The 70,898-nt window shown below is 47.4% G+C and overlaps 9 non-coding genes across 9 annotated transcripts; 4 read left to right on the top strand and 5 right to left on the bottom strand.

Moving 5' to 3' along the window:
* Positions 1-1,686: 1,686 nt before the first annotated feature.
* On the bottom strand, positions 1,687-1,768 carry TRNAS-GCU (transfer RNA serine (anticodon GCU)). Its single transcript has one exon. It is a non-coding gene; the product is annotated as a tRNA-Ser (tRNA).
* A 10,632-nt stretch (positions 1,769-12,400) lies between these two features.
* TRNAC-GCA (transfer RNA cysteine (anticodon GCA)) lies at positions 12,401-12,472 on the top strand. Its single transcript has one exon. It is a non-coding gene; the product is annotated as a tRNA-Cys (tRNA).
* A 4,601-nt stretch (positions 12,473-17,073) lies between these two features.
* Positions 17,074-17,147, bottom strand: TRNAV-CAC (transfer RNA valine (anticodon CAC)). Its single transcript has one exon. It is a non-coding gene; the product is annotated as a tRNA-Val (tRNA).
* Positions 17,148-32,572: 15,425 nt separating this feature from the next.
* On the top strand, positions 32,573-32,645 carry TRNAA-AGC (transfer RNA alanine (anticodon AGC)). The gene has a single exon. It is a non-coding gene; the product is annotated as a tRNA-Ala (tRNA).
* A 5,349-nt stretch (positions 32,646-37,994) lies between these two features.
* Positions 37,995-38,076, bottom strand: TRNAS-GCU (transfer RNA serine (anticodon GCU)). The gene has a single exon. It is a non-coding gene; the product is annotated as a tRNA-Ser (tRNA).
* Positions 38,077-47,153: 9,077 nt separating this feature from the next.
* TRNAC-ACA (transfer RNA cysteine (anticodon ACA)) lies at positions 47,154-47,225 on the top strand. Its single transcript has one exon. It is a non-coding gene; the product is annotated as a tRNA-Cys (tRNA).
* A 1,731-nt stretch (positions 47,226-48,956) lies between these two features.
* Positions 48,957-49,029, bottom strand: TRNAV-CAC (transfer RNA valine (anticodon CAC)). The gene has a single exon. It is a non-coding gene; the product is annotated as a tRNA-Val (tRNA).
* A 6,202-nt stretch (positions 49,030-55,231) lies between these two features.
* TRNAS-UGA (transfer RNA serine (anticodon UGA)) lies at positions 55,232-55,317 on the bottom strand. The gene has a single exon. It is a non-coding gene; the product is annotated as a tRNA-Ser (tRNA).
* Positions 55,318-66,115: 10,798 nt separating this feature from the next.
* On the top strand, positions 66,116-66,188 carry TRNAV-AAC (transfer RNA valine (anticodon AAC)). The gene has a single exon. It is a non-coding gene; the product is annotated as a tRNA-Val (tRNA).
* Positions 66,189-70,898: the final 4,710 nt, after the last annotated feature.

Raw genomic sequence — 70,898 nt, 5'->3', positions numbered from 1 at the left:
AGATCTCATTTCATTTGTATTTACAATGGAATGATTCTTTCTCGTATAGACAGAAATTCTTCAGCTAGCCTTGGATTCCACAGGAAGACTAGAAGCAATGGTGTCTAACTAATACCTGCCTTTTTTTCGGAGAACAGGAATATCTGAGTTTTCCATGGACATTTCCCGTCCAGCACCTTCGGCCTCATCCAACAATATAGGAAACCGACATGCAGTCAAATACATGGAAAGTTTCTCAGCAAAGGGTTCACTGAGCAGGCCAGGGGAAAAGTTTTGCCAGAACCCTTGGTTATAATATCCCACCCTGACCTTAAATGGAAAGCAAGAAGATGACTCTCAGAGCACACAACCAGAGTAGGTAGGGCACCCACTTACGACTCAAACCCACCGATTATGAGTCTCATGTTCTACATTGTCAGTGTACTGCGCCCTTCTCCCTCCACCTGTATATTGAACAGCTAAGCCTGCCTCCCCTCAAGCCTTGTCAAGTCTCTTCTGGATAAGGAGCATGGAATTTACCCAACTAGGTGGCCTGAATGCACAGCTTTGGAGGATCTTTGAATTCCCTCCAACTTCTACTATAAAATACTAAGCAGTTGGTTTTGTAATGTTACTGGAGAGTTTAAATCATAGAAACGATAGAAATGAGGCCGTTTCTCAGGTAGAAGACAACAATTGTGTCAGGAGGAAGCCCCATAGTTACCACTGTCATATAATGATGATATGGTTTGTACAACATGTGTCTTGTGAGGTATCATTGTAAAAGTTGTGATCTGTTGAACGTTAATACCTGGTTGGATGGTGTGTGCTAACCTTTTTGTCTGGGAAGTGATGAAGTTTTCCTCTGGGTGCGTTATTGAAATATGTTCTGAGGTTGGGAAGTGCCCTCCACCAGCCTTTCAGGTGAGACAATGGAAAAGCTAGGCTCGCTGCTGACCCATTAAAGGAATCCACACTCGCAAGATCTATCCCAGGAACCGTGTATAATGCAGACTTCTCCAAGATAGCACAGAGACAATGGACACTGCTTGACTCGAATCATAGAATATCAGGGTTGGAAGGGACCCCTGAAGGTCATCTAGTCCAACCCCCAAATCCTAGCAAAGGAGCTTTCTAGAAAGTTGGAAGTAACTATGAAAGAGGGGAAGAGACATCACGACTTGGCCTCGCTCCCCCACAACTCAACACCTGGAAACACATCAGGAGGACAAAGACTGAACTGAAATAATTCAGAGATCAGAAGAGAATAATAATAATTTACTCAAATCAAAGTCCCCAAAGAGACTAGTATTGGTTTTTCAGAAGAAAATTTTCAATTTGGGGGATTTTGTTTTCCCAGTCAGACCTTGCCAAGGGAAGCAGAGAGAAAATGTTTGAGTTGCCTCCTTCAGAACAGCTTGGCCTGGACACTCTAGCTGTGGGTCACTGTTGTGGCCTTGCTGTGGACGGGGGCATTTTAATAATTTGGGGAGGTCCCAGGGTGTTTGGGGGAGATTATGAGGATGTTACCTTTTGAGATAAGATATAGAGAGCTAGACAATTCTTTCAGCACCACTTTTCATTTAAAGCGGGGGATCTGAGTTCCTCAGAAGGTTTTTGTATGCAGGAAGCACCATGGTTTGGTCTGTCATTGTACCAAAGCGGGATATGGTTGTTTGTAAAGGAAGAGAGAAGACTGAACGCCTTCGATGAGGATTGGATTTGAACCCATGCATGCAGAACACAATGGATTAGCAGTCCATCACCTTAACCACTCGGCCACCTCATCTGAGCCTTCAGGGAAAGGACAGGAGGAGAAATCTAAGGCCAGCAGAGAGAGGGCCAAAAAGGCGTTTTTAAATACTAAGCGTAAGCAGGGTCTGAATGAGCTCCCCCCTCACATCTCGTGAGGAGCTGGGAGGAAAGACTTCAGGAACAGACCGTTTGCATAGACACGCCTACTCTGCCTAGGTACACAGCGTGATGGAGCCGCTTTGTCAGAATGACCCGTTTTGGCTGGTGTAAGGTTACAAATCAGTTTAGCATTCAGCGAAATGAAATGTTATTATCCTTCCTGTATGAGTGAAGGACAGCAGAATATACCTAGTCCATCCTGATGGAGGCGCTAGATGGGTGAGGAATACTTTTCATTGGATTGCATAAAAGTGATTGAGGACTTCACCTAAACCAGTGGTCCCCAAACTTGTGCCCTCTTATTCATGTCTGCGGCCCCTCGGAAGCTGCAGTCACGAACCAGGGCTGGGAGCGGGGCTCTTGTTTCCTAGGAAGTGGGGTGCGGACGGGGGTAAGGGCGACGAGGCTGGGCCAGAAGTCAGGGGCCCAGGCTGAGGGTGGGGTTGGGGAATAGAATATCAGGGTTGGAAGGGACCTCAGGAGGTCATCTAGTCCAAACCCCTGCTCAAAGCAGGACCAATCCCCAATTAAATCATTCCAGCCAGGGCTTTGTCAAGCCTGACCTTAAAAACTTCTAAGAAAGGAGATTCTACCACATCCCTAGGTAACGCATTCCAGTGTTTCACCACCCTCCTAGTGAAAAAGTTTTTCCTACTATCCAACCTAAACCTCCCCCACTGCAACTTGAGACCATTACTCCTTGTCCTGTCCTCTTCTACCACTGAGAATAGTCTAGAACCATCCTCTTTGGAACCACCTCTTAGGTAGTTGAAAGCAGCTATCAAATCCCCCCTCATTCTTCTCTTCTGCAGACTAAACAATCCCAGTTCCCTCAGCCTCTCCTCATAAGTCATGTGTTCAAGTTCCCTAATAATCTTTGTTGCCCTACGCTGGACTCTCTCCAATTTATCCACATCCTTCTTGTAGTGTGGGGCCCAAAACTGGACACAGTACTCCAGATGAGGCCTCACCAATGTCGAATAGAGGGGAACGATCAAGTCCCATGATCTGCTGGCTATGCCCCTACTAATACATCCCAAAATGCCATTGGCCTTCTTGGCAACAAGGGCACACTGTTGACTCATATCCAGCTTTTCGTCCACTGTCACTCCTAGGTCCTTTTCCGCAGAACTGCTGCCTAGCCATTCGGTCCCTAGTCTGTAGCGATCCATAGGATTCTTCTGTCCTAAGTGCAGGACCCTGCATTTATCCTTGTTGAACCTCATCAGATTTCTTTTGGCCCAATTCTCCCATTTGTCTAGGTCCCTCTGTATCCTATCCCTACGTGCCACTGTATCTACCACTCCTCCTAGTTTAGTATCATCAGCAAATTTGCTCAGAGTGCAATCCACACCATCCTCCAGATCATTTATGAAGATATTGAACAAAACCGGCCCCAGGACTGACCCTTGGGGCACTCCACTTGATACCGGCTGCCAACTAGACATGGAGCCATTGATCAGTACCCGCTGATCCCGATAATCTAGCCAACTTTCTACCCACCTTATAGTGCATTCATCCAGCCCATACTTCTTTAACTTGCTGACAAGAATACTGTGGAAGACCATGTCAAAAGCTTTGCTAAAATCAAGAAACAATCCATCACTGCTTGCCCTTCATCCACAGAACCAGTAATCTCATCATAGAAGACGATTAGATTAGACAGGCATGACCTTCCCTTGGTGAATCCATGCTGACTGTTCCTGATCACTTTCCTCTCATGTAAGTGCTTCAGGATAGATTCCTTGAGGACCTGTTCCATGATTTTTCTGGGGACTGAGGTGAGGCTGACGGGCCTGTAGTTCCCATTATCCTCCTTCCCTTTTTTAAAGATTGGCACTATATTAACCTTTTTCCAGTCATCCGGGACTTCCCCCGTTCGCCACGAGTTTTCAAAGATAATGGCCAATGGCTCTGCAATCACAGCCACCAATTCCTTTCGCACTCTCTGATGCAACTCGTCCGGCCCCATGGACTTATGCACGTCCAGCTTTTCTAAATAGTCCCTAACCACCTCTTTCTCCACAGAGGGCTGGCCACCTACTCCCCATGCTGTGTTGCCAAGCGCAGCAGTCTGGGAGCTGACCTTGTTCGGGAAGACAGAGGCAAAGAAAGCATTGAGTACATTAGCTTTTTCCACATCCTCTGTCACTAGGTTGCCTCCCTCATTCAGTAAGGGCCCACACTTTCCTTGGCTTTCTTCTTGTTGCCAACATACCTGAAGAAACCCTTCTTGTTACCCTTAAAATCTCTTGCTAGCTGCAGCTCCAAGTGTGATTTGGCCCTCCTGATTTCATTCCTACATGCCCAAGCAATCTTTTTATACTCTTCCGTGGTCATCCGTCCAATCTTCCACTTCTTGTAAGCTTGTTTATTACGTTTAAGATCCACAAGGATTTCACCATTAAGCCAAGCTGATCGCCTGCTATATTTATTATTCTTTCGACACATCGGGATGGTTTGTCCCTGTAACCTCAATAGGGATTCCTTGAAATACAGCCAGCTCTCCTGGACTCCTTTCCCCTTCATGTTATTCCCCCAGGGGATCCTACCCTTCAGTTCCCTGAGGGAGTCAAAGTCTGCTTTCCTGAAGTCCAGGGTCCATATTCTGCTGCTTACCTTTCTTCCCTGTGTCAGGATCCTGAACTCGACCAACTCATGGTCAGTGCCTCCCAGATTCCCATTGACTTTTGCTTCCCCTACTAATTCTTCCTGGTTTGTGAGCAGCAGGTCAAGAAAAGCGCCCCCCCAGTTGGCTCCTCCAGCACTTCCACCAGGAAATTGTCCCCTACGCTTTCCAAAAACTTCCTGGATTATCTGTGCACCACTGTATTGCTCTCCCAGCAGATATCAGGATGATTAAAGTCGCCCATGAGAACCAGGGCATGCGATCTAGTAGCTTCTCCTAGTTGCCGGAAGAAAGCCTCGTCCACCTCATCCCCTGGTCCGGTGGTCCATAGCAGACTCCCACCATGACATCACCCTTGTTGCTCACACTTCTAAACTTAATCCAGAGACACTCAGGTTTTTTGCAGTTTCCTACCGGAGCTCTGAGTAGTCATACTGCTCCCTTACATACAGTGCTACTCCCCCACCTTTTCTCCCCGGCCTGTCCTTCCAGAACAGTTTATAACCATCCAGGACAGTACTCCAGTCATGTGAGTTATCCCACCAAGTCTCTGTTATTCCAATCACGTCATAATTCCTTGACATCACCAGGACCTCCAGTTCTCCCTGCTTGTTTCCAAGGCTTTGTGCATTTGTATATATGCACTTTAGATAACCTTCTGATCGCCCCTCATTCTCAGTATGAGGTAGGAGCCCTCCCATCACAGACTTTCCTGCCTGTGCTTCCTCCTTGTATCCCACTTGCCCACTTACCTCAGGGCCTTGATCTCCTTCCCCCGGTGAACCTAGTTTAAAGCCCTCCTCACTAGGTTAGCCAGCCTGCTCTCAAAGATGCTCTTCCCTCTCTTCGTTAGGTGGAGTCCATCTCTGCCCAGTGCCTGTCTCTGCTCAGTTCCTTCATGGAACATCATCCCATGGTCAAAGAATCCAAAGCCTTCTCTCCGACACCACCTCCTTAGCTCTTCGTTGACTTCCACGATTCGACGGTCTCTACCCGGGCTTTTCCTTCCACAGGGAGGATGGACGAGAAGACCACTTGAGACTCAAACTCTTTATCCTTCTTTCCAGAGCCACGTAGTCTGCAGTGATCCGCTCAAGGTCATTCTTGGCAGTATCATTGGTGCTCACGTGGAGAAGCAGGAAGGGATAGCGATCCGAGGGCTTGATGAGTCTCGGCAGTCCCTCCGTCACATCACAAATCTGAAGAGCAGGGGCAGAGTGGAGCTGAGTGGTGCTCCCTCCCTGCCCTCCATGGGGGCTTGCTCAGGCCCTGAGGTGCCCCCATGAACATTCCTCTGTGCCTCCCTAGGAGGCATACCCCACATTTTGGGGACCACTGACCCAACTCGCTAAGCAGAGACTAGTGATGCCAAAGCCCAGAGAAAGGTAGAAGAAGTGCAGGGACCCCAGCACTGGAACCATGGCCCTGCCCCCCCCTTCTGCCTGAAGCCCCACCCTCTTCACGCCTTCCACCCATGGCCCCATCAACTACATCATCTCTGTTCCACCCCTTCCCCCACTGCCCCACCCTGCTCGTTCCTTAACCCCCCCATAGCCCTGAGAACAGAGAAGCTCTGTGCCCTGTCTGCAGTCCCCCGGCCATAGCAGGGAGTGAGAGCACCTCCAGCCCTGGGGCTGACATAGGGAAGACTTTTCCAGGGGGCCTAATTTGGCCAGGGGCCCTAATCATGGGCCCCATTGGCCCATGTGGCAACCTGCCACTGCCCCCTTGGCAACACAGCTTTGGGGAGGCTGTGCACTCTGCCAGCGTAGTGTCAGAAACTGCTTCCTGTTGGGCGGCTCCCAGATTTCTCCCTGCTTCTTCCCAGCTCAACCCCTCCCACAATGTTCCTCCGTGGCCCCATAGAGGGTTGCGGGGGAGTGAGGAGCAACATGAAGTGTTCCATGCATCCTGGTCACTTTCCCCACCTGGGCTGTGCTCAGAGGCGAGCATCAGAAGCTGCTTCTCTCTGCCCTCCTCTTATACAGACCAGGGGAGGAAAGTGTCCTGGGTGCAAGGAGCTCAGAAGTCACTCCTCACAACCCTCAACCCCCTCAGCCCCTAGGGGTGCCCGGAAGAGCAGCATTCCAGAGAGAAGAAGGCAGCAATGCCAGGTGCCCTATGCACACAGGTCAGTTTCCCCACATGGGTGCAGGAGGGGTACAGCAATTAGGGGTGAAGGAGGGGAGTATGGGAATTAAGAGCAAAGGGGACACAGTGTAGGGGTTAGGGCACAGGAGGGGGCAGGGGTTAGGGGTGAAGGAGGTGCAAGGGTTAGGAGTGCAGGAACTAAGGGCAAAGGGGGAGTGGGGAGCCCACAGGGGCCTGGGGCAATGGGTGTGACAAAGTGCAAGTTTTGCCCAGGGTGCCATTTTCCCTAAGGCTGGTTCGGGGGAGGAGTTTCCCCCTTGATAAGATTTCTTGCTGGGAGGGGGAAGAAGAGAAAAGAGGTGTTTTCTCTCTCTCTTTCCTCTCCATTTTTTCCTATTCCTTCAATTCCAGAATTCTCCATTGTATTTCAGACTGGGATTAAAGGCAGCTCCAGGCTTTCCCTCTCTCCCTTCTGGGAAATCAAGTTCAAGTTTTTACAAGGAGCGAAAGAAGTCTCAATTCCGCATCTGAATTAATGTCACATTTCTCACTACTTGACAGAAAGAAATGTCATGTCAATCCCAGGTGAGTCCACTCCAGTCATGCTGTAGGGCATTGCGTCACCACGTGGGCATTTCACTTCCCTCCTCAGTTTCACCCAGAGACACAATTTCCTTTGCACAGATCCATGAACAGCAAAACCTTTCTGTGTCTCTACTCTGAGCGAGGGCATTCAATTGCATTGAAACCTTCTTTCCTGCAATGGCAACTGTCGGACAGAGGGGACGTGGCCACCTTCAGCCCTGACAGTGAGATATTCCCTCTCCTCTTTCTTCATGCTGCTGCTGTTATTCCATGAAACATGACCGATGGAATAAAAAGCTAGGGTTTACTCCAGGGTGAGGAAAGAAAGGAGCCACCAACTCCCCAAAAAATCTCAGTGACCCAAAGAAAACCCGTCCCTGCTATTGGAGATACAACAAGAAAAGGGACTGTCTGAATTGTTAAAGCAGGGAGTGAACAATCTACAGCAAAATCATTAACCACAAACACACTCTAACCATGCTCCAGCCAGTAGGGAAACGGGCAGAAATTCTCGCTGTTCAGCCATGGCCACACTTACAGAACTGCACAGCGGCGAGTGTGCTGGGTAAGCTGGTCTGAGCAAACAATTGGAAATGACCTTTCGATGAGAACAGAACCATCGTGTAGAAAATCCAAAATTTCCTACAAAAATTGAATTTTCTATGCCCTTACGTTGTGACACACAAAGCATAATTACCCTGGGCCACCATATCAATAGACCGTATTTGGATTGTAACATTCCAGTTAAATGTAGTGTTTGCCCATAGCTTAGTTTGGAGTGTTCGATTAAGGCGGATAGGTACCCCTACCAATGGGACCCCCTGACCCAAATATGTGGGGGTATGAATACAAAACCAACACTGCATTTGATTTACACCCTGTTTGATAGCGCGGGTTAAATTGAAGAACCTATTGCCCTCCCATCCTTGTACTGGACTTGGGAATAGGGAGAGGAACCCCTCAGGCAAACCCTACCAATGTCGGCATCCTCCTTTATACCATACAAAAAAACACCACCAATGTAAATCCGATAAACCGGAACACAAGAAGTCCTGGGGGACTGTAAATGTCCCAATAGCTGGAAAGCTTAGTCCATGGCTTGGTCGTGGTGTTCATTTGTGAAGTGGCTCGTCCAATGGCTTGTCAGGGTCAGGTGGGGGTCCCAGCGCCAACTTAACGTAGCTATGGTGGATCCAGGAACCTTTACCTGCAAAGGAGTGGTGGCAGATGGTGGGAGTAATGTTCGTGGCTGTAAGGCGTTTTTGGTATCATACTTGCCCACAAGCACAGATTCCAGCCCCTGGAATAAACCCACCCCACCACTTCACTTCACATTCCCAAGAATACATCCCACAACTTCCTCCCTGACAATGTACAATGCTCCGTCTTTGCCACCAAGGCCAATTCTCAGTGTCTTTTGCAGTTAGGAATTCTTGGATCTTGGTGGTTTCAGCAGAGCAGGCGTTCCTTCTTCTCTCTTGGAAGAGTCATGGTTTTGCATTATACAGGGGAGAGGTTACTAGCATGTCACCCTGTAGTGCTTTGGTTTCTTTAGCAAATACTGAATGCAGATTAGCTCTGTCTAGGTTACTAGCACTTCACCTTGTCCTTTTCCCTGCTGTCCAAAAGGAGGAAAGAAAAAAAAACCAGAAGGAGGGACAGGCTGATCAGTAGTCGAAGTGAAGTTATCTCGAGGTGGAGGGGTCTTTTTGCACTAAGAAGCATGGGTCCAGGAAGTCAGTCCTTGGCACTTCACAGCAGTGTTGGTAGTTAGCAGGACCTAATAAGGGCCTTTCCAGCATGGAGCCAGAGTAGTCTTTTGTTGATGGACCTTTATGTAGACCCAGTCACCTGGTTTTAACAAATGGCAGGTTTGCTCAGGATTCTTGAAGCAGGACTTCTTTCACCTGTAAATACAGAGACCTAACACATTTCATTAATGTCTGGCAGTGTGTTGCAGATCTCACAGCTGCTTGGGCACATTCAAGCCCCCCTCTTTCTTGGCTGTTAGCCAAATCCTAGCTGTGAGTAGTGTCCTTGGGCAGGCCAGTGTCTTATCTTTGGACCGAGCCAGCCAGCTGCAGCGTTGAATTAGCTCGTTTTTTGGTTTTGGTTTTTTTCTTTCCTTCTTGGCTTTTATTAACCTGCAAAGGAAACTTACTTTTTACTTATACACCTTTGTTTAAAAATGAACACATATACATTCCCCATTATACAGCGCTTTAGTCTTATTGTTCAATGTCTGCCACATACACCCTTCTTGGAAAATGACTTTATTACAGAGCTTTGGAGCAACAAGCCAGGACAAGCACACCCACTTTTGAGGAGTCCACTTGGTACAACCTCTGGTGTCCAATGGCTTTCCTCCCTCCCCAGCCCTCTGGCTAGAAATTTGAGGTAGCCAGAAGGCTCTCATGTATAATATGGGGAGTGGGTTACCCTTTCATGTCATTGCTTCCAAAGACTGTTGGTGTGCGAATTTTAACAACAATTTTTTTTCAATTAAAAGATCTGGCCAATGAAATTTTCTTTTTTTTTTACTTAAGCAAATTTATTAAACTTGAGTATGTCACATTTTTCTGATATTATCCAAACACTTTGTATTCCAAGTTGAATAAAACAAGTATCTGCATTTTGATTTAACCCTTCTATTTAGTTTTAAACTAAACTGTCCTATGAAAAATTAAACACAGCAATTCTGGCCACAAGACAAACACCGCAAGACAGGACATAGAACACAGAACAGAATTCCTATTGTGCCAGTAAATTCATGAGATGTTGAATTGCTTTTTAGCTGGCATCAGTTTTCTCTGATTTTCTGAAAGACAAAAAAAAACAGAGATCTACCCCTTCTGGACAGTCAGTCATTGCTTAAAGTATTTCCTTTTTATACAAATACCCTTGTTAATTCCAGGCAAAACAGGAATTACACATACTTTTTTGTATTTGTTTCATAGGCAGCCCAGGTTTTAGTGGCTTCTACCTTATCAGTTAGGTAATTTCCATTAAAACAAATGCTTTCCGGCTTGCTTTTGGATCCACAGCTTAAAGATTCTTACTTTAAAAAGGGCACAATAAACTTTTCCAGACTTTTGATTGCCTTTTACTTTTAACTCCTGCTGTTAAACACACAGCGACCTGAAAAGGAAGACACCACCTATTGTAGCCCCTTGGAGCCTAGTAGGCTATTAATTAAGTAGCACTGTATAATTGCATTCCTTTGGAAAAGGGCCCATTTTCCTTAAAATTGCTGCAAAGAAACCAAGAATTCTTTTTCTTTCCAGTATTTCACAAAGTTCAACTGCTTAATTCTTTCCAGCAACTACAGAGTTAACTTCTCACTTTTCTTTCTTAAATCCCAAAATCTTTCTTGCTTATTTCCCAAAACGACACCCAATTAACTCAGATTTTACCATTTCAAGTATTATTCCGGGATTTACGCTTCCCATTCCTGTAATTATTTACTCCTTTTTTTCCACTATGACCTCCACGTTTTCAACCTGTTTTCCAATCTCTCTCTGTTGCCTGCCCGCTTGGGCCCGATCCTGTTTTTCTCTCTGAACTGTCCCTTCCATGAGCACCAGCTTTGTTTCACTCACTACCAATTTAACAAGGAGCTTGGGCTTCTTAACTAGCCCCCCAGCCCTCCTGGTCTCTTCTCTTAAATATTCTCACTCACAAGGGCTACCCAAGTCCTCCCCCATGGGGCTTGTCACCTGGACAGAACGCACGGCCAATTGGCAAGAAAGGAGGTGACGGGCATAAGTCAGAAAGCCGAGGGTAAGCCGAAGGAGCAGCAGAAGCAGGCATAGCACAGAGTGGGGCTGGAGACCCCTGAGATGAATAAGAAAAGGAGGAGGAAAGAGGACATCCTTTTGCATGTGCATAAACCCAGTTCCCCATACATACCAATAATCCATCTGGGCTGGAGCTTTGTTCTCCAGCCTTTTCCTAAGTGCTGTAAATTTTTCCCCAGCAAAGGAACCATCCGGTGGCCATTCAAAAGGTGTTTGAATTGTTAGTGCTGGCCACTCAACCTCGCACAAGATTACAGCTTTTTTTTTTTTTTTTACCTAACCCATGGTTACCAGAAATATTCTCCCAATTCTCAAGAATTTCAGCCAAAGGGCTCCCCTTACTTACACTCTGCCCAGAATCCATAATGGGCTACCAAAAGGACACCAAATGTGCCACCTTATCGCCTATGCAACGGCTCACACCCTCCCCCCCTTGGAGTTCTCAAAGGTGAACACACCCTGTGCCGGCTGGAGCTGTCCGAGAGGAGGAGTGCGGTCTCGCTTGTCGCGGTGAGCCTAGGGTCCCTTCGTGGTCACCAAAACTGCTGCGAATTACACCTGATAGGACACGCAAACAAATGCTATGAATTACACCTCGTAGGACACGCACACAACTGCTACAAATTATACCTGATAGGTCACGCACAGTTCGAATCTAGGCTGAGGCACATAAACAAAGTCCACAACTGCAGAGTTCCCCAAAAACACCAAGTTTATTACGCTCAAGCGTGGTGCCCCCCTGCTAGCCAGAAGGGGACCCCGAATACAGATTGTACAAAGGTTATATACTTTTTAGCAAAGCATGTTGCCCTCGTGCATCGGAAACCTTAGACAATAAACAAACCCTTTTCTTATCTACCACCTATCCCTGCTTGGTGCATTCCTCATGCTAAACTAGTATGTTAATTACACAGCATGGTCCTAAAGCCATGCATCAGTAACTTTTATTATCAGGATGGGAAGCCTCACATCAAAGGCCAGGAGATAGGGAGTTAGGGACAGACAAAGAACAGATACCGGCAGTCAAGACAGGCTGGAGACAAGGAGGAGGATTTTCACAGGAATGTATTATCTAAGGAACACTCCTCCTGGTGCATAATGTGCTTGCTTTTAGACAATGGTGGGCCCCAAACCAAAATGGAGTCACATGTGCTAACTTTTCCTTACCATGGCAGAGAGTTTTCCTGTCAGTGTAGTTAATTCACTTCCCCAGGAGGTGGGAGCAATGTCAGTGGGAGAAGCTGTGTCATTGGGTGTGCAAGTTGTGGTGTTTACCACATTTATGAAGTTTAATCAAACCCCATTATTAAAAGCACCTGTGGTCTGGGAGTAGAAAAGGAGCTCCCTGAAGCAGGGTCTGTCCTTCAAAGTCCTGGAGATCATGACTCCAGCCCACTGTTGTTATGGGGGTATAGCTCAGCGGTAGAGTGTTTGACTGCAAATCAAGTGGTCTGTGGTTCAAATTCAAGTGCCCTCTTAGAAGCTCTTTTTAAAAAAAAAAAAAAAAAAAGGAAAACATTTTCATTTCCATTCTCCATTATGTTCATGAATTCCACTGTATAAGGATTCTTGAAATGACTATAAACCCTCAATGTTTCATGGTGCAAATGTATAAAAACGTAGCAATCCTGGCTATCAACTGAAATCATTCCAGTCTTCTGTGTCTAGTTTATGTTTTCATAAATTAAATGTAACCCTTCTGCCCGTCAGAGTTGGCAACAACAAGGGCCGGGTTCAATATCTAGGGGATCCATTCCAATAACACAGTGCAAACCGGCTCGAGCCCCCACCCAGTGACCTGGGACAAATATATACCACCCCCGCTGGGCGCCTCCAAGAGGCAATACTTCCCCTCTCGCAAGCACAGAGTTTGAGTGTAGCAAAAGCCTTTTAATAACAGAGAGAAACAATGTGGCATTATGTTCGGGAAACACCACCAACAGGATTCATAACACAACCCATGAGGAAAAAAAACCCACCCCAAGCAAATTGGGGCATCCTTTTCCCTTTGGTTCTTGAGTCCAGCAACCCCAAATCACCCAAAATCCCAAAAGTCCAATGCCCCAAAAAGTCTCTGTCCCTGGTCAGGGCAGTCCCAGAGTTCGAAAGTTTATCTGCGGAGCTTTACCTCCCAACCTGGGTGGAAATGGGACGGGGGTAAGAGGCACCTTACATGATCTGAAGTTGACCGCCCCATAGCTCCATAGCGGCGCTCCGCTCCGCCAGCCGCCCCACGAACTCCTTCGTTCAGCTGCGCTCCGCTCCGCCAGCTGCCCCACAAACTCCTTCGCTCAGCTCCACGGCCCACAAGCAGCTCCTGCCATCCACAAACTGCTCCGTGTCGAACTGCTTCACCAGCCGGTCCGCAAGGCACTACAGCCGTCCCGCAAACTGCTCCACAATATATCTTCAGGCTCCCCCTCTACTTAACACAATACTCGGTGATTTCAGCTCTTAGGTAAATTCAGCTTGTAGTAGGGAAGCCCCAGTGCTGGTGCACTGTCAGCCTAAAGTGAGCTCAGCATCCTATAACTAGACTTCTAACGAAATCAAAATTAGCTCTGATATTTCGCAGTGGAGAAAGGAGGAAGTGCAATTAGCATGTAAGGCCCTCACCAAGAGGCCCATGCCACCAAATATTAATACTTCTCCCCAGCCTCTCTCCCCTCACACAGTTTTGGAACCCATGACCCTTGCCTAGCGAGTGCTACTTAGTTGATGGTGAATCCCTCCATCATAACAAAAGGCCACGTACAGTTCCAAGCACAGTTCCCATAATCAGGGTAATAACAATTTATTCTTCCTGCCCCAATAACAGAGACACTGGGGATCCCACAGCAGCCAAAGTGACCATTTGGGCAGCTATGGTCTCATTCTAGGCGTGGTGGGCGTGCCAATTCAAATGAGATCGGCCCCTGAAGTTCTTTTCCACAACTTGCCACACCTCACCACCAGATGTCAGGGTGGAGCTCATCCTGACACTGCTTACATAAACAAAGGTATAATATGAATACACATTTGCAGATCCGTGTTCTCCAGGGGCTATTGTTAGGATATAGATATTCAGGCCTGTCTGTAAAGGCCTGTACTCTAAGAATTTAGGTGTATTCTTATCACTTGGCTAGTTCTAGAGGTATAAGAGAAAGTATCAAAATCACTGTCTGCCGGTGTAAGGGACTTCTCTTACAGTGACAGTCTGAGGCCCTGTGCTTAGGGCTAAGGCCTTTGGCTAAGCAGCAGAGGCAGCCATAAGCTGGGAAGTGAAAGGTCACCTCCTCACATTCCAACCTAGTCACATTGAAATCAGGTGCTATTGGGCTGATAGGAATACAATCCTGTCCTGATAATGCCTATCGCCTCCAGAGAAAGGGAAGTGCCTAGAAGATGTAAAAGGAAACTTAGTTTGATAGCATCCTGTCTGGCAAGAACTCACTTATCAATAGCTGGGATGTGAAATCCTCATTTCTGTCTTAGTTCTATCACTGTAGTCCCCATTTCCCTATTCTTTGTCTGTATCATCTCTGTCTAGTTCTGTGATTGTTTCTGTCTGCTGTATAATTAATTTTGCTGGGTGTAAACTAATTAAGGTGGTGGGATATAATTGGTTAAATAATCATCTTACAATATGTTAGGATTGGTTAGTTAAATTTCAGGAAAATGCTTGGTTACGGTATAGCTAAGCAGAACTCCTGGGTGGGGAAATTCGAATCATATTTAGCTAAAGCGGGAAATGGGAACAGGGACACAGGTGTAAGGCTTTGTGGTGTCAGAACTGAGAAGGGGGACACTAAGGAAGGAAACTGGAATCATGCTTGCTGGAAGTTCACCCCAATAAACATCGAATTCTTTGCACCTTTGGACTTTGGGTATTGTTGCTCTCTGTTCATGCGAGAAGGACCAGGGAAGGAAGTGGGGGAAGGAATAAGTCCCTTAACAGCTATGCTGTGCAGAAGAAGAAGAACCACATCCAGTTGGGGTTTAGGAGTCTGATGAGCAAAGGCAACTTGGTGCAGGCTAAAGTCACCAGCACCTTGGCTCCTTCACATTCAACCAGCAGCTAGGACAAGGATATGGCATGAGAAGAAGACAGTGGCTCTCAGCAGGAATATAGCCACCAAGAAGCTGGCTAAAGCTGCCAAGATCCCCAGGAAGGCCACCATGCCCATGTCAAGGAATAATCATCGGAATACGGTGACTGCAGGGGGGACTAAAAAGGCAGAGAAAAGCCCTCAAAAGGTGTAATCTGCCAAGCCCCAAAAGGTGGTCAAGATCCCACCTAACATCAAGACTGGAGAGCCAACTTCAAAGCACCCAAAGCCAGGGATAAGAAGGTTCACTGAGAAAGAAGTGAAGAGATTTCTATTGGGATGACTCCTGCTCCCCTAATGGCTCTTTTATGAATCACCATGGACCACCCAGAGAGATCAAAGTCCTGCAGAACAAACAGCCCCATGGATAGTATCATGAATTGGTGGCAGTGGGGGGAAGGGTTTCTCTTCCAGAGGGGAAGTGCTGTGTTTTGTGTAACACCTCCCAGGTGTGTGATGCACTGACAGGGCAGCTGCCTAGAGCTCCCACATGAGCTCATTCTATTTGACCTGCTTCTCTTGTTATTTCAGAACCAGCACGAGTGGGGGTGTGGCCCTGTCACTTCACCAGCTATAGAACAGGCTCTGTCTGCATCCCATCTTTGATTAATCCCACTTTTTAATGTATTCCTATCGTGATACTTTCCCAGTTCTCTGCCTCATTCTAACATTCTGGTCAGAGATTGACTATGGGGAGGAATGGACTACTTTGTATGACATTTGGTAACTTGCCATAGTAGGTGATTGAAAACTCTGCTGGAGGTGGGCAAGAGCCTGTTACAAACATAAAATAGCTAAGCTTTACCAAACGTACCTGTTACACATTCAAACCTTCCTGTGTACACACAATAGAAATCAACAGCCTCTGGAACAACTCTGACATCATAATAAAAAAGGCTAACAAAGGATGTGCTGTCGTCATCATGACTAAGTTGGAATATGAACAAGAGGCTGCTAGGCAGCTCTCTAACTCCACATTCTACAAGCCATTATCCTCTGATCCCACTGAGGATTACCAGAAGAAAGGACTCTGTCTGCTCAAGAAACTCCAGGCTTATTCACCCTGTATACTGGCACAGCAGTGAAGGCCAGAAAGGAGCAGCGGTTCTCACTGGAACATGTCCACCCACTGCTCACAGGCAATTCCCAGGCCCACCACAGCACACTATCTAGATGAGAAAGGATCCCACTTGGCTTAACCATTGCTTCTTTTCCTTCCACCTGGAATCCCGCTTCTTTTTCTGGGCTACAAGTAGCCATCCCTGGGATGCCAAGAGGCAGGCACAGGATTCTACCTCCCAGCAGTCAACCACACTACCATGGGTTCGGCCCTCAGAAGGGATACCAGTTTCTCACAGCCAGCCCAACCCCCGCTTCCAGAGCCGTCAATCACGCCCCCGGGTTGGCCACAAACGAGGAGTGGTTCTCGCCGCTCCATGTGTGGCAGGTAGCCTCTCAAGCCCATCACCACACCCCCATCTTGGCCAGAAAAGAGCACGGGCACACACAAACTCGGACTCCGCTTTGCTTGTCTTCCTTTCACCCAGAACCATCCTTCTTCTCCTGGACTGCAAGTAGCCATCCCTGGGAAACCAGGAGGCAGGCACAGGATTCTACCTCCCAGCAGCCAACCACCCCACCCTGGCTTTGGTAGAACGAAAGGTGACGCTCTGCTAACCCCACTGAGGCATTTAGCTTCTGCCCTGTCTTCCTCAGCATGACTTTCCTCTTTTGCCCTATTCCTGCCTCACTCCCTCCTTTGGCAAGTCACGCAAAGGAGGGCAGTTGAAAGAGCCGGCCTCAATAGGCCAACGCCCAAGGGCAGAGGGGACCAAGCCACAAGGCTCCAAAAGGTGACTGGCCCAGACCCTCTAGATTTCTCAGCTCATTTCACCACCCTCTGTCCTGCGGGGGTCGGGGTTACCCCAGGGACAGGCCAGTGGTAGAAGTAGGAGCGCCTTGCTGGAGAGCTAGAAAAAGTAAGCCATTATGCTTCCTGCCTGGTTTCGAGCCAGGGGCCTTTTGCATGTGAGGCAAACGTGATAACCACTACACTACAGAAACTCTGTCACAGAGCTCTGCCCCTCCCTTCAAATTCCATCCACTTGGCTGGCTCTCACTCTGGCACACACTGATGGGCAGACCTGGAGAAAGTGGCGGCAGCCCTTCGGTAGGTCAGCTGGGAGAGCAAAGGACTGGAGCCGGCGCTCAGGAAGTCGTCTTTATGTCTCCCTTGTGACTCCAGCTTGAAGGAGAGCTTCTTTTTCTTCTCCTTGCTGAGAAAGAGCAAGTTTCTCACTGTAACACTAGTTAAGACTGGTCCACCCTGTGTTGGTGGCCATTCAATTTCTAGATGTTAGTACATTTCAGTTACTGTTAAAATTTAAAAAATTCTATATGCTTAAAGGAAATAAACTTTTGTATTTGATTATTTCTGGCATGAATAAAAACAGATGTACAGATCCTAACCTGCAAATTTATCATCTTATATGGGAGAGAAAATCATGCATACAAATTCTGCATCAAAATCATGAAATGAGTTGCAATTGAATAAAAATAAAATATTCAAAAGTTTAACACGTGAGGCGGGGCACTGCAGACGCTTCTTGCCTGGGGTGCCTTTTGATCTAGGGGAAGCCTGCCAGGGAGAACAGGAGTTAGTTTCACATACCTATTTTCACGCTGTACTCTGTGGTCACCCTGCCCTGTGGGAGTGAAACCAGTAGCCCAGACTCAGGGCTGGAACAGGCCCCTGTTTTAGGGGGAGGCTGCATGGTTTAGAGCAGGGGTGGCCAACCTGAGCCTGAAAAGGAGTCGGAATTTACCAGTGTACATTGCCAGAATTTACCAGTGTACATTTACCAGTAATATGTCAGCAGCCCTGCATCAACTCCACCCCCCCAGCTCTCACCGCCTCCCGCCCACCGACTGCCCCGCCGATCAGTGTCTCCTCCCTCCCCACATCGCCCAATCAGCTGTTTCGTGGCATGCAGGAGGCTCTGGGTGGAGGGGAGAGGAGCGAGGGCACGGCAGGCTCAGGGGAGTGGGCTGGAAGGGTTGGAGTGAAGGCAGGGCCTGTGGAAGAGCCAGAAGTTGAGCAGTGAGCACCCCAGTCACTTTGGAAAGTTGGCATCTATAGCTCCAGCCCCGGAGTCAGCACCTATAGAAGGAGCCGCATATTAACTTCTGAAGAGCCGCAAGTGGCTCTGGAGACAGAGGTTGGCCTCCCCTGGCTTACAGCAATCTGATGCCTCAAAGAATCTGTCTCTCCCAAAGTGTTGGATCTGCATCCCCAGAAGGCTCCTGCACTGCCTCCCCCCTTTTCACAGTCTATAGAAAGGAGCAGCATCAAGGCTTAGTGATGAGCGACAAGGTACAGCATGGGTGGCAGAGGCTTCAGGATCCCAGAGTGTTTGCCTCTCTGGGGCATTTTGAGTGAGATCTCAGGGACACATTGTAAGGCAGAATCCCAGGAATATATATGAAAGGAGCATAGGGCCATAAGGACGTAAGAACGGCCATACTGGGTCAAACCAAAAGTCCCTATAGCCCAGTATCCTGTCTTCCCATAGTGGCCAATGTCAAGTGCTTCAGAAGGAATGAACAGAAAACGCAGTCATCAAGTGATCTATCCCTTGTCGCCCATTCACAGCTCCTGGCAAACAGAGGGTAGGAACACCATCCCTATCCATCTTGGCTAATACCCATTGATAGGCCTATCCTCCATGAATATATCTGGTTCATTTTTTCAACCCTGTTATAGTCTTGACCTTCACAATATCCTTTGGCAAGGAGTTCCACATGTAGACTGTGGGTTGTGTGAAAAAATACTTCTTTTTGTTTGTTTTAAACGTGCTGCCTATTAATTTGATTTGGTGGCCCCTAGTTCTTGTCTTAGGAGAGAGAGTCAATAACACTGCCTTATTTACTTACTCACACCAGTCATGATTTTATAGACCTCTAGAATATCCCCCCTTAGTCATCTTTTTTCTAAGCTGAAAAGTCCCAGTCTTATTAATCTCTCCTCCTATGGCAGATGCTCCATACCCCTAATCATTTTTGCTGTCCTTTTCTGAACTTTTTTAATCCAATATGTCTTTGAGGTGGGGCGACCACATCTGCATGCAGTATTCAAGATGTAGGTGTACCATGGATTTATATAGGGGCAATATGATCTTTTCTGTCTTACTATCTATCCCTTTCTTAATGATTCCCAAGATTCTCTTTCCTTTTTTGACGGCCGCTGCACATTGAGTGGATGTTTTCAGAGAACTATCCACCGTGACTCCAAGATCCCTCTCTTGAGTGGCAACAGCTATTTTAGACCTCATCATTTTGTACATATAGTTGGGATTATGGTTTCCAATGTGCATGACTTTGCATTTATCAACATTGAGCTTCCTCTGCCATTTTGTTGCCCTTTCACCCAGTTTTGTGAGTTTTTTTGTAACTCTTTGCATTCTGCTTTGGACTTAACTCTCCTGAGTAATTTTGGATCATCTGCAAATTTTGCCACCTCACTGTTTACCCCCTTTTTCCAGATGATTTATGAATATGTTGAAGAGTACTGATCACAGTACCGACCCCCTGGGGGAAACCACTATTTACCTTTCTCTATTTTGAAAACTGACCATTTATTCCTACCTTTTAACCAGTTATTGATCCACGAGAGGACCTCCCCTTTTATCCCATGACAGCGTAATAGAGCAGAATAGGGTTTCCTTGGAAGGAGGAGGAAACTGAGAACATATCAGGAGGTTGTAAACATTTATTGTCCTGGTGAAAAAGTGTGTCTGATACTCAGCCTTTGCTGCTCCTGCCGGCTGTGACTGCTGAGGACATTTTCCTTCTCTCCTCCTGGGTCTCTCTTCTGCCAGATTCTTAGCCAGTGTGGCAGCCCTGCAGGCGATGGCAGAGCAGTTTGGTAATAGGCTGCCGGACTCACCACATAAGAGCGCAGCTGCTATAGCAGCTTGACTGATCATGGGCCACATCCTGCAGCCCTGGCAGCCCAGGATAACCTCCCACTGATGGCAACGGTAATTTAGCCTTTGTAACTAGCTGCTTGTACCTGAGGTCTCAGCTATGAAGTAAGCTGGTGGCACACATAGCTTCATCCAAAGAAGTGAAGGATGTAAGCGAAAGAACAAAGTTGGCCACCTGGGGAGCTGCTGCAGTCCCATAAGCACAGCTGGAAGGGAGAAGAGGAAAAACTCCCTGAAGTGCTGGGAGCAGCACTGAGAAAAGGAAGTTTGTCAGTGAGATCAGTAGCAATAAATATGAAATGAAGGAGTGCTTTCTCCTCTGTGATGCCATGTTTGAATTACATCACTTTACGATGAGATAAAGCTTGAAAATATCCTGCTCTAATTTCAGGATGGGTCTGTAACCATAATTGTTCTCTGTGGGAAGTGGCTTCTAGATAGTGATCTTTCGGAAGAGCTGGCTGAAGAGCCTTCCTACGAACCAGGAGATCATGGCTTGGCCTGCCAGTTCTTCCTTGCTGAACCTGGCTTTTCTGCTAGGCTCCTCTTTTTGTATCTCTTCTAATAAAAAGAAAAGACCTCACAGCACAATCCTTGTAAGTGCTCATTCAGGACGGAGATAGCTTCCTTGTGGCAAAGCCTTGGAAAGTGGCAAATGCTAAGTCTGAAGCTGATGGAAAGGTACCATGACTTAGAGTTGAGTTGAAGTCGCTGTGACTGAAACCCAGAGCACTAACCACTCTAGGATCACAGCAGCTTGTGGGAGAAGCGCATGTTAGAAGCCCTCTGTCAACTCAGCTGTGGCTTTCCGTGCACAGAGAGCCAGCCCACTCAAGGTCTGCAAGTTTTGTGGGAAATGGGGAACGTCTGTACTTTGGCATTTGAAGGTGTTTTCTTGGACCTTCAAGGGGAACAGTTGCAAATAGATAGTTGAGGAAGGCACCATCGCTTAGTAGGTTACAGCACCTGTCTTGTAAACAGGAGATCCTGGCTTCAACTCCCAGTGGTGCCTTGTTGTATAGCTTTTGTCTCCTCTGCTCATGTTTTCCTCTGTCTTCCTAGGCAATGTAAGTAATTGCTTCCTAAGGAAAAGGCTTCTTTGCAGAGGAGCGTTGGAGAGAATCAAATCACCAGCCTGGAGTTGATGAAAAGGCTATTGGTCTTGGGAAGGAGGTTGCTTTGACTGCAATTGCTATGACACCAGAGCTTGTGTCCCACGCCAATGCAATTCACTAGAAATGTCTATGCACAGAGACCCTTCTAGAGGGTTCCCTGTAGGGCTTGCAGGAAATGGAGAATTACTGTCCTTTCACCTTTCATTTTATTGTCGATGAAGGATGGAGCAGTTATGGGAGAAGTCCCAGAGAGTGGCACCGTGGCAGAGCTTGCCAATAAACCTGCTGGATAAAGAGCAAATTCAGGATCCAGCATCCAGTGCTGCCTTGCTGAACGTGCGTCCTCTTGTCACCTTTTGGTCAATCTTTTTTGTTCACGGAGAAACCGGCCTTTTACTAGCTATACCCATGCTTGCAAAAGGAACAGGTCTTTTTGCTGACAAGTGTTGAAAGGAGGCATCGGATGAACATGGAAAAAAGGTACAGGTTGCTGTAACTCATCTTGCATGCACGGCTGTTGAATCTGGGCTGCCTCTTACAATACTGTGCTAGTGACAAGTAGCAAAACCCCTCCAGGTGCTGTGATCACTTGGCCAACAACATGCCGTGACACACTATGGACACACTATGGTCCATGTTAAAGAGCTTTCCCTCAACCCTCCCGCTTCCCTGGTTCTTGTCGGGCAAGCAGCAAAAGGCCAGAAGTCCAAAGCACAGACAATGCGATGTTTATTGGGGTTAGTTTCCAAGCAATCATATTTCGGAGCCCTTCACACCACTTGGGCTTATCTCTATACGCCAATAGAGTCTGTTCCCCAGTGTTCCCTTCCAAGTTCTCATGCCACAGAGCATTTACCCTGTATCCCCCTTCCCAGCTCTGATGCCGCAGAGCCTTGCCTGTGTCCCTGTTTCCCATCCCCCCCCTTAGCAAGCATGATTCCAATTTCCCCTCCACTTCCTGTTTGACCCCAGTTTATATAATATTCTCAGCTATACCTTAACCAATCATTTTATTGAAATTTAACTAACCAATCCTAACATATTTGTAACATAATTCTCTAACCAACTATATCCCACTACCTTAATTAACTTACATCTAGCAAAATTAATTATACAGCAGACAGAAAAAAATAGCGAACCAGACAGATTAACAATAGAAAACTGGGGGGCATAAAGATAAAACATACAGAAATGAGGGTTTCACAACCACAACCATTGATAAGTGATTTCTTGCCAGACAGGATGCTGGCAAACTAAGTTTTCTTTAAACATCTTAAGATCAGTTTCTTTATCTAGTGGTGATGGGCACTCTCTGGACAGGATCTTCTTCCTAACAGCTCAATACCACCTTATTTCAGTGTGTCTGGTTTGGGAAGTGACAATGTGACCATACGCTTCCCAGCTTATGGCTGCCCCTGCTGCTTGGCCATAGGCCTTAGCCTAACAACAAGGCCTCCGACTATCCTAGTGAGAGCAGGCCCATACACAGGTGGACTGTGATTTTGATTCTTCGTTTTTATACCCCTGTAATTAGCTAAGTGATAAAAATACACCTAAGTGCTATAGCAGTCTCACATGTAGATAGAGCGAGGCCAGAGCTGGCTCCAGTTCGCACTGTGGATACTCACACACAAAAACAACAGCAAGACAACACGCTAACGTTTCTGTAGTTGACAGGATTTGAACCTGCGTGGGGGGGACCCCCACAAGGGATTTCAGATCCATCACCTTAACCACTTGGCCACAACTACTTGATGGACAGCTACTTAGCAACACTATGATTCTGTTCTCACAGAATTGTCCCTTCAAATTGCTTGCTCAGACCAGCTTCCCCAGCACAAGTGTGTCCATACTGGAACAGCAAGAATTTCTGCCCATTATTCTTCCGGCTGGAGCATGATCGGAGTGTGTTTGTGGTTAATAACATTGCAGTAGATTGTTGTTCATTCCCCACTTCGACAAGTCAGACAGTCCCTTTCCTATTCAAATCTCCAGATCATCATTCCAATAGCAGGGGTCAGGATTTATCTGGGGCACTGTCAGGGATGCAGGTAGCTACATCCCCTCTGTCTGACCACTGCCATTGCAGGAGAGAAGGTTTCAATGGAATTGAATGCCCTGGCTCAGACAAGAGACACAGGGAGGTTTTACTCTTCATGGATCTGTGCAAAGGAAATTGTGTCTCTGTGTGAAATTGAGGAGGGTAATGAAACATTCACGCGGTGGCCCAATGCCCTAAGGAATGTGGGTGAAGGACTAGTGCTGAGAAATGATTTAATGGGTTTGTATCAATTTCTTGCCCTGATTAAAAACTATGGCTAAAAGGCAGCCATTGTTATTATACTTGTACCTGTGTAGGGACACCCGGGTGGGTGTCAAAGCCATGGCCTTAACCAGGGGTAGTTGATTATTTTATCAAAGTCCAAATTTCTTGGTCAAGGTATAGTCATGGTCTAGATTCCAGAGAAAGTAATACACTGATGATAATAAGTATATAAAAAAATTTTGCAATCACTATGGGCATAACTGTGATGATTGTATCATGTTTCACTCTATATCTCGTGCCACCGCCTTTCCCTTTAGCCTTGTCGTTTACCAAGGGTAAAAAATAAACATCTCTTCAGACACAAGGGAGTGTTTGTGTTCATTCCTGCGAGCTACACAAGGGTTTGATGTTGCTGCTTTCAATCCTCCAGCTCTTTGGGGACAAGGAACAATTCAGGCTTTCACTGAACTGAAGGAGGGAGATCATTTTTTGACAGGGAGAGGGATGCCTCCTCTTAAAGGTGTTTGTTTGGCTGGCAGCCCTGGTTCCCAAGTCTCTCCTGAAGGAAGAAAGTTTTGATGCAAAATATTAAAACTTTTAAGGGAGAGGAGAGAAAGTCAATGGGCACATGATGGGGCCGGTCTGAACCACAACATGGTTCTTTCATGTGGGATGACTCTGAACACTGACTGATCTCCATGCCCTTGGATTTGAAGAGATGTTTAGTTTTGCACTTGGTAGACTACAAGGCTGAAGCAATTTTATGGATGGTGACACCATGATTGAAGGGTTATTCAATGTTGTAAAAATTGGTAAAAACACTTAGCTTAAATTTGAGCTGCCTGTTATTAAAGGCTGGTTTCCCCAAGTCAGTTCCATCAGCTCTTCTAGTTTTGCCCTGGGTTGTCTCATTCCTCAGTGGGAAGTAAAGGGAATCGTCCCGTGCTGCCCTTGGCTCCAGGATGATTTATCCGGGGAGGGGACGTGGAATTGATTTCTTTGCTGTTGTGAAGGGAGCCAGGCCAGTTCTGAGGGAATGAGAACTACCAGCATCTTCCCAGCCCAAGCCAGGCTGCTGCCCTGTCCCAGCCTCTGTTCCCTGGGGGCCCTGCATGTCTGACTCGAGAGCGTGCGGGGAGCAGCAGCTGGCGCAGAGGACAGTCTGGGCTGGGAGGATGCTAGGACCATAGCACCAGAGGCTCCCTGCTCAGCAGAAAAGAATCAGTCCCCGTCCCCACCCCAGGACAGCAGCCTGGAGCTAAGGGCAGTGCCGAGTGGAGGTTTCTCTTTTTTCTCTTCCTGGGGTGAGCAGGCACCTGGGGGCGTTTCTAGCAGAGCAGTTGGAACTGAATTGGGGAACCAGCTTTTAATAACGGGCAGCTCAGGTTCAGACTAATTTTGTTACAATTTTCTTTATAATGTAAAAAAAATCGAAAGTAAAGGGGCAACAATTTTTCGAACTCTTCTCTGCTAGTGTTCCCTGCCATAGAACGAAACGGCTTTGTGACTTTTCATGATGTGGGAGTCAGGTTCCCTCACTGTTCAGAATCAATGTGCACAGAAGAAAACTTTTGTGTTTCATTTCTTGTGTTTCATTTCATCTCTGCTGCCATCGTGTGGCCATTTCCTTCCCCTCCTTTCTGTTCAAAGCACAGAGCTCAGTTCCTCAAGGGAGACAGGGACATCTTTCTTCTTTCCTTCCTAAACAGCCCCTTTCCTTGGATTACCCTTTGCTGGGATCTGGATGGGGAACAGCCGTTTCTGAGGATTCATCTAACACCATATTTGGTGTTGATATATAGATTTTACAGCCAGACTAGATCCCTATGTACATCTGCTCTGACAAAGGAGCTCTGCGTTTCTGGTCTAAATGGAATTATTTGGCCATTAATTCTATCGGGATGAAGGGGTTGTAGTATCCTGTGCCCTGTACCACTAAGGGATTGGGGCAACGCTGGAGAGATTGAAGGGAGTGGAGCTTGGGAGCAGTGTGTGCTCCAAGGAAAGTTGTTGCTGTCCTCTGGTAACAGAGGGCAGGTGTGGTGATTTTGTAAGCCGTGGTGTTTCTATATATATAAAGTGTACTAAATCTCCAGGTTCCAACCCATCCCTTGTCTGGGCTATCCGAGGCGCTTTTTGTTGAGTGTATAGCTCAGTGATTGAACATTTGCCTGCCTGGCAATGGGTTCCTCCTTCAAATCTCAGTGCTTCTGTTTATAAACTTTGTTGAATGAAAATCAATTTCCTTACCCCTCTCCAGTATGATCAGGAATGATGCTTGTAATAAATTTAAAAACTCAGCATTTTACTAGGCAAGTGTATAAAAACCTAGCAAACCAGTCCATCAGCTGAAATCCATTCCAGTCCTCAGCATCTCTGAGAGGAACACTGTATTTGAGGCATATGGGACACCTCTGTGATGATGATCGGTTGAAAAATGCTGGATTCAATGAAAGATGAGACCATAGGAGGTGAAGGTGAATGGCAGCACCACTCAGGGTCATAACACTCAGACATGGGGCTTCACAGTCACTACCCCTGTGTGTTCCATAATTTATATCCTAGAGAATCACACCCTCCCCATCCCCGCACACTGTCACACAAAATTTTTTCCCTTGAGCCCAATCCAACCCCAATGATTAGGGGAGTGGAACACATGACTTATGAGGAGAGGCTGAGGAAAGTGGGGTTGTTTAGTCTACAGAAGAGAAGAATGAGGGGGGATTTGATAGCTGCTTTCAACTACCTGAAAGGGGGTTCCAAAGAGGATGGATCTAGACTGTTCTCAGTGGTAGCAGATGACAGAACAAGGAGTAATGGTCTCAAGTTGCAATGGGGGAGGTTTAGGTTGGATATTAGGAAAAACTTTTTCACTAGGAGCGTGGTGAAACACTGGAATGCGTTAGCTAGGGAGGTGGTGGAATCTCCTTCCTTAGAAGTTTTTAAGGTCAGGCTTGACAAAGCCCTGGCTGGCATGATTTAATTGGGAATTGGTCCTGCTTTGAGAAGGGGGTTGGACTAGATGACCTCCTGAGGTCCCTTCCAACCCTGATATTCTATGATTCTATGATTCAACCCTACTGTAAGGGGACTGTTGCCCCCTTACTAACATTCAGTGGGAGTGTTTTAGTTGCTAGCTCCCAATACTCAAAGGGGAAGGGTCGATGGGGAATCAGGACCCTGAGTCTGACAGTCCCCAGGAACAATGGGGAGAGACCAGTGCTCCAGGTCAGCATGAGTGACAGGGTGGGCAGGCTAATCAGGAGGCCGGGGAGGTCCCATCCTCCATGTGAGCTGGAATTGCCTGGCTCAGACAGAGTGGGGCTGAGCTAAGGAGGAAGCAGTGGCCCGAGCTCAGCTGGGGTGCAGAGCTGGGCCAGATCCATAGGACCAGAAAGGAAGCCCAGAGAGAGCAGCCCCTGTCCTCGGAGCAGAGCTGAAGCCCCAAAGCCAGAGGCACAGCCCAGAGAGAGGACCCTGTGTGACGAAGTGGAACTGTTCTTAATGTTTCCTCTGAATATTTTGGGGGTGCCTCAGTTTCCCCTATGGAGTTCTTAAGTCTCTAGGTGGTGGGATAAGGGTGTATGATCATTGCAGAGCCGTAGAGGGCAGGTGTGTGCAGGGGTCTGGACACAGAGAATGGCCGACAACCTGTTTCCTGGCAACTGATGGCCTGGTCCTTCCCCCCTGCAAGGTGGAAGCTGTGTGAGCTTTGTGTCCTGAAGACAGGCTGCTCACAGGAAGGCGACTGCCCCAGAGTCCTGACTGGCTTCATGGGGAGCAGTTCCAGAGCATCGCCCAGGGACTCCGTTACACCTGTCCTGGGAGCAGAGCTGCAGCAACCGGCACCAGAGGGGCCAGAGAAGCAGCCCAGGGACCTGAAGGCAGAGCAGCAGCTGTGCTGAGGCACAGTGGAGCTGGAGCTGGAGCAGTCCGGAGCCGGGTGTGGTGAGCAGCTGGGGAGAGTGAGGTGGGACCCTGGGCAGTGGGCCTCAGCCCACTGAGACGCCTCAGCCAGGATTCTCTGGAGGCCAGACTTGAAGGAGGATTGGTAACCCCGACAGTCCTCAGGGGAGTGGGGGAGGGCCTGGGACGGAGCAGGGGTTGGGAAGAGGCGGGGTGGGGCAGATAAGGGGTGGGGATTTGGGGAAGGGATGGAGTGGGGTGGGGCTTGGGTGGAGCAGGGTTGGGGGCTATGGAGAGGACGTGGAGCAGGGGCTGGAGCAGCACCCAGCTGCACAGGGCGCCAGAAAATTTGCAGCTGCGTACTTTGTGTATGGGTAAGGATGGCCCTGGTGGTGACGCTAGGATTGAAGGATTATTTAGTGCGATAGCGAATTGTAAAACACAAACAAACCCAGTTAGCTTAAATTAGAGCTGCCTGTTATTAAAGGCTGGTTTCCCCACATCACTTCCAAAAGTTCTTCTAGAAACGCCCTGGGTTCCCTCATGCCTCGGTGGGAAGTAAAGAGAATTGTCCAGTGCTGCCCTTGGCTCCAGGCTGATTTTTCCTGAGAGGGGACGTGGAACTGATTTGTTTGCTCTTGAGAAGGGAGCCAGGCCAGTTCTCAGGGAACGAGAACTCCCAGCATCTTCCCAGCCCAAGCCAGGCTGCTGCCCTGTCCCAGCCTCTGTCCCCGTGGGGGCCCTGCATGTTTGACTCGAGAGCATGCGGGGAGCAGCCACTGACGCAGAGGACAGCCTGGGCAGGGCAAGTGCTAGGAGCTCAGCGCCAGAGGCCTATACTGCCTCCCTCTCCAGCAGCAAAGAATCAGTCCCCACCCCACCCTGGGACAGCAGGCTGGAGTTAAGGGCAGCACCCAGTGCGGGTTTCTCTTTTTGCCCCTACTTTGGTGAGCAGGGATCTGGGGGTGTTTCTAGCAGAGGAGTTGGCACTGAGTTGGGGAACCAGCTTTTAATAACAGGCAGCTCACATTCAGACAAATCTTGTGGCAAATTTATTTAGAACATAAAAGAATTCATAAGTAAACGGGCAGGAATTATTGGAACTCTTTTCTCTTAGTGTTCCCGGCCATAGAAAGAAATGGCTTTTTGGATTTTCATGATATGGGAATCAGATTCGTTTGCTGTTCAGAATCAATGTACACACAGCCTGTTGTGTTTCATTTCTTAGTTTACAGCGCCATCATTTGTCCATTTCCTTTCCCTACTTTGGCACCTTCGAGACTAATCATTTTATTTGAGCATAAGCTTTCCTGAGCTACAGCTCACTTCATCGGATGCATACTGTGGAAAGTGTAGAAGATCTTTTGATACACACAATGCATGAAAACCCCTCCCACACACAAACCCACTCTCCTGCTGGTAATAGCTTATCTCCTTACAATGTGTATGATAATCAAGTTTGGCCATTTCCAGCACAAATCCATGGTTTAACAAGAACTTCGGGGGTGGGGAGGCAGGGGTAGGAAAAAACAAGGGGAAATAGGTTACCTTGCATAATGACTTAGCCACTCCCAGTCTCTATCCAAGCCTAAGTTAATTGTATACAATTTGCAAAAGAATAGTGCTCATTCAAACAGAAGACGTTGGGGTGGATGTAGGAGTCACTGGGGAAAATTCTCTGGACTCTGTTATGAATGAAGTCAGACCGGATGTATATAGTGATCTAGTCTGGCAGTAAAATCTATGAATCAACACCAAATATGATGTGAAATTAATCCTCAGAAACGGCTATTCCCCATCCATTCTGATCCCGGCAAAGGGTTATCCAAGGAAGGGGGCTGTTTAGGACAAAGAGAATAAAGAGGTCTTCCTCTCCCCGGAGGAATTAGGCTCCAGTTTCATCATGTGCTGAGCTGGCTTCTCTTTTCCCACCTACCCAGAGGGTCGCACAATGTATTTCAATGTATTCAAGCTATAGCTTCCTGTAGAGAAGGGGGTCTGAATCCCATTTCTGTCCATAGCACAGACATTTTCTTGAATGTGTTCAAAGAGGCAGCATTTCAGTTCTGAACTGAGTCAGGCTCCAAGCATGATAAAAAGTGTGGGAGGAAGAAAAATCATAGAAAAATCTAACCTGCGAAGGAAGGAGACAGCTCCTTCTAAAGGAACTCTTTGTGTTCATTCCTGCTTTGTACAGAAGTGGCTGGATACAGCAGATTCCAACCCTTGGTCTCTTCAAGGATAAGGAAAGATCCAGGATGTCCTTTACCTGAAGAAGGGAGATGATTTCTGTGAGGGATGGAGGCCTCATCTAATGGGTTTAATCTGTCACCAGAAGCTGGGAATGGGCAACAGGGGATGGATCACTTGATGAGTCCCTGTTCTGTTCATTCCCTCCGAAGTACCTAGCATTGGTCACTGTCAGAAGACAGGATACTGGTTAGCTGGACCATTGATCTGACATAGCGTGGCTGTTCTTATATTCTAGTGATTGCTCATTAAGTGAATGCAGCTCCCTTTCCCTCCTCAGGAAATACCTTTACTGTGCAAAATACCAGCGCTTTGCACAGAAAGGAGGGAAAGGTTTCAGAGTAACAGCCGTGTTAGTCTGTATTTGCAAAAAGAAAAGGAGGACTTGTGGCACCTTAGAGACTAACCAATTTATTTGAGCATAAGCTTTCGTGAGCTACAGCTGACTTAGAATCATAGAATCATAGAATATCAGGGTTGGAAGGGACCCCTGAAGGTCATCTAGTCCAACCCCCTGCTCGAAGCAGGACCAATTCCCAGTTAAATCATCCCAGCCAGGGCTTTGTCAAGCCTGACCTTAAAAACCTCTAAGGAAGGAGATTCTACCACCTCCCTAGGTAACGCATTCCAGTGTTTCACCACCCTCTTAGTGAAAAAGTTTTTCCTAATATCCAATCTAAACCTCCCCCACTGCAACTTGAAACCATTACTCCTCGTTCTGTCATCTGCTACCGTTGAGAACAATCTAGAGCCATCCTCTTTGGAACCCCCTTTCAGGTAGTTGAAAGCAGCTATCAAATCCCCCCTCATTCTTCTCTTCTACAGGCTAAACAATCCCAGCTCCCTCAGCCTCTCCTCATGACTCATGTGTTCTAGACCCCTAATCATTTTTGTTGCCCTTCGCTGGACTCTCTCCAATTTATCCACATCCTTCTTGTAGTGTGGGGCCCAAAACTGGACACACTACTCCAGATGAGGCCTCACCAATGTCGAATAGAGGGGAATGATCACATCCCTCGATCTGCTCGCTATGCCCCTACTTATACATCCCAAAATGCCATTGGCCTTCTTGGCAACAAGGGCACACTGATGACTCATATCCAGCTTCTCATCCACTGTCACCCCTAGGTCCTTTTCCGCAGAACTGCTGCCTAGCCATTCGGTCCCTAGTCTGTAGCGGTGCATTGGATTCTTCCATCCTAAGTGCAGGACCCTGCACTTATCCTTATTGAACCTCATCAGATTTCTTTTGGCCCAATCCTCCAATTTGTCTAGGTCGCTCTGTATCCTATCCCTCCCCTCCAGCGTATCTACCACTCCTCCCAGTTTACTATCATCCGCAAATTTGCTGAGAGTGCAATCCACACCATCCTCCAGATCATTTATGAAGATATTGAACAAAACCGGCCCCAGGACCGACCCTTGGGGCACTCCACTTGACACCGGCTGCCAACTAGACATGGAGCCATTGATCACTATCCGTTGAGCCCAACAATCTAGCCAGCTTTCTACCCACCTTATAGTGCATTCATCCAGCCCATACTTCTTTAACTTGCTAGCAAGAATACTGTGGGAGACCGTGTCAAAAGCTTTGCTAAAGTCAAGAAACTATACATCCACTGCTTTCCCTTCATCCACAGAACCAGTTATCTCATCATAAAAGGCGATTAGATTAGTCAGGCATGACCTTCCCTTGGTGAATACATGCTGTCTGTTCCTGATCACTTTCCTCTCATGCAAGTGCATCAGGATTTATTCTTTGAGGACCTGCTCCATGATTTTTCCAGGGACTGAGGTGAGGCTGACTGGCCTGTCGTTCCCAGGATCCTCCTTCTTCCCTTTTTGAAAGATTGGCACTACATTAGATTTTTTCAAGTCAACCGGGACTTCCCCGGTTCGCCACGAGTTTTCAAAGATAATGGCCAATGGCTCTGCAATCACAGCTGCCAATTCCTTTAGCACTCTCGGATGCAACTTGTCTGGCCCCATGGACTTGTGCACGTCCAGCTTTTCTAAATAGTCCCTAACCACCTCTATCTCCACAGAGGGCTGGCCATCTCTTCCCCATTTTGTTATGCCCAGCGCAGCAGTCTGGGAGCTGACCTTGTTAGTGAAGACAGAGGCAAAAAAAGAATTGAGTACATTTGCTTTTTCCACATCCTCTGTCACTAGGTTGCCTCCCTCATTCATCGGATGCATACTGTGGAAAGTGTAGAAGATCTTTTTAAAAACACAAAAAGCATGAAAAAATACCTCCCCCCACCCCATTCTGTTCATTCATAAAGTCATGATGTTTGGATGTAAAAAGTGTGAAGTGATGGGAAAACTGGCCCTTCCCCCCACCCCAACTCCCCATCCTTCTTCATGCTGCTGGAAAACTCTGTACCTTGAAGCCCAGGTTCTATGCCCTTTTATAGAACTAGATCTGCTTTTCCCCCTGATTCATTGTAACAGGTTTCTCAGCTTTGGCTGCCCCGTTTGTCAACTTTGTTGAAGCAGGAATCAGCCAAAGTTCTGATTTCCCAGCGCATTGGTTATGGGATCATGGTGTTTGTACAGCATCTGTATGTCCATCTTCCACCTACTTGTCCTCCTCAGTAAGGCGAGCCCTTTCCCACAGATACTTCAATCAGAAACTGTAGTGACCCAAGGACCTGCAGGTTTCTCTCACTCATCTTTATTATTCTGCATTTCAGTGTTTTGTATGGTTGTCACTGGAAGCTGTCAGGGAAACGTCCATGAAAAAGTAGAGTGGATGTGAGCTTTGTTGGTTGTGAGATTTGTCTGTGTTTTGTGTCATTGTGAGATGCGCAAATTGGAGGTGCCCTTGCAGCATTTGTGAGGATTGTTTGAGTTAAAACAGAAGTTCTTGGTGCCGTTTGCTTCCCTGTTCTTCAAAGTGACACCAGCTGATGTAGTGGCTACTGAGAGAGCCTTCAAAAAGGGCCCCAAAAGTGACAGTAACCGGTTTCTGTAGTGTAGTGGTTATCACATTTGCCTAGCGCGCAAAAGGTCCCTGGTTCCAAACCAGGCAGAAACAGTGCTGCTTTCTCTCTTGTGGCTCCTGTTGTCTTCTTTCCATCCAACTCCTTTCTCAAATACATCCATAGCTTCTATGCTTTCTTCCTCGTTGTTTTTTTCCTTTCATGAAACTTGAAGTTCCAAAGGAGAACGTTAGCCTACATTTTGAGGGACGGAATAGACCATCATTTGGGAGATTGCCAGCTACATATCAAACCTGAGCATAGAAGAATCCCAACCCTTTGTCCGGCCTAGTTACCTCCCAGCCAGCAGTATTCCCCCTCGCTTTTGTTGATTTTGAGCTAGGCACAAACAGCCTCATGTACCCTTTCCATGTCAGAAAAATCTATTTCCTGATGATCACATTTCCCCTCCTTTCCTGGCTAGGCAGGGTTGTGGTGTGAGGACTCAGAACATAATAATTGGAAATCGCTAGCGTAGTCACAGCGTAATCATTGTGGAGCTTAAACTTTGTTCTGTAATCCAGCTAATATCTGTTATCTGCCCATGTATTTTCTGTTCCTAGACCAAACACTGCCCTGTTGGATCCGAGTTCTCCAGAATTCTCAGCCATTGTTTCTGTGGGGGATTGGCTCCAAGCCATTAACATGAATCGATATAAGGATAACTTCACAGCTGCTGGGTATACAACATCAGTTTTCCCTTTCTAAATAATATTTTTCCCATAATATTTTTTAACACTCAACAACTTGCTCATCTTCAAACCATGTTAACACAAGCTCTGAGCTACAAATTTCCTTCCTGTTCCCTTGATTTTTTTAGCACAGTAAATTGATATAAAAGAAACAGAAAACAAAACAATTTCCAATATTATACATTGAGGACAGGACTTTTTTTTTTTTTTTTTTTTTAAAGTTTTAATGCAATCTCATTTTACTCTCTGTCCGGTTTTTATAAATCATCACAAATGCAGTAACGAGGAGTTACAGAAATATACAAGGAATGGATACAGTGTGACCCAGTCGATAGACAGAGAGCTGACTCCATCCGCAGCCTGAAACAGTCTCTGTGACAATAAAGAGGGCTGGGAAGGATCTAACACGGAAGTACTTATATGCCCAATGCAGAGCTGGCACCAATGTAGGAAGAAGTAGAGAAGCTACAGATCGCTGAAGGGGACAGTGAGCCCCTGAAGGGTTATGTTTCCCTCTCTTAGCTAGGCTAGAATAGAAGAGGAGAAAATTCTCTCTCACTCTCGGAGGATGATGGCAATGTCAATTTGTCATCTCTTTCTGTTCCACTAAAGCTCAGAGACAGGAGGAGACAATTCCTGCCTAAGAGCCTTGAGAGAGCAAGGCTAGGGAGCAGGCAAAGCTAAGGGCCCCATTACACGGAACCTCCTATCAGCTCATGTGAGGTGCTATCAAAACCCCTCCCTGGGCTTCTAGGATAGAGTTAGGATTGGCTCCATGTGTTTTCCTGGAAGAGCCTCGAGGTAGGAGGAAGAAGAAGCAGAGAGGGTTGCGATGGGCCTAAATGAAACAGACAAGGAGTGTACTTCTTGGGGTTTGTTTGTGTTGTTCTTGTGATCCTGGTGGAGGAAGCTGAAGGATCATTTGAGTTTGTGTCAATGCCTTTGGTTAGGCTCAGTTTGTGACCCTGAGCACAGTGGATCCTTCACCCTCTGTTCTTGTCCCCTCAGGGAAATTGAGAACAGACCAGGTACCAAAATTAGTCAGAGTAGTCGGCGAAAGCCTAGTACAGGTGATAAAAAACCACCCTCCTTGGTGGTCTAATCTAGTGGTTAAATTTCAGTGCTTGCACCACCAAGACCTGAGTTTGATTTCCAGCCAGGAAATGAAGCTTTTCAACACATATCTTCACTTGTTGTTCCCTCAACTGGTACTTCATCATGCTCAGATGGGTTTTGGATACTACGTGAAACTCAAACGGCCTCAGAACAGAGCCTAGGCATGTTCCGATTGTGGACCTTTCATACAAGTAGAGCTGTGCAAATCATTTATTTCCTTGCTTGCTAGCTAGCGTAACCTATATAATAATAATACTAATTAATAATCAGCCAGGTTGACCCAAGATTAATTTTTTTCAGTTTTCTTGGTGAAACAAAATTTTAAAAAATCATTTTTGGTCCACCAAAATATTTCAGTAAATAAAATATTCATCCAAAAACTATTCACCCAGCTCCATAGACTAGTCTTCAGAATTAAGCAGCTGGAGAGAAGGATCAGTAGCCTCTTCCATTCCTGAAGTCTAGCTGCTGAAGGGTGGGATGGATCAGAAAACAACAATTGGAAATTTCTAAGCCAGCCTTTCAACACACACAACACCACTTTTTCCTTTTGAAATACCATTATTTCCTTAGCCCTTTTTCACATCAACCTCTTGTTCTTCTTCAAACGATGTTACCACAAGCTCTGAGATACTAATTTCCTTACTGCACCCTTAATATTTTTAAAAACAACAAGGAGTCCTTGTGGCACCTTAAAGACTAGCAAATTTATTTGGGCATAAAATTTTGTGGGCTATAACCCACTTCATCAGATGTATGGAGTGGAAAATACCGTAGGCAGATATAAATACACAGCACATGAAAAGATGGGAGTTACTTACAGAGTGTGTGTGGAGGGGGGTCAATGCTAACGAGTCCAATTCAGTTAGGGTGGATGTGGCCCATTTCCAATGGTTGACAAGGAGGTGTGAGTATCAACAGAGGGAAAATTATCTTTTGTAGTGACTTGGCCACTCCCAGTCTTTATTCAGGCCTAAGTTGATGATGTAAAGTTTGCAAATTAATTCCAGTTCTGCAGTTTCTCATTGAACTCTGTTTTTGAAGGGTTTTTTGGTAAAAATGGCCACTTTTAAGTCTGTTATTGAGCGTCCTGGGAGATTGAAGTGCTCTCCTCCTGGTTTTTTAATGTTACAATTTTTGATGTCTGATTTGTGTCCATTTACTCTTTTGCATCGAGACTGTCTGGTTTGTCCAATGTACATGGCAGAGGGGCATTGCTGGCACATGATGGTATCTCTCAGGTGGAGGGATAAGTCAGGGTTTGAGCATTGGCCTGCTAAACCCAGGGTTGTGAGTTCACTTCTTGAGGGGGCCATTTAGGGATCTGGGGCCAAAATTGGGGATTGGTCCTGCTTTGAGCAGGGGGTTGGGCTAGATGACCTCCCTGAGGTCCCTTCCAACCCTGATATTCTATGACCATGTTGGTAGATGTGCAAGTGAACAAGTCCCTGATTGTGTGGCTGATATGGTTAGGTCCTATGATGGTATCCCTTGAATATGTGGAAATGTCAGTTTGTTCTCTCTTCCTGTGCTATCTAAGCTAAGAGGAAGAGACATTTCCTGCATAAGATTGTTGAGAGGCAAGAAAGTGCATTTCATTTTGGGCTCACCATATAAACAAAAAAGTACTCTTAAGGTAGTAAGATCAAGCACCCAACAAGGGGCTCAAACCCATGACCCTGAGACTAAGAGTCTCATGTTCTACCAACTGAGCTAGCCAGGCTGTCTGTAGCACTTCTTCAAAAGGCACAGTCACAGTGTGAGTTGAGATTCCTTTTCTGACATTTGCCTTCTGTCTTCATTCCTTCACACTCCAGCTAGCAAGCAGGAGCTATTACAAGGCTGGTTAGATGCTGGTTTCTACATCAGAGAGCTGGGGTTGATTTACCAGCTGGTCAGAGAAACAAGCATGGGAGGGTGGAATTTAGTGTTCTCCCACCATGGGGAGATGCTCTTTGACTCACATAGTGAGAGAAAGTCAGAAAAAGCTTCTCAGCTCCCAGAGAGGGGGTAGACAAGTAGGTTCCCCCCAAGCCACACACACATTTTTGCAGGACATCAGACCTCCTGCGGAGAAGCTTCTCAAAGAATATGTGGCCCCAGGAATGTCAGAGAAGGGAATCACAGTTTGCCTCACGAGGTAGGTGAGGGAAACCTGTAGGTGCTTAGAACCCTCCAGCATCTGATGAAACCATTTGTGGGAAAGAGTCTGGGGTAGCCGAGCAGGACAAGGAGAGGACAGAAGGGCTTGCAGCTGGTGTGCAATCCCCATGCTCCCAGTGGCCCAAAAGAAGGAGATGACTCTCAGAGCACACAACCAGAGTAGGTAGGGCACCCACTTATGACTCAAAGCCACCGATTATGAGTCTCAGGTCTACATTGTCAATGTAATGCGCCCTTCTCCCTCCACCTGTATATTGAACAGCTAAGCCTGCGTCCCCTCAAGCCATGTCAAGACTCTTCTGGACAAGGAGCATGGAATTTACCCAACTAGGTGGCCTGAATGCACAGCTTTGGAAGATCTTTGAATTCCCTCCAATTTCTACCATAAAATGCTAAGCAGTTGGTTTTGTAATGTTACTGGAGAGTTTAAATCATAGAATCATAGAAACGATAGAAATGAGGCCGTTTCTCACGTAGAGGACAACAATTGTGTCAGGAGGAAGCCCCATAGTTACCACTGTCATATAATGATGATATTGTTTGTACAGCATGTGTCTTGTGAGGTATCATTGTAAAAGTTGTGATCTGTTGAACGTTAAAACCGGGTTGGATTGTGTGTTCTAGCCTTGTCTGGGAAGTGATGAAGTTTTACTCTGGGTGCGTTATTGAAATATGTTCCGATGTTGGGAAATGCCCACCACCTTTCAGGTGCGACAATGGAAAAGCTATGCTCGCTGCTGGCCCATTAAAGGTATCCACACTCCCAAGGTCTATCCCAGGAACTGTGTATAATGCAGACTTCTCCAAGATAGCACAGAGACAATGGAGACTGCTTGACTCACAACCTAGCAAAGGAGCTTTCTAGAAAATTGGAAGAAACTATGAAAGAGGGGAAGAGACATCATGACTTGGCCTTGCTCCCCCACAACTCAACACCTGGAAACACATCAGGAGGACAAAGACTGAACTGAAATAATTCAGAGATCAGAAGAAAATAATAATAATTCATTCAAATCAAAGTCCCCAAACACACTAATATTGGTTTTTCAGAAGAAAATTTTCAATTTGGGGGATTTTGTTTTCCCAATCAGACCTTGCCAAGGGAAGCAGAGAGAAAATGTTTGAGTTGCCTCCTTCAGAACAGCTTGGCCTGGACACTCTAGCTGTGGGTCACTGTCATGGCTTAACTGTGGACGGGGGCATTTTAATAATTTGGGGAGGTCCCAGGGTGTTTGGGGGAGATTATGAGGATGTTACCTTTTGAGATAACATATAGAGAGCTAGACAATTCTTTCAGCACCACATTTCATTTAAAGCGGGGGATCTGAGTTCCTCAGAAGGTTTTTGTTTGCAGGAAGCACTACGGTTTGGTCTGTCATTGTATCAAAGGGGGATATGGTTGTTTGTAAAGGAAGAGAGAAGACTGAACGCCTTCAATGAGGATGGGATTCGAACCCATGCGTGCAGAGTACAATGGATTAGCAGTCTATCACCTTAACCACTCGGCCACCTCATCTGAGCTGTCAGAAAAGGGCACGAGGAGAAATCTAAGGCCAGCAGAGATAGGGCCAATAAGGAGTTTTTAAATACTAAGCGTAAGCAGCGTCTGAATGAGCTCCCCCTCACATCTAGTGAGGAGCTGGGGGGAAAGACTTCAGGAACAGACCTTTTGCATAGACACTCCTACTCTGCCTAGGTACACAGCGTGATGCAGCCACTTTGCCAGAATGACCCGTTTTGGCTGGTGTCAGGTTACAAATCACTTTAGCATTCAGTGAAATGAAATGTTATTATCCTTCCTGTATGAGTGAAGGGCAGCAGAACATACATAGTCCATCCTGATTGAGGGGCTAGGTGGGTGAGGAATACCTTTTATTGGACTGCATAGAAGTGATTGAGGACTTCACCTAAACCAGTTGTCCCCAAACTTGTGCCCTCTTATCCGTGTCTGCGGCCCCTCGGAATCTGAAGTCGAGAACCAGGGCTGGGAGTGGGGCTCTTGTTTCCTGGGAAAAGGGGTTCGGACTGGGGTAAGGGGGATGAGGCTGAGACAGAAGCCAGGGGCCCAGGCTGAGGGTGGGGTTGGGGAATAGAATAAGAGAATAATAGAATATCAGGGTTGGAAGGGACCTCAGGAGGTCATCTAGTCCAACCCCCTGTTCAAAGCAGGACCAATCCCCAATTAAATCATCCCAGTCAGGGCTTTGTCAAGCCTGACCTTAAAAACTTGTAAGGAAGCAGATTCTACCACCTCCCTAGGTAACGCATTCCAGTGTTTCACCACCCTCCGAGTGAAAAAGTTTTTCGTAATATCCACCTAAACCTCCCCCACTGCAACCTGAGATCATTACTCCTTGTCCTGTCCTCTTCTACCACTGAGAATAGTCTAGAAGCATCCTCTTTGGAACCACCTCTCAGGTAGTTGAAAGCAGCTATCAAATCCCCCCTCATTCTCCTCTTCTGCAGGCTAAACAATCCCAGTTCCCTCAGCCTCTCCTCATAACTCATGTGTTCCAGACCCCTAATCATTTTTGTTGCCCTTCATTGGACTCTCTCCAATATATCCACATCCTTCTTGTAGTGTGGGGCCCAAAACTGGACACACTACTCTAGAAGAGACCTCACCAATGTCGAATAGAGGGGAACGATCACGTCCCTCCATCTGTTGCCTATGCCCCTACTTATACATCCCAAAATGCCATTGGCCTTCTTGGCAACAAGGGCACACTGATGACGCACATCCAGCTTCTCGTCCACTGTCACCCCTAGGTCCTTTTCCGCAGAACTGCTGCCTAGCCATTCGGCCCCTAGTCTGTAGCGGTGCATTGGATTCTTCCGTCCTAAGTGCAGGACCCTGCACTTATCCTTGTTGAACCTCATCAGATTTCTTTGGCCCAATCCTCCAATTTGTCTAGGTCCCTCTGTATCCTATCCCTACCTGCCACCACTCCTCCTAGTTTAGTATCATCCGCAAATTTGCTGAGAGTGCAATCCACACCATCCTCCAGATCATTTATGAAGATATTGAACAAAACCGGCCCCAGGACCGACCCTTGGGGCACTCCACTGGATACCAGCTGCCAACTACACATGGAGCATTGGTCACTACCCATTGAGCCCGACAATCTAGCCAACTTTCTACCCACCTTATAGTGCATTTATCCAGCCCATACTTCTTTCACTTGCTGACAAGAAGACTGTGGGAGACCGTGTCAAAAGCTTTGCTAAAGTCAAGAAACAATACATCCACTGCTTTCCCTTCATCCACAGAACCAGTTATCTCATCATAGAAGGCGGTTAGATTACTCAAGCATGACCTTCCCTTGGTGAATGCATTCTGACTGTTTCTGATCACTTTCCTCTCGTGTAAGTGCTTCAGGATAGATTCCTTGAGGACCTACTTCATGATTTTTCCAGGGACTGAGGTGAGGCGGACTGACCTGTAGTTCCCAGGATCCTCCTTCTTCCCTTTTTTAAAGATTGGCACTACATTAACCTTTTTCCAGTCATCCGGGACTTCCCCCGTTCGCCACGAGTTTTCAAAGATAATGGCCAATGGTTCCGCAATCACAGCTGCCAATTCCTTTATCACTCTCGGATGCACAGCATCCAGCCCCAAGGACTTGTGCACGTCCAGCTTTTCTAAATAGTCCCAAACCACCTCTTTCTCCACAGAGGGCTGGCCACCTACTCCCCATGCTGTGTTGCCCAGTGCAGAGGTCTGGGAGCTGACCTTGTTCGTGAAGACAGAGGCAAAGAAAGCATTGAGTACATTAGCTTTTTCCACATCCTCTGTCACTAGCTTGCCTCCCTCATTCAGTAAGGGGCCCACACTTTCCTTGGCTTTCTTCTTGTTGCCAATATACCTGAAGAAACCCTTCTTGTTACTCTTAACATCTCTTGCTAGCTGCAGCTCCAGCTGTGATTTGGCCCTCCTGATTTCATTCCTACATGCCCGAGCAATATTTTTATATTCTTCCCTGGTCATCTGTCCAATCTTTCACTTCTTGTAAACTTCTTTTTTATGTTTAAGATCCCCAAGGATTTCACCGTTAAGCCAAGCTGGTCGCCTGTCATATTGACTATTCTTTCAACACATCGGGATGGTTTGTCCCTATAACCTCAATAGGGATTCCTTGAAATACAGCCAGCTCTCCTGGACTCCTTTCCCCTTCATGTTATTCCCCCAGGGGATCCTACCCATCAGTTCCCTGAGGGAGTCGAAGTCTGCTTTCCTGAAGTCCAGGGTCCATATTCTGCTGCTTACCTTTCTTCCCTGTGTCAGGATCCTGAACTCAACCAACTCATGGTCACTGCCTCCCAGATTCCCATCCACATTTCCTTCCCCTACTAAGTCCCGGAAGACTGGAAAAAGGCTAATGTAGTGCCAATCTTTAAAAAAGGGAAGAAGGAGGATCCTGGGAACTACAGGCCAGTCAGCCTCACCTCAGTCCCTGGAAAAATCATGTAGTAGGTCCTCAAGGAATCTATCCTGAAGCACTTACACGAGAGGAAAGTGATCAGAAACAGTCAGAATGCATTCACCAAGGGAAGGTCATGCTTGACTAATCTAATAGCCTTCTATGATGAGATAACTGGTTCTGTGGATGAAGGGAAAGCAGTGGATGTATTGTTTCTTGACTTTAGAAAGCTTTAGACATGGTCTCCCACAGTCTTCTTGTCAGCAACTTAAAGAAGTATGGGCTGGATAAATGCACTATAAGGTGGGTAGAAAGCTGGCTAGATTGTCGGGCTCAACGGGTAGTGATCAATGGCTCCATGTCTAGTTGGCAGGCGGTATCAAGTGGAGTGCCCCAAGGGTCGGTCCTGGGGCCGGTTATGTTCAATATCTTCATAAATGATCTGGAGGATGGTGTGGATTGCACTCTCAGCAAATTTGCGGATGATACTAAACTAGGAGGAGTGGTAGATACGCTGGAGGGGAGGGATAGGATACAGAAGGACCTAGACAAATTGGAGGATTGGGCCAAACAAATCTCATGAGGTTCAATAACGATAAGTGCAGGGTCCTGCACTTAGGATGGAAGAATCCAATGCACCGCTGCAGACTAGGGACCGAATGGCTAGGCAGCAGTTCTGCGGAAAAGGACCTAGGGGTGACAGTGGACGAGAAGCTGGATATGAGTCAGCAGTGTGCCCTTGTTGCCAAGAAGGCCAATGGCATTTTGGGACGTATAAGTAGGGGCATAGCGAGCAGATCGAGGGACGTGATTGTTCCCCTCTATTCGACATTGGTGAGGCCTCATCTAGAGTACTGTGTCCAGTTTTGGGCCCCACACTACAAGAAGGATGTGGATAAATTGGAGAGAGTCCAGCGAAGGGCAACAAAAATGATTAAGGGTCTAGAACACATGACTTATGAGGAGAGGCTGAGGGAGCTGGGATTGTTTAGCCTGCAGAAGAGACGAATGAGGGGGGATTTGATAGCTGCTTTCAACTACCTGAAAGGGGGTTCCAAAGAGGATGGCTCTAGACTGTTCTCAATGGTAGCAGATGACAGAACGAGGAGTAATGGCCTCAAGTTGCAGTGGGGGAGGCTTAGATTGGATATTAGGAAAAACTTTTTCACTAAGAGGGTGGTGAAACACTGGAATGCGTTACCTAGGGAGGTGGTAGAATCTCCTTCCTTAGAGGTTTTTAAGGTCAGGCTTGACAAAGCCCTGGCTGGGATGATTTAACTGGGAATTGGTCCTGCTTCGAGCAGGGGGTTGGACTAGATGACCTTCAGGGGTCCCTTCCAACCCTGATATTCTATGATTCTATGATTCTTACCGGTTTGTTGGCAGCAGGTCAAGAAAAGCTCCCCCGCCCCCAGTTGGCTCCTCCAGCACTTGCACCAGGACATTGTCCCCTACGCTTTCCAAAAAATTCCTGGATTATCTGTACACCGCTGTAGTTCTCTCCCAGCAGATCTCAGAATGATAAAAGTCGCCCATGAGAACTAGGGCGTGAGATCTAGTAGCTTCTGCGAATTGCTGGAAGAAAGTCTCGTCCACCTCATCCCCCTGGTCCGGTGGTCTATAGCAGACTCCCACCACGACATCACCCTTGTTGCTCACACTTCTAAACTTAATCCAGAGACACTCAGGTTTTTCTGCAGTTTCGTACCGGAGCTCTGAGCAGTCATACTACTCCCTTACATACAGTGGTACTCCCCCACCTTTTCTGCCCTGCCTGTCCTTCCTGAACAGTTTATAACCATCCATGACAGTACTCCCGTCTTGTGAGTTATCCCACCAATCTCTGTTATTCCAATCACGTCATAATTCCTTGACATCACCAGGACCTCCAGTTCTCCCTGCTTGTTTCCAAGGCTTTGTGCATTTGTATATAGGCACATGAGATAACCTGCTGATCGCCCCTCATTCTCAGTATGAGGTAGGAGCCCTCCCCTCACAGACATTCCTGCCTGTACTTCCTCCTGGTATCCCACTTGCCCACTTACCTCAGGGCTTTGGTCTCCTTCCCCCGGTGAACCTAGTTTAAAGCCCTCCTCACTAGGTTAGCCAGCCTGCTCGCAAAGATGCTCTTCCCTCTCTTCGTTAGGTGGAGCCCGTCTCTGCCCAGCACTCCTCCTTCATGGAACACCATCCCATGGTCCAAGAATCCAAAGCCTTCTCTCCGACACCACCTGCATAGCCATTCGTTGACTTCCACTATTCGACGAACCCTACCCCGGCTTTTCCTTCCATGAGCAGGATGGACGAGAAGACCACTTGCACCTCAAACTCCTTTATCCTTCTTTCCAGAGCCATGTAATCCACAGTGATCTGCTCAAGGTCATTCTTGGCAGTATCATTGGTGCCCACATGGAGAAGCAGGAAGGGGTAGCGATCCGAAGGCTTGATGAGTCTCGGCAGTCTCTCTGTCACATTGCGAATCTGAAGAGCAGGGGCAGAGTGGAACTGAGTGGTGCTCCCTCCCTGCCCTCCGTGGGGGCTGGCTCTGTGCCTCCCTAGGAGGCATACCCCACATTTTGGGGACCACTGACCCAACTCACTAAGCAGAGACTAGTGATGCCAAAGCCCAGGGAAAGGTAGAAGAAGTGCAGGGACCCCGGCACTGGAACCATGGCCCTGCCCCTCCTTCTGCCTGCAGCCCCACCCTCTTCACGCCTTCCACCCATGGCCCCATCAACTACATCATCTCTGTTCCACCCCTTCCCCCACTGCCCCACCTTGCTCGCTCCTTAACCCCCCCGTGGCCCTGAGACCAGAGAAGCTCTGTGCCCCGGCTGCAGTCCCTCGGCCATAGCAGGGGGTTAGAGCACCTCCAGCCCTGTGGCCGACATAGGGGAGACTTTTCCAGGGGGCCTAATTTGGCCAGGGGCCCTAATCATGAGCCCCATTGGCCCATGTGGAAACCCACCACTGCCCCCTTGGCAACACATCTTTGAGGAGGCTTAGCTTCCCTGAGCCTGCATTACATGACACCCAGGCTACCACTGCTCAGTGTGTTGCCAGTATCTCTGTGTCCTTTGCTGTTTGTGCTGGCCTTCGGGGTGGGCCACCCAGGCAGGCACCCAGGCCACCCGGTCATCAAAGGGGCACCATGCAGCAGTGCAAAGGTGCACGCTGCCAGTGTACTGTCAGAAACTGCTTCCTGGGGGGGACTCCCAGATTTCTCCCTGCTTCTTCCCAGCTCAACCCCTCCCACAATGTTCCTCCATGGCCCCATACAGGGTTGCAGGGGAGCGAGGAGCAACACGAAGTGTTCCATGCATCCTGGTCACTTTCCCCACCTGGGCTGTGCTCAGAGGCGAGCATCAGAAGCTCCTTCTCTCTGCCCTCCCCTTATACAGCCCAGGGGAGGAAAGTGACCTGGATGCAGGGAGCTCTGAAATCATTCCTCATCCCCCTGAACCCCGCAGCCCCCAGGGGTGCCCGGAAGAGCAGCATTCCAGAGAGAAGAAGGCACCAATGCCAGCTGCCCCATGCACACAGGTCAGTTTCCCCACATGGGTGCAGGAGGGGTACAGCAATTAGGGGTGCAGGAGGGGAGTATGGGAGTTAAGGGCAAAGGGGACACAGTGTAGGGGTTAGGGCACAGGAGGGGGCAGGGGTTAGGGGTGAAGGAGGTGCAAGGGTTGGGAGTGCAGGAACTAGGGGCAAAGGGGGAGTGGGGAGCCCACAGGGGCCTGGGGCAATGGGTGTGCCAAAGTACAAGTTTTGCCCAGGGTGCCATTTTCCCTAAGGCTGGTCCTGGGGAGGAGTTTCCCCATTGATAACATTTCTTGCTGGGAGGGGGAAGAAGAGAAAAGAGGTGTTTTCGCTCTCTCTTTCCTCTCCATTTTTTCCCATTCCTTCAATTCCAGAATTCTCCCTTGTATTTCAGACTGGGATTAAAGACAGCTCCAGGCTTTCCCTCTCTCCCTTCTGGGAAATCAAGTTCAAGTTTTTACAAGGAGCGAAAGAAGCCTCAATTCTGCATCTGAATTAATGTCACATTTCCCACTACTTGACAGAAAGAAATGTCATGTCAATCCCAGGTGAGTCCACTCCAGTCATGCCGTAGGGCATTGCATCACCACGTGGCCATTTCACTTCCCTCCTCAGTTTCACCCAGAGACACAATTTCCTTTGCACAGATCCATGAACACCAAACCTTTCTGTGTCTCTAGTCTGAGCGAGGGCATTCAATTGCATTGAAACCTTCTCTCCTGCAATGGCAACTGTCGGACAGAGAGGACGTGGCCACCTTCAGCCCTGACAGTGAGATATTCCCTCTCCTCTTTCTTCATGCTGCTGCTGTTATTCCATGAAACATGACCGATGAAATAAAAAGCTAGGTTTACTCCAGGCTGAGGAAAGAAAAGAACTCCCCAAAAAATCTCAGTGACCCAAAGAAAACCCGCCCCTGCTATTGGAGATACAACAGGAAAAGGGACGGTCTGAATTGTCAAAGCAGGGACTGAACAATCTACAGCAAAATCATTAACCACAAACACACTCTAACCATGCTCCAGCCAGTAGGGAAATGGGCAGAAATTCTCGCTGTTCAGCCATGGCCACACTTACAGAACTGCACAGCGGCGAGTGTGCTGGGTAAGCTGGTCTCAGCAAACAATTGGAAATGACCTTTCAATGAGAACAGAACCACAGTGTAGAAAAGCTCCTGTATTAAATGGTTGTGACTGAGTGCTTCGGGACCTGGCCTAGGCAAGCATGGGGGTCTTTCTATGGAGGTTTGGTTCTTGCCAACTAGGGAAGGCTGGTGTGTGGTGTCTTCATGGCTGTACCTTCAGTGCCTGAGCACCCAGGGAGCCAAGTCTAGTCTTCCTCTCAGGCCAAGGACAAGTCTACATTTCAAACATTGAGTCTACACTGCTGCAGCTGGGTAATGAAGATGCTCTGTGCCAGGGTTTCTCAAACTTCATTTCAGTGCAACCCCCCCGCTTCCAAAGAAACTTATTTCATAATCCCGGGAAGGGGGACCAAACACCAAGTCCCTCCACACTGGGCCGGGGGGAGCTAAAGCTGAAGCCCAAGCCCTGCCCCACTTGGGGGAGGGCAAAAGCAAAGCTTGAGGGCTTCAGCCCTGGGTGGCGGGTAATCAGACTTTTGGCTTCAGACCCAAGCCCCAACAAGTCTAATGCCAGCCCTGGTGACCCCATTAAAACAGGGTCACGACCCACCTTGGGATCTTGTCCCACAGTTTGAAAACCACTGCTCTGTGCTGATGGGTGTTACGAATTACACCTGATAGTACACACACACAACTGCTACGAATTACACCTGATAGGACACGCACAGTTTGAATCCTGGCTGAGTCCACAACTGCAGAGTTCCCAAAAAACACCAAGTTTATTACGCTCGAGCGTGGTGCCTGGAGGGGACCCCGAATACAGATTGTACAAAGGTTATATACTTTTTAGCAAAGCATGTTGCCCTCGTGCATTGGAAACCTTAGCCAATAAGCAAACCCTTTTCTTATCTACCACCTATCCCTGCTTGGTGCATTCCTCCCGCTAAACTAGTATGTTAATTACACAGCATGGTCCCAAAGCCATGCATCAGTAACTTTTATTATCAGGATGGGAGGCCTCACATCAAAGGCCAGGAGATAGGGAGTTGGGGACAGACAAAGAATAGATACCGGGAGTCAAGACAGGCTGGAGACAAGGAGGAGGATTTTCACAGGAATGCAGTATCTAAGGAACACTCCTCCTCGTGCACGATGTGCTTGCTTTTAGACAATGGTGGGCCCCAAACCAAAATGGAGTCACATGTGCTAACTTTTCCTTACCATGGGAGAGAGTTTTCCTGTCAGTGTAGTTAATTCACTTCCCCAGGAGGTGGGAGCAATGTCAGTGGGAGAAGCTATGTCATTGGGTGTGCAAGTTGTGGTGTTTACCACATTTATGAAGTTAAATCAAACCCCATTATTAAAACCACCTGTGGTCTGGGAGTAGAAAAGGAGCTCGCTGAAGCAGGGTTTGTCCTTCAAAGTGGGGATCGGTCCTGCTTTGAGCAGGGGGTTGGACTAGATGACCTCCTGAGGTCCCTTCCAACCCTGATATTCTTTGATTCTATGAAAGTCCTGCAGATCATGACTATAGCCCACTGTTGTTGTGGGGGTATAGCTCAGTGGTAGAGTTTTTGACTACAAATCAAGTGGTCTGTGGTTCAAATTCAAGTGCCCTCTTATAAGCGCTTTTTTTTTAAAAAAAAAAAAGGAAAACATTTTCATTTCCATTCTCCATTATGTTCATGAATTCGACTGTATGAGGATTCTTGAAATTAATGTTAACCCTCAATGTTTCACTGTGCAAATGCATAAAAACATAGCAAACCTGACTATCAACTGAAATCATTCCAGTCTTCTGTGTCTAGTTTATGTTTTCATAAATTAAACAAAGGTATAATCGTGTTACAATATGTTAGGATTGGTTAGTTAAATTTCAGGAAAATATTTGGTTAAGATATAGCTAAGCAGAACTCCCGCGTGGGGAAATTGGAATCATATTTAGCTAAAGGGGGAAATGGGAACAGGGACACAGGTGTAAGGCTCGGTGGTGTCAGAGCTGGGAAGGGGGACACTAAGGAAGGAAACTGGAATCATGCTTGCTGGAAGTTCACCCCAATAAACATCGAATTGTTTTCACGTTTGGACTTTGGGTACTGTTGCTCTCTGTTCATGCGAGAAGGACCAGGGAAGGAAGTGGGGGAAGGAATAAGCCCCCTAACAGCTATGCTGTGCAGAAGAACAAGAACCACATCCAGTTGGGGTTCAGGAGTCTGATGAGCAAAGGCAACTTGGTGCAGGCTAAAGTCACCAGTACCTTGCCTGCTTCACATTCAACCAGCAATTAGGACAAGGATATGGCATGAGAAGAAGACAGTGGCTCTGAGCAGGAATATAGCCACCAAGAAGCTGGCTAAAGCTGCCAAGATCCGCAGGAAGGCCACCATGCCCATGTCTAGGAATAATCATCAGAATACGGTGAGTGGAGGGGTTACCAAAAAGGCAGAGAAAAGCCCTCAAAAGGTGTAATCTGTCAAGCCCCAGAAGGTGGTCAAGATCCCACCTAAAATCAAGACTGGGGAGCCAACTTCAAAGCACCCAAAGCCAGGGCAAAGAAGGTGCACTGAGAAAGAAGTGAAGAGATGTGTGATGTGCTGTCGTCATCATGACAAAGTTGGAATATGAACAAGAGGCTGCTAGGCAGCTCTCTAACTCCACATTCTACAAGCCATTATCCTCTGATCCCACTGAGGGTTACCAGAAGAAACGACACCATCTGCTCAAGAAACTCCAGGCTTATTCACCCTGTATACTGGCACAGCAGTGAAGGCCAGAAAGGAGCAGGGGTTCTCACTGGAACATGTCCACCCACTGCTCACAGGCAATTCCCAGGCCCACCACAGCACACTATCCTGATGAGAAAGGATCCCACTTGGCCTAACCATTGCTTCTTTTCCTTCCACCCGGAACCCCGCTTCTTCTCCTGGACTGCAAGTAGCCATCCCTGGGAAACCAGGAGGCAGGCACAGGATTCTACCTCCCAGCAGCCAACCGCACCGCCCCTGGCTTTGGTAGAATGAACGGTGACGCTCTGCTAACCCCACTGAGGCACTTAGCTTCTGCCCTGCCTTCCTCAGCATGAATTTCCTCTTTTGCCCTATTCCTGCCTCACTCCCTCCTTTGGCAAGTCACGCAAAGGAGGGCAGCTGGAAGAGCTGGCCTCCATAGGCCAACGTCCAAGGGCAGAGGAGGCCAAGCCACAAGGCTCCAAAAGGTGACTGGCCTAGACCCTCTAGATTTCTCAGCTCATTTTACCACCCTCTGTCCTGCGGGGGTCGGGGTTACCCCAGGGACAGGCCAGTGGTAGAAGTAGGAGTGCCTTGCTGGAGAGCTAGAAAAAGTAAACCATCATGTTTCCGCCTGGTTTCGAACCAGGGGCCTTTGGCATGTGAGGCAAACGTGATAACCACTACACTACAGAAACTCTGTCACAGAGCTCTGCCCCTCCCTTCAAATTCCATCCACTTGGCTGGCTCTCACCTTGGCACACACCGATGGGCACACCTGGAGAAAGTGGCAGCAGCCCTTCGGTAGGTCAGCTGGGAGAGCAAAGGACTGGAGCCGGCGCTCAGGAAGTCATCCTTATGTCTCCCTTGTGACACCAGCATGAAGGAGAGCTTCTTTTTCTTCCCCTTGCCGAGAAAGAGCAAGAGAAGAAAGAAAGCTCAGGGGGGCTCCTGGGTGCACAAGCCCACGCTGCTTTTTCCTGCTGCAGAGCCCGAAATGAGGGATTCATGGTGGGTAAAGGCACCGCTGCACTTCCAGAAAACAGCCCACCCCCGCACACAAAGGGACAAAACAACATGCCGAAGCCTGGGATTGAAGCAGGAACCTTTAAATCTTCAGTCTAATGCACTCCTGGCTGAGCTACTTTGAGAGTTACTAGGTTTCTGTTTGGCCTGCTGTTTCTCTGTCTGGGATGTTTTTGTCAGCCATGGCACACAAAAAGGACATCACTGTGAGTGGCCCACTAAGGCAAGATGAATTTTTGCCTGCCTTGCTCAGCTTGACTAGCTTCCTCACCCCATTCCTGTCTTAGTTCCTGGGTTACCTAGTGGCTGAAGGTGACTGGGACCTAGCTGCATGGGGAGGAAGTTGGGCATCTGAACCCTGCTGGCAAGAGTCCTGCTGCCACTTGGCACCCCACCCTGTATTCCCGGCTTTACCTACTGGCCACCAGGGACTTGGTGCCCAGCAGCACAGGGGAAGGAGGTGGACAGAGCCACCCTCGCCTTGAAGCTCAGGCTCATTAAAACATATGTTCAATCTATGATGGCCAATGAGAGACTGACATCACTTGCTATTTTATCACTTGAAAATGCCATGGCCAGTCTTTGCATCTCTCTAATGCTGCACTTCAGTTCATGAGGACAAAGTCGAGAAAATGACCTTTAAACTAAAGGACTCGGGTTAACAGTCTAACCCTGTTTTCACTGTAACACTAGTTAAGACTGGTCCACCCTGTGTTGGTGGCCGTTCAATTTGTAGATGTTAGTACATTTCAGTTACTGTTAAAATTAAAAAAAAAAATCTATATGCTTCAAGGAAATAAACTTTTGTATTTGTTTATTTCTGCCATGAATAAAAACAGATGTACAGATCCTAGCCTGCAAATGTATCATCTTACATGACAGAGAAAATCATGCATACAAATTCTGCATCAAAATCATAAAATGAGTTGCAAATGCAATAAAAATAAAATATTCCAAAGTTTAACATGTGAGGGGGGGCATCGCAGACGCTTCTTGCCTGGGGTGCCTTTTGATCTAGGGGAAGGCTGTCAGGGAGAACAGGAGTTAGTTTCACATACCTATTTTCAGGCTGTAATCTGTGGGCACCCTGCCCTGTGGGAGGGATCCCAGTAGCCCAGACTCAGGGCTGGAACAGGCCCCTGTTTTATGGGGAGGCTGCATGGTTTAGAGCAGGGGTGGCCAACTTGAGCCTGAGAAGGAGCCAGAATTTACCAGTGTACACTGCCAAAGAGCCACAGTAATATGTCAGCAGCCCTGCATCAACTCCACCCCCCCACCTCTCACCGCCTCCCGCCCACCGAGTGCCCCGCCAATCAGTGCCTCCTCCTCCCTCCCTGCACCGCCCGATCAGCTGTTTCGTGGCATGCTGGAGGCTCTGGGCGGAGGGGAGAGGAGCGAGGGCACGGCAGGCTCAGGGGAGTGGGCTGGAAGGGTTGGAGTGGGGGCAGGGCCTGTGGAAGAGCCAGAGGTTGAGCAGTGAGCTCCCCCAGCACTTTGGAAAGTTGGTATCCGTAGCTCCACCCCGGAGTCAGCACCTATAGAAGGAGCCGCATATTAACTTCTGAAGAGCCACACGTGGCTCTGGAGCCACAGGTTGGCCGCCCCTGGCTTACAGCAATCTGATGCCTCAAACAATCTGTCTCTCCCAAAGTGTTGGATCTGCATCCCCAGAAGGCTCCTGCACTGCCTCCCCCCTTTTCACAGTCTAGAGAAAGGAGCAGCATCAAGGGTTAGTGATGAGTCACAAGAAACAACATGGGTGGCAGAGGCTTCAGGATCCCAGAGTGTTTGCTTGTCTGCTGCATTTTGAGTGAGATCTCAGGGACACATTGTAAGGCAGAATCCCAGGAATATATATGAAAGGAGCATAGGGCCATAAGGACATAAAAACAGCTATACTGGGTCAGACCAAAGGTCCCTATAGCCCAATATCCTGTCTTCCCATAGTGGCCAATGTCAAGTGCTTCAGAAGGAATGAACAGAACATGTAATCATCAAGTGATCTATCCCTTGTCGCCCATTCACAGCTCCTGGCAAACAGAGGGTAGGAACACCATCCCTATCCATCTTGGCTAATACCCATTGATAGGCCTATCCTCCATGAATATATCTGGTTCATTTTTTCAACCCTGTTGTAGTCTTGGCCTTCACAATATCCTTTGGCAAGGAGTTCCACATGTAGACTGTGGGTTGTGTGAAAAAATACTTCTTTTTGTTTGTTTTAAACGTGCTGCCTATTAATTTCATTTGGTGGCCCCTAGTTCTTGTCTTAGGAGAGGGAGTCAATAACACTGCCTTATTTACTTACTCACACCAGTCATGATTTTATAGACCTCTAGAATATCCCCCCTTAGTCGTCTTTTTTCCAAGCTGAAAAGTCCCAGTCTTATTAATCTCTCCTCCTATGGCAGATGCTCCATACCCCTAATCATTTTTGTTACCCTTTTCTGAACTTTTTCCAATCCAATATGTCTTTGAGGTGGGACGACAACATCTGCATGCAGTATTCAAGATGTAGGCGTACCATGGATTTATATAGAGGCAATATGATCTTTTCTGTCTTACTATCTATCCCTTTATTAATGATTCCCAAATTTTGCCACTTCACTGTTTACCCCTTTTTCCAGATCATTTGTGAATATGTTGAAGAGTACTGATCCCAGTACCGACCCCCTGGGGGACACCACTATTTACCTTTCTCCATTTTGAAAACTGACCATTTATTCCTACCTTTTAACCAGTTATTGATCCATGAGAGGACCTCCCCTTTCATCTCATGACAGCGTAATAGAGCAGAATAGGGTTTCCTTGTAAGGGGGAGTAAACTGAGAACATATCAGGAGTTTGTAAACATTTATTGTCCTGTTGAAAAAGTGTGTCTGATACTCAGCCTTTGCTGCTCCTGCCGGCTGTGACTGCTGAGGACATTTTCCTTCTCTCCTCCTGGGTCTCTCTTCTGCCAGATTCTTGGCCAGTGCGGCCGCCCTGCAGGCGATGGCAGAGCAGTTTGGTAATAGGCTGCCGGACTCACCACATAAGAGCGCAGCTGCTATAGCAGCTTGACTGATCATGGGCCACATCCTGCAGCCCTGGCAGCCCAGGATAATCTCCCACTGATGGCAATGGGAATTTAGCCTTTGTAACTAGCTGCTTGTACCTGAGGTCTCAGCTATGAAGTAAGCTGGTGGCACACACATCTTCATCCAAAGAAGTGAAGGATGTAAGCGAAAGAAGAGTTGGCCACCTGGGGAGCTGCTGCAGTCCCATAACCACAGCTGGAAGGGAGAAGAGGAAAAACTCCCTGAAGTGCTCAAAGCAGCACCGAGAAAAGGAAGTTTGTCAGTGAGATCAGTGGCAATAAATATGAAATGAAGGACTGCTTTCCCCTCTCTGATGCCATGTTTGAATTATGTTACTTTACGATGAGATAAAGCTTGAAAATATCCTGCTCTAATTTCAGGATGGGTCTGTAACCATAATCGTTCTCTGTGGGAAGTGGCCTCTAGATAGTGATCTTTGGGAAGAGCTGGCTGAAGAGCCTTCCTACGAACCAGGAGATCATGGCTTGGCCTGCCAGTTCTTCCTTGCTGAACCTGGCTTGTCTGCTAGGCTCGACATTTTGTATCTTTTCTCATAAAAAGAAAAGACCTCACAGCACAATCCTTGTAAGTGCTCCTTCAGGACGGAGAGAGCTTCCTTGTGGCGATGCCTTGGAAAGTGGCAAATGCTAAGTCTGAAGCTGATGGAAAGGTACCATGAGTCAGAGTTGAGTTGAAGTTGCTGTGACTTATACCCAGAGCACTAACCACTCTAGGATCACAGCAGCTTGTGGGAGAAGCGCATGTTAGAAGCCCTCTGTCAACTCAGCTGTGGCTTTCCATGCACAGAAAGCCAGCCCACTCAAGGTCTGCAAGTTTTGTGGGAAATGGGGAACGTCTGTACTTTGGCATAGGAAGGTGTTGTCTTGGACCATCAAGGGGAACAGTTGCAAATAGATAGTTGAGGAAGGCACCATGGCTTAGTAGGTTAAAGAAACTGTCTTGTAAATGGGAGATCCTGGGTTCAACTCCCAGTATTGCCTTTTTGTATAGCTTTTGTCTCCTCTGCTCATGTTTTCCTCTGTCTTCCTAGGAAACAGAAGAGACCTCCCTTGGCAATGTAAATAATTGCTTCCTAAGGAAAAGGCTTCTTTGCAGAGGAGCGTTGGAGAGAATCAAATCACCAGCCTGGAGTTGATGAAAAGGCTATTGGTCTTGGGAAGGAGGTTGCTTTGACTGCAATTGCTATGACACCAGAGCTTGTGTCCCATGCCCATGCAATTCACTAGAAATGTCTATGCACAGAGACCCTTCTAGAGGGTTCCCTGTAGGGCTTGCAGGAAATGGAGAATTACTGTCCTTTCACCTTTCATTTTATTGTTGATGAAAGATGGAGCAGTTACGGGAGAAGTCCCAGAGAGTGGCACCATGGCAGAGCTTGCCAATAAACCTGCTGGATAAAGAGCAAATTCAGGATCCAGCATCCAGTGCTGCCTTGCTGAACGTGCGTCCTCTTGTCACCTTTTGGTCAATCTTTTTTGTTAACGGAGAAACCTGCCTTTGACTAGCCATACCCATGCTTGCAAAAGGAACAGGTCTTTTTGCTGACAAGTGTTGAAAGGAGGCATCGGATGAACATGGAAACACGGTACAGGTTGCTGTAACTCATCTTGCAGGCACGGCTGTTGAATCTGGGCTGCCTCTTACAATACTGTGCTAGTGACAAGTAGCAAAACCCCTCCAGGTGCTGTGATCACTTGGCCAACAACATGCCGTGACACACTGTGGACACACTATGGTCCATGTTAAAGAGCTTTCCCTCAACCCTCCCGCTTCCCTGGTTCTTGTCAGGCAAGCAGCAAAAGGCCATAAGTCCAAAGCACAGACAATGCGATGTTTATTGGGGTTAGTTTCCAAGCAATCATATTTCGGAGCCCTTCATACCAGTTGGGCTAATCTCTATAAGACAATAAAGTCTGTTCCCCAGTGTTCCCTTTCAAGGTCACATGCCACAGAGCATTTACCCTGTATCCCCCTTCCCAGCTCTGATGCCGCAGAGCCTTGCCTGTGTCCCTGTTTCCCATTCCCCCCCTTAGCAAGCATGATTCCAATTTCCCCTCCACTTCCTGTTTGACCCCAGTTTATATAATAATATTTTCAGCTATATCTTAACCAATCGTTTTACTGAAATTTAACTAACCAATACTAACATATTGTAACATAATTCTCTAACCAATTATATCCCACTACCTTAATTAACTTACATCTAGCAAAATTAATTATACAGCAGACAGAAACAATTCGCGAACCAGACAGATTAACAATAGAAAACTAGGGGGCATAAAGATAAAACATACAGAAATGAGGGTTTCACAACCACAACCATTGATCAGTGATTTCTTGCCAGACAGGATGCTGGCAAAAGAAGTTTTCTTTAACCATCTTAAGATCCGTTCCTTTATCTAGTGGTGATGGGCACTCTCTGGACAGGATCTTCTTCCTAACCGCTCAATACCACCTTATTTCAGTGTGTCTGGTTTGGGATGTGACAATGTGACTATACGCTTCCCAGCTTATGGCTGCCCGTGCTGCTTGGCCAAAGGGCTTAGAATAAGAACAAGGCCTCCGACTATCCTAGTGAGAACAGGCCCATACAGAGGTGGACTGTGATTTTGATTCTTCGTTTTTATACCCCTGTAACTAGCTAAGTGATAAAAATACACCTAAGTGCTATAGCAGTCTCACATGTAGGTAGAGCGAGGCCAGAGCTGGCTCCGGTTCGCACTGTGGATGCTCACACACAGAAACAACAGCGATGACAACACGCTAACGTTTCTGTAGTTGACAGGATTTGAACCTGCGTGGGGGGGACCCCCACAAGGGATTTCAAATCCATCACCTTAATCACTCGGCCACAACTACTTGATGGACAGCTACTTAGCAACACTATGATTCTGTTCTCACAGAATTGTCCCTTCAAATTGCTTGCTCAGACAAGCTTCCCCAGCACAAGTGTGTCCATCGTGGAACAGCGAGAATTTCTGCCCATTTCTCTTCCGGCTGGAGCATGATCGGAGTATGTTTGTGGTTAATGACTTTGCAATAGATTGTTGTTCATTCCCCACTTCGACAAGTCAGACAGTCCCTTTCCTATTCAAATCTCCAGCACATCATTCCAATAGCAGGGGTCAGGATTTCTGTGGGGCACTGTCAGGGATGCAGGTAGCTACATCCCCTCTGTCTGACTATTGCCATTGCAGGAGAGAAGGTTTCAATGGAATTGAATGCCCTGGCTCAGACAAGAGACACAGGGAGGTTTTACTGTTCATGGATCTGTGCAAAGGAAATTGTGTTTCTGTGTGAAATTGAGGAGGGAAATGAAACATTCACGTGGTGGCGCAATGCCCTAAGGAATGTGGGTGAAGGTCTCAGGCTGAGAAATGATTTAACGGGTTTGTATCAATTTCTTGCCCTGATTAAAAACTATGGCTAAAAGGCAGCAGTTGTTAGTACTTGTACCTGTGTAGGGACACCCGCGTGGGTGTCAAGTCCATTGCCTTAACCAGCAGTAGTCGATCATTTTATCAAGGTTCAAATTTCTTGGTCAAGGTATAGTCATGGTCTAGATTCCAGAGAAAATAATACACTGATGATAATAAGTATAGAAAAAATTTTGCAGTCACTATGGGCATAACTGTGATGATTGTAAAAAGAAAAGGAGTACTTGTGGCACCTTAGAGACTAACCAATTTATTTGAACATAAGCTTTCGTGATCTACAGCTCACTTCATCAGATGCATACTGTGGAAAGTTTAGAAAATCTTATATATACACAAAGCATAAAAAAATACCTCCTCCCACCCCACTCTCCTGCTGGTAATAGCTTATCTAAAGTGATCACTCTCCTTACAATGTGTATGATAATCAAGTTGGGCCATTTCCAGCACAAATCCAGGTTTTCTCACCCCACCCACACACACACCCAAAAACTCACTCTCCTGCTGGTAATAGCTTATCTAAAGTGACCACTCTCCTTATAACGTGTATGATAATCAAGGTGGGCCATTTCCAACACAAATCCAGGTTTTCTCACCCCCCCCCAACACAGACAAACTAACTCCCCTGATGGTAATATCTTATCCAAAGTGACCACTCTCCTTACATTGTGTATGATAATCAAGGTGAGTCATTTCCAGCACAAATCCAGGGTTTAACAAGAACGTCTTGGGGGGGGAGGGGTAGGAAAAAACAAGGGGAAATAGGCTACCTGGCAGAATGACTAAGCCACTCCCAGTCTCTATTTAAGCCTAAATTAATAGTATCCAATTTGCAAATGAATTCCAATTCAGCAGTTTCTCGCTCGAGTCTGGATTTGAAGTTTTTTTGTTGTAAAATAGCGACTTTCATGTCTGTAATTGCGTGACCAGAGAGATTGAAGTGTTCTCCGACTGGTTTATGAATGTTATAATTCTTGACATCTGATTTGTGTCCATTTACTCTTTTACGTAGAGACTGTCCAGTTTGACCAATGTACATGGCAGAGGGGCATTGCTGGCACATGATGGTATATATCACATTGGTGGATGTGCAGGTGAACGAGCCTCTGATAGTGTGGCTGATGTTCTTCGGCCCTGTGATGGTGTCCCCTGAATAGATATGTGGGCACAGTTGGCAACGGGCTTTGTTGCAAGGATAGGTTCCTGAGTTAGTGGTTCTGTTGTGTGGTATGTGGTTGCTGGTGAGTATTTGCTTCAGGTAGGGGGCGCTGTCTGTAGGCAAGGACTGGCCTGTCTCCCAAGATTTGTGAGAGTGTTGGGTCATCCTTCAGGATAGGTTGTAGATCCTTAATAAAGCGTTGGAGGGGTTTTAGTTGGGGGCTGAAGGTGAAGGCTTGTGGCGTTCTGTTATTTTCTTTGTTGGGACTGTCCTGTAGTAGGTGACTTCTGGGAACTCTTCTGGCTCTATCAATCTGTTTCTTCACTTCCGCAGGTGGGTATTGTAGTTGTAAGAATGCTTGATAGAGATCTTGTAGGTGTCTGTCTCTGTCTGAGGGGTTGGAGCAAATGCGGTTGTATCGCAGAGCTTGGCTGTAGACGATGGATCGTGTGGTGTGGTCAGGGTGAAAGCTGGAGGCATGTAGGTAGGAATAGCGGTCAGTAGGTTTCCGGTATAGGGTGGTGTTTATATGACCATCGTTTATTAGCACTGTAGTGTCCAGGAAGTGGATCTCTTGTCTGGACTGGACCAGGCTGAGGTTGATGTTGGGATGGAAATTGTTGAAATCATGGTGGAATTCCTCAAGGGCATCTTTTCCATGGGTCCAGATGATGAAGATGTCATCAATATAGCGCAAGTAGAGCAGGCGTGTTAGGGGACGAGAGCTGAGGAAGCGTTGTTCTAAATCAGACATAAAAATGTTGGCATACTGTGGGGCCATGCGGGTACCCATCGCAGTGCTGCTGATTTGAAGGTATACATTGTCCCCAAATGTAAAATAGTTATGGGTAAGGACAAAGTCACAAAGTTCAGCTGTTAATCTGAAACCTGTGATGATTGTGTCGTGTTTCACTCTATATCTTGTGCCACCGCCTTTCCCTTTAGCCTTGTCATTTACCAAGGGTAAAAACTAAACATCTCTTCAGACACAAGGGAGTGTTTGTGTTCATTCCTGCGAGCTACACAAGGGTTTGATATTGCTGCTTTCAATCCTCCGGCTCTTCGGGGACAAGGAACAATTCAGGCTGTCACTGAACTGAGGGAGGGAGATCATATTTTGACAGGGAGAGGGATGCCTCCTCTTAAAGGTGTTTGTCTGGCTGGCAGCCCTGGTTCCCAGGTCTCTCCTGAGGGAAGAAAGTTTTGATGTAAAATAATAAAACTTTTAAGGTAGAGGAGGGAAAGGTGATGGCCACATGATGGGGCCGGTCTGAACCACAACATGGTTCTTTCAGGTGGGATGACTCTGAACACTGACTGATCTCCACGCCCTTGGATTTGAAGAGATGTTTAGTTTTGCACTTGGTAGACTACAAAGCTGAAGCAATTTTATGGATGGTGACACTATGATTGAAGGGTTATTTAATGTTGTAAAAATTGGTAAAAACACTTAGCTTAAACTTGAGCTGTCTGTTATTAAAGGCTGATTTCCCCACGTCAGTTCCATCAGCTCTTCTAGTATTGCCCTGGGTTGTCTCATGCCTCGGTGGGAAGTAAAGGGAATCGTCCCATGCTGCCCTTGGCTCCAGGCTGATTTATCCAGGAAGGGGACATGGAATTGATTTGTTTGCTGTTGAGAAGGGAGCCAGGCCAGTTCTCAGGGAACGAGAACTCCCAGCATCTTTAGCAAAGCTTTCGACACAGTCTCCCACAGTATTCTGTTCAGCAAGTTAAAGAAGTATGGGCTGGATGAATGCACTACAAGGTGGGTAGAAAGTTGGCTACATTGTCGGGCTCAACGGGTAGTGTTCAATGGCTCCATGTCTATTTGGCAGCTGGTATCAAGTGGAGTACCCCAAGGGTCGGTCCTGGGGCCGGTTATGTTCAATATCTTCATAAATGATCTGGAGGATGGAGTGGATTGCACTCTCAGCAAATTTGCGGATGATACTAAACTAGGAGGAGTGGTAGATATGGTGGCAGGTAGGGATAGGACACAGAGAGACCTAGACAAATTGGAGGATTGGGCCAAAAGAAATCTGATGAGGTTCAACAAGGATAAGTGCAGGGTCCTGCACTTAGGATGGAAGAATTCCATGCACCGCGACAGACTAGGGACCGAATGGCTAGGCAGCAGTTCTGCGGAAAAGGATCTAGGGGTGAGAGTGGACGAGAAGCTGGATATGAGTCAACAGTGTCCCCTTGTTGCCAAGATGGCCAATGGCATTCTGGGATGTATAAGTGGGGGCATAGCCAGCAGATGGAGGGATGTGATTGTTCCCCTCTATTCGACATTGATGAGGCCTCATCTGGAGTACTGTGTCCGTTTTGGGCCCCACACTCCAAGAAGGATGTGGATAAATTGGAGAGAGTCCAGCGAAGGGCAACAAAAATGTTTAGGGGTCTGGAACACATGAGTTATGAGGAGAGGCTGAGGGAACTGGGATTGTTTAGTCTGCAGAAGAGAAGAATGAGCGGGGATTTGATAGCTGCTTTCAACTACCTGAAAGGGGGTTCCAAAGAGGATGGTTCTAGACTATTCTCAGTGGCAGAAGATGACAGGAAAAGGAGTAATGGTCTCAAGTTGCGGTGGGGGAGGTTTAGGTAGGATATTAGGAAAAACTTTTTCACTAGGAGGGTGGTGAAACACTGGAATGCATTACCTAGGGAGGTGGTAGAATCTCCTTCCTTCGAAGTTTTTAAGGTCAGGCTTGACAAAGCTCTGGCTGGGATGATTTAATTGGGGATTGGTCCTGCTTTGAGCAGGGGGTTGGACTAGATGACCTCCTGAGGTCCCTTCCAACCCTGATATTCTATGATTCCCAGCCCAACCCAGGCTGCTGCCCTGTCCCAGCCTCTGTTCCCCTGGGGGCCCTGCATGTCTGACTTGAGAGCATGCGGGGAGCAGCAGCTGACGCAGAGGACAGTCTGGGCTGGGCAAGTGCTAGGAGCTCAGCACCAGAGGCTCCCTTCTCAGGAGAAAACAATCAGTCACCGTCCCCACCACAGGACAGCAGCCTGGAGCTAAGGGCAGTGCCGAGTGGGGGTTTCTCTTTTTTCTCTTCCTGGAGTGAGCAGGCTCCTGGGGGGGTTTCTAGCAGAGCAGTTCGAACTGAATTGGGGAACCAGCTTTTAATAACGGGCAGCTCAGGTTCAGACTTATTTTGTTTCAATTTTCTTTATAACGTAAAAAAAATCAAAAGTAAACGGGCAACAATTATTGGAACTCTTCTCTGCTAGTGTTCCCTGCCATAGAACGAAACGGCTTTGTGACTTTTCATGATGTGGGAGTCAGGTTCCCTCACTGTTCAGAATCAATGTGCACAGAAGAAGCCTTTTGTGTTTCATTTCTTGTGTTTCATTTCATTTCTGCTGCCATCGTGTGGCCATTTCCTTCCCCTCCTTTCTGTCCAAAGCACAGAGCTCAGTTCCTCCAGGGAGAGAAGGACATCTTTCTTCTTTCCTTCCTAAACAGCCCCTTTCCTTGCATTACCCTTTGCTGGGATCTGGATGGGGAACAGCCGTTTGTGAGGATTCATCTAACACCATATTTGGTGTTGATATTTTACAGCCAGACTAGATCGCTATGTACATCAGCTCTGACAAAGGAGCTCTGCGTTTCTGGTCTAAATGGAATTATTTGGCCATTAATTCTATCGGGATGAAGGGGTTCTAGTTACCTGTGCCCTGTACCGCTGGGGCAACGCTGGAGAGATTGGAGGGCGTGGAGCTTGGGAGCAGTGTGTGCTCCAAGGAGAGTTGTTGCTGTCCCCTGGTAACAGAGGGCAGGTGTGGTGATTTTGTAAGCCGTGGTGTTTGTACATATATAAAGTGTACTAAATCTCCAGGTTCCAACCCATCCCTTGTCTGGGCTATCCAAGTCGCTCTTTGTTGAGTGTATAGCTCAGTGATTGAACATTTGCCTGCCTGGCAATGGGTTCCTCCTTCAAATCTCAGTTCTTCTGTTTATAAACTTTTTTGAATGAAAATCGATTTCCTTACCTCTCTCCAGTATGATCAGGAATGATGCTTGTAATAAATTTAAAAACTGTTTATTGCAACTGAAGAATGTGAAAGTGATTTAATCAAGAAAGTTTCAGTTCCTAACAGCCAGAAATTTTCTGTTGTGAATGGATCCACTGACTTTCCTGTTGAAAGATGCAGTGTGGAGAGCTTTGAGAAGGTCTTGGTGGCTTTGAACTTCCCCAGGTCACCGGCTAAAGTGACCCCGCTCAGTTCGATCTTGAAGGAGGGACAGATGTGACGAAGTGGGACTATTCTTAGTGTTTCCTCTGAATATTGTGGGGGTGCCACAGTTTCCCCTATGCAATTCTTAAGTCTCTAGGTGGTGGGGTAAGGGTGTATGATCATTGCAGAGCCCTACAGGGTAGGTGTGTGCAGGGGTCTGGACACAGACAATGGCCGACACCCTGTTTCCTGGCAACTGATGGCCTGGCCCTTCCCCCCTGCAAGGTGGAAGCTGTGTGAGCTGTGTGTCCTGAAGACAGGCTGCTCACAGGAAGGCGACTGCCCCAGAGTCCTGACTGGCTTCACGGGGAGCAGTTCCAGAGCATCGCCCGGGGACTCCGTGACTCCTGTCCTGGGAGCAGAGCTGCAGCAACCAGAGCCAGAGGGGCCAGAGAAGCAGCCCAGGGAGCTGGAGGCAGAGCAGCAGCTGTGCTGAGGCAGAGTGAAGCTGGAGCTGAAGCAGTCCGGAGCCGGGTGTGGTGAGCAGCTGGGGAGAGCGAGGTGGGACCCTGGGCAGTGGGCCCAGCACAGGGAGACGCCTCAGCCAGGAGGCTCTGCAGGCCAGACTTGAAGGGGGATTGGTAACCCCGACAGTCCTCAGGGGAGTGGGGGAGGGCCTGGGACGGAACAGCGGTTGGAAAGAGGCGGGGTGGGGCAGATAAGGGGTGGGGATTTGGGGAAGGGGTGGAGTGGGGTGGGGGCTATGGAGAGGACGTGGAGCAGGGGCTGGAGCAGCATCCAGCTGAATAGGGTGCCAGGAAATTTGCAGCTGTGTACTTTGTGTATGGGTAAGGATGGCCCTGGTGGTGACACTAGGATTGAAGGATTATTTAGTGTGATAGCGAATTGTAAAACACAAACAAACCCAGTTAGCTTAAATTAGAGCTGCCTGTTATTAAAGGCTGGTTTCCCCACATCACTTCCAAAAGTTCTTCTAGAAACACCCTGGGTTTCCTCACGCCTCGATGGGAAGTAAAGGGAATTGTCCAGTGCTGCCCTTGGCTCCAGGCTGATTTTTCCTGGGAGGGGACGTGGAACTGATTTGTTTGCTGTTTAGAAGGGAGCCAGGCCAATTCTCAGGGAATGAGAACTCCCAGCATCTTCCCAGCCCAAGCCAGGCTGCTGCCCTGTCCCAGCCTCTGTCCCCCTGGGGGCCCTGCATGTCTGACTCGAGAGCATGCGGGGAGCAGCCGCTGACGCAGAGGACAGCCTGGGCTGGACAAGTGCTAGGAGCTCAGCATCAGAGGCCTATACTGCCTCCCTCCCCAGCAGCAAACAATCGGTCCCCACTCCCACCCTGGGACAGCAGCCTGGAGTTAAGGGCAGCACCCAGTGGGGGTTTCTCTTTTTGCCCTACTGGGGTGAGCAGGGACCTGGGGGTGTTTCTAGCAGAGGAGTTGGCACTGAATTGGGGAACTCGCTTTTAATAACAGGAAGCTCACGTTCAGACAAATCTTGTGGCAAATTTATTTATAAATAAAAGAATTCATAAGTAAATGGGCAGGAATTATTGGAACTCTTTTCTCTTAGTGTTCCCGGCCATAGAAAGAAATGGCTTTTTGGATTTTCATGATATGGGAATCAGATTCGTTTGTTGTTCAGAATCAATGTACACACAAGCCTGTTGTGTTTCATTTCTTAGTTTACAGCACCATCATGTGTTCATTTCCTTCCCCTCCTTTGGCACCTTAGAGACTAACCAGTTTATTTGAGCATAAGCTTTCGTGAGCTACAGCTCACTTCATCGGATGCATACTGTGGAAAGCGTAGAAGATCTTTTTATACACACAAAGCATGAAAACCCCTCCCACACACAAACCCACTCTCCTGCTGGTAATAGCTTATCTCCTTACAACGTGTACGATAATCAAGTTTGGCCATTTCCAGCACAAATCCAGGTTTTCTCCTTCCCCGACCCCACTCTCCTGCTGGTAATAGCTTATCTAAAATGATCACTCTCCTTACAATGTGTATGATAATCAAGTTGGGCCATTTCCAGCACAAATCCAGGTTTTCCCCCCTCCCACACATACACACAAACCCACTCTCCTGCTGGTAATAGCTTATCTAAAGTGACCACTCTCCTTACAATGTGTATGATAATCAAAGTGGGCCATTTCCAGTACAAATCCAGGGTTTAACAAGAATGTCTGGAGGGGGCAAGGGTTGGAAAAATAAAAGGAAAATAGGTTACCTTGCATAATGACTTAGCCACTCCCAGTCTCTATTCAAGCCTAAGTTAATTATATCCAATTTGCAAATAAATTCCAATTCAACAGTCTCTTTGAATCGAATACACATTGTAAGGTAGATAAGCTATTACCAGCAGGAGAGTGGGTTTTGGGGTGGTGGGGGAGAAAACCTGGATTTGTGCTGGAAATGGCCAAACATGATTGTCATACACATTGTAAGGAGTCTCTAAGTAAAAGAATAAATGGACACAAATCAGATATCAAGAATTATAACATTCATAAACCAGTTGGAGAACACTTCAATCTCTCTGGTCACACGATTACAGACATGAAAGTTGCGATATTACAACAAAAAAACTTCAAATCCGGACTACAGCGAGAGACTGTTGAATTGGAATTCATTTGCAAATTGGATACAATTAACTTAGGCTTGAATAGAGACTGGGAGTGGCTAATTCATTATACAAGGTAACCTATTTCCCCTTGTTTTTTCTATTCCCGCCCGCCCCAGACTTTCTTGTTACTTGAACGGCTGTTACTCTGAAACCTTTCCCTCCTTTCTGTGCAAAGCGCTGGTATTTTGCACAGTAAAGGTGTTTTCTCAGGAGGGAAAGGGAGCTGCATTCACTTAATGAGCAATTACTGGAAAATGAACATCAGAACAGCCACGCTATGTCAGACCAATGGTCCAGCTAACCAGTATCCTGTCTTCTGACAGTGGCCAATGCTAGGTACTTTTGAGGGAATTAACAGAACAGGGACTCATCAAGTGATCCATCCCCTGTTGCCCATTCCCAGCTTCTGGTGACAGATTAAACCCATTAGATGAGGCCTCCATCCCTCAAAGAAATCATCTCCCTTCTTCAGGTAAAGGACATCCTGGATCTTTCCTTATCCTTGAAGAGACCAAGGGTTGGAATCTGCTGTATCCAGCCACTTCTGTACATAGCAGGAATGAACACAAAGAGTTCCTTTAGAAGGAGCTGTCTCCTGCCTTCGCAGGTTAGACTTTTCTATGATTTTTCTTCCTCCCACACTTTTCATCACGCTTGGAGCCTGACTCAGTTCAGAGCTGAAATGCTGCCTCTTTGAACACATTCAAGAAAATGTCTGTGCTATGGACAGAAATGGGATTCAGACCCCCTTCTCTACAGGAAGCGATAGCTTGAATACATTGAAATACATTGTGCGACCCTCTGGGTAGGTGGGAAAAGAGAAGCCAGCTCAGCACATGATGAAACTGGAGCCTAATTCCTCCGAAGAGAGGAAGACCTCTTTCTTCTCTTTGTCCTAAACAGCCCCCTTCCTTGGATAACCCTTTGCTGGGATCAGAATGGATGGGGAACAGCCGTTTCTGAGGATTAATTTCACATCATATTTGGTGTTGATTCATAGATTTTACAGCCAGACTACATCACTATGTACATCCGGTCTGACCTCATTCGTAACAGAATCCAGAGAATTTTCCCCAATGACTCCTATATCCATCCCAGCGTCTTCTGTTTGAATGAGCACGGTTCATTCAGAAAGTCATGAGGTTTGGATGTAAAAGGTGTGAAGTGATGGGAAAACTGGCCCTTCCTCCCAGTTTAAATTCTTTAACTCCTACATCTAGACAATAATACTCTGCTCTTTACTGGCCATAAATGAAACCCAGGTCTCGCTAAGGTTGATTGAAGAGGTTTTTCTGTACCGTCAGCAGGGTTGAGTGGTCTAAGGCACAAGACACTATATCTCAAGTCAGTGTTCTGGTCTCTGTATAGAGATGTCTGTTTAAATCACACTCCATTGGCTCATTTCAATCAGCTTCGTCACATGGAGACACAGTAGCTGGAGAAAGCCTAGTATGGCTGACAAAAATCGGTGTGCATGCATTCCCCAGTGGTTAGAATTTTGTGCTCTTACTCTGAATTCCCAGTTAGGGAAGGACTTTTTCTAACAAATATTTACTTTCCATTCTTCACTTGCAAGTCAAACAAAAAATACAATATTCCCCCCACCCCAATTCCCCATCCTTCTTCATGCTGCTGGAAAACTCTGTACCTTAAAGCCCAGGCTCTATGCCCTTTTATAGAACTAGATCTGCTTTTCCCCCTGATTCATTGTAACAGGTTTCTCAGTTTTGGCTGCCCCGTTTGTCAACTTCGTTGAAGCAGGAAGCAGCCAAAGTGCTGATTTCCTGGCGCATTGGTTACGGGATCATGGTGTTTGCACAGTGTCTGCATGTTCATCTTTCACCTACTTGTCCTCCTCTGTAAGCCAAACCCTTTCCCACAGATACTTCAATCAGAAACTGTAGTGACCCAAGGACCTGCAGGTTTCTCTCACTCATCTTTATTTTACTGCATTTCAGTGTTTTGTATGGCTGTCACTGGAAGCTGTCAGGGAAATGTCCATGAAAAAGTAGAGTGGATGTGAGCTTTGTTGGTTGTGAGATTTGTCTGTGTTTTGTGTCATTGTGAGATGCGCAAATTGGAGGTGCCCTTGCAGCATTTGTGATGATTGTCTGAGTTAAAACAGAAGTTCTTGGTGCCGTTTGCTTCCCTGTTCTTCAGAGTGACACCAGCTGATGTAGTGGCTACTGAGAGAGCCTTCAAAAAGGGCCCCAAAAGTGACAGTAACCGGTTTCTGTAGTGTAGTGGTTATCACATTTGCCTAACGCACAAAAGGTCCCTGGTTCAAAACCAGGCAGAAACAGTGCTGCTTTCTCTCTTGTGGCTCCTGTTGTCTTCTTTTCATCCAACTTCTTTCTCAAATACATCCATAGCTTCTATGCTTTCTTCCTCGTTGTTTTTTTTCCTTTCATGAAACTTGAAGTTCAAAAGGAGAACGTTAGCCTGCATGTTGAGGGATGGAATAGACCATCATTTGGGAGATGGCCAGCTACATATCAAATCTGAGCATAGAAGAATCCCAACCCTTTGTCCTGCCTAGTTACCTCCCAGCCAGCAGTGTTCCTCCTCACTTTTGTTTATTTTGAGCTAACCGCAAACAGCCTCGTGTACCCTTCCCATGTCAGAAAAATCTATTTCCTGATGATCACATTTCCCCTCCTTTCCTGGCTAGGCAGGGTTGTGATGTGAGGAATCAGAGCATAATAATTGGAAGTCGCTAGCCTAAGTCACAGCATAATCATTGTGGAGCTTAAACTTTGTTCTGTAAAGCAGCTAATACCTGTTATCTGCCCATGTATTTTCTGTTCCTAGACCAAACACTGCCCTGTTGGATCCGAGTTCTCCGGAATTCTCAGCCATTGTTTCTGTGGGGGATTGGCTCCAGGCCATAAACATGGATCGATATAAGGATAACTTCACAGCTGCTGGCTATACAACATCACTTTTCCCTTTCTAAATAACATTTTTTCCCTAATATTTTTTAACACTCAACAGCTTGGTCATCTTCAAACCATGTTAACACAAGCTCTGAGCTACAAATTTCCTCCCTGTTCCCTTGATTTTTTTAGCACAGTAAATTTATATAAAAGAAACAGAAAACAAAACAATTTCCAATATTATACATTGAGGACAGGTCTTCTTTTTTCTTTCTTTTTTTCATGCAGATCCCCAACAGATGCTGATGTAGTGCCAATCTTTAAAAAAGGGAAGAAGGAGGATCCTGGGAACTACAGGCCAGTCAGCCTCACCTCAGTCCCTGGAAAAATCATGGAGCAGCTCCTCAAAGAATCAATCTTGAAGTACTTGCATGAGAGGAAAGTGATCAGGAACAGCCAGCATGGATTCACCAAGGGAAGGTCATGCTTGACTAATCTAATGGCCTTTTATGATGAGATTACTGGTTCTGTGGATGAAGGGAAAGCAGGGATGTATTGTTTCTTGATTTTAGCAAAGCTTTTGACACGGTCTCCCACAGTATTCTTGTCAGCAAGTTAAGGAAGTATGGGCTGGATGAATGCACTATAAGGTGGGTAGAAAGCTGGCTAGATTGTCGGGCTCAACGGGTAGTAATCAATGGCTCCATGTCTAGTTGGCAGCCGGTATCAAGTGGAGTGCCCCAAGGGTCGGTCCTTGGGCCAGTTTTGTTCAATATCTTCATAAATGATCTGGAGGATGGTGTGGATTGCACTCTCAGCAAATTTGCGGATGATACTAAACTGGGAGGAGTGGTAGATATGCTGGAGGGGAGGGATAGGATACAGAGCGACCTAGACAAATTGGAGGATTGGGCCAAAAGAAATCTGATGAGGTTCAATAAGGATAAGTGCAGGGTCCTGCACTTAGGATGGAAGAATCCAATGCACCGCTACAGACTAGGGACCGAATGGCTAGGCAGCAGTTCTTCGGAAAAGGACTTAGGGGTGACAGTGGACGAGAAGCTGGATATGAGTCAGCAGTGTGCCCTTGTTGCCAAGAAGGCCAATGGCATTTTGGGATGTATAGGTATGGGCATAGCGAGCAGATCGAGGGACGTGATCGTTCCCCTCTATTCGACATTGGTGAGGCCTCATCTGGAGTACTGTGTCCAGTTTTGGGCCCCACACTACAAGAAGGATGTGGATAAATTGGAGAGAGTCCAGCGAAGGGCAACAAAAATTATTAGGGGTCTAGAACACATGACTTATGAGGAGAGGCTGAGGGAGCTGGGATTGTTTAGCCTGCAGAAGAGAAGAATGAGGGGGGATTTGATAGCTGCTTTCAACTTCCTGAAAGGGGGTTCCAAAGAGGATGGCTCTAGACTGTACTCAATGGTAGCAGATGACAGAATCAGGAGTAATGGTCTCAAGTTGCAGTGGGGGAGGTTTAGATTGGATATTAGGAAAAACTTTTTCACTAAGAGGGTGGTGAAACACTGGAAAGCGTTACCTAGGGAGGTGGTAGAATCTCCTTCCTTAGAGGTTTTAAGGTCAGGCTTCAAAAAGCTCTGGCTGGAATGATTTAACTGGGAATTGGTCCTGCTTCGAGCAGGGGGTTGGACTAGATGACCTTCAGGGGTCCCTTCCAACCCTGATATTCTATGATTCTATGATTCTCCCTGCTTGTTTCCAAGGCTTTGTGCATCTGTATATATGTACTTTAGATAACCTTCTGATCGCCCCTCATTCTCAGTATGAGGTAGGAGCCCTCCCCTCACAGACGTTCCTGCCTGTGCTTCCTCCTTGTATCCCACTTGCCCACTTACCTCAGGGCTTTGGTCTCCTTCCCCCGGTGAACCTAGTTTAAAGCCCTCCTCACTAGGTTAGCCAGCCTGCTCTCAAAGATGCTCTTCCCTCTCCTCGTTAGGTGGAGCCCATCTCTGCCCAGCACCCGTCTCTGCCCAGTTCCTTCATGGAACACCATCCCATGGTCAAAGAATCCAAAGCCTTGTCTCCGACACCACCTGCTTAGCCATTCGTTGACTTCCACAATTCGACGGTCTCTACCCGGGCCTTTTCCTTCCACATGGAGATGGACGAGAAGATCACTTGCGCCTCAAACTCCTTTTTCCTTCTTTCCAGAGCCACGTAGTCCACAGTGATCCGCTCAAGGTCATTCTTGGCAGTATCATTGGTGCCCACGTGGAGAAGCAGGAAGGGGTAGCGATCGGAGGGCTTGATGAGTCTCGGCAGTCTCTCCGTCACATCACGAATCTGAAGAGCAGGGGCAAGGTGGAGCTGAGTGGTGCTCCCTCCCTGCCCTCCATGGGGGCTGGCTCAGGCCCTGAGGTGCCCCCATGAACATTCCTCTTTGCCTCCTTAGGAGGCATACCCCACATTTTGGGGACCACTGACCCAACTCGCTAAGCAGAGACTAGTGATGCCAAAGCCCAGGGAAAGGTAGAAGAAGTGCAGGGACCCTGGCACTGGAACCATGGCCCTGCCCTCCCCTTCTGCCTGAAGCCCCATCCTCTTCACGCCTTCCACCCATGGCGCCATCAACTACGTCATCTCTGTTCCACCCCTTCCCCCACTGCCCCACCCTGCTCGCTCCTTAACCGCCCCCCCCGTGGCCTTGAGACCAGAGAAGCTGTGTGCCCTGGCTGCAGTCCTCCGGCCATAGCAGGGAGCAAGAGCTCCTCCAGCCCTGGGGCTGACATAGGGGAGACATTTCCAGGAGGCCTAATTTGGCCAGGGGCCCTAATCATGGGCCCCATTGGCCCATGTTGCAATCCGCCACTGCCCCCTTGGCAACACAGCTTTGGGGAGGCTGTGCACTCTGCCAGCGTAGTGTCAGAAACTGCTTCCTGGCAGGGGGGCTCCCAGATTTCTCCCTGCTTCTTCCCAGCTCAACCCCTCCCACAATGTTCCTCCGTGGCCCCATAGAGGGTTGCGGGGGAGCGAGGAGCAACACGAAGTGTTCCATGCATCCTGATCACTTTCCCCACCTAGGCTGTGCTCCGAGGCGAGCATCAGAAGCTGCTTCTCTCTGCCCTCCTCTTATAAAGCCCAGGGGAGGAAAGTGACCTGGGTGCAAGGAGCTCAGAAGTCACTCCTCACCCCCCTTAACCCCCGCAGCCCCTAGGGGTGCCCGGAAGAGCAGCATTCCAGAGAGAAGAAGGCAGCAATGCCAGCTGCCCTATTCACACAGGTCAGTATCCCCACATGGGTGCAGGAGGGGTACAGCAATTAGGGGTGAAGGAGGAGAGTATGGGAATTAAGAGCAAAGGGGACACAGTGTAGGGGTTCGGGCACAGGAGGGGGCAGGGGTTATGGGTGAAAGGTGCAAGGGTTGGGAGTGCAGGAACTAGGGGCAAAGGGGGAGTGGGGAGCCCACAGGGGCCTGGGGCAATGGGTGTGCCAAAGTACAAGTTTTGCCCAGGGTGCCATTTTCCCTTAGGCTGGTCCTGGGGAGGAGTTTCCCCATTGATAACATTTCTTGCTGGGAGGGGGAAGAAGAGAAAAGAGGTGTTTTCGCTCTCTCTTTCCTCTCCATTTTTTCCCATTCCTTCAATTCCAGAATTCTCCCTTGTATTTCAGACTGGGATTAAAGGCAGCTCCAGGCTTTCCCTCTCTCCCTTCTAGGAAATCAAGTTCAAGTTTTTACAAGGAGCGAAAGAAGCCTCATTTCCGCATCTGAATTAATGTCACATTTCTCACTACTTGACAGAAAGAAATGTCATGTCAATCCCAGGTGAGTCCACTCCAGTCATGCCGTAGGGCATTGCGTCACCACGTGGGCATTTCACTTCCCTCCTCAGTTTCACCCAGAGACACAATTTCCTTTGCACAGATCCATGAACACCAAACCTTTCTGTGTCTCTAGTCTGAGCGAGGGCATTCAATTGCATTGAAACCTTCTCTCCTGCAATGGCAACTGTCAGACAGAGGGGACGTGGCCACCTTCAGCCCTGACAGTGAGATATTCCCTCTCCTCTTTCTTCATGCTGCTGCTGTTATTCCATGAAACATGACCGATGGAATAAAAAGCTAGGGTTTACTCCAGGGTGAGGAAAGAAAGGAGCCACCAACTCCCC

The sequence above is a fragment of the Eretmochelys imbricata genome, chromosome 28 (genome assembly GCF_965152235.1).
Source record: "Eretmochelys imbricata isolate rEreImb1 chromosome 28, rEreImb1.hap1, whole genome shotgun sequence".
Taxonomy (NCBI): Eukaryota; Metazoa; Chordata; order Testudines; family Cheloniidae; genus Eretmochelys; species Eretmochelys imbricata.
Note: the sequence above shows the minus strand (reverse complement) of the source record. Positions and strands in the feature narration are given on the sequence as shown.